The 72,089-nt window shown below is 39.0% G+C and overlaps 1 protein-coding gene across 1 annotated transcript; it reads left to right on the top strand.

The window, feature by feature from the left end:
- Positions 1 to 21,761: 21,761 nt before the first annotated feature.
- ANKRD50 (ankyrin repeat domain containing 50) lies at positions 21,762 to 63,157 on the top strand. The gene is made up of 5 exons (XM_061360153.1): positions 21,762 to 21,985; positions 22,834 to 24,081; positions 45,913 to 46,142; positions 54,445 to 57,992; positions 60,148 to 63,157. Exons 2-4 carry the CDS (start codon positions 23,603 to 23,605, stop codon positions 57,987 to 57,989), a joined length of 4,254 nt encoding a protein of 1,417 aa, XP_061216137.1. The 5' UTR covers positions 21,762 to 21,985; positions 22,834 to 23,602; the 3' UTR covers positions 57,990 to 57,992; positions 60,148 to 63,157.
- The last annotated feature ends 8,932 nt before the right edge of the window (positions 63,158 to 72,089 follow it).

Here is a 72,089-nt window from a genome sequence, read left to right as displayed (position 1 = left end):
GTCCTAGGAACTGAACTTGCTAGAGGAACTGGAGGTACTTCACGTTTGAACTGAAGGTGTGCTATTCTTTCTAAGCAAGTGGCAAGACCTGGGTCCTGATGCAACCCCAGTGTGATGCTGAGAAGCCTTTCAGGCTTGAAAGGGCAAAACATCTGAAGCACACAGTATTTCTTTGTATTTCTTCTCTTTGAATGGGATTGGCTTTCAAAACTTTGCAGGATAAGGACTTCAGCAAAGACAGTTGAAGACATAGTAAATGCAAATGTTAATCAAATTGTGGAGGACTCATACATGCTGACAGTGGGTAAATTACTGTTTTTGAATGTTTTTGATATGGCTTTGTACTGTAGACAATTCCAGCTTGAAGAGTGCCATTACAACTTATTTTGTGAGGCTTTTTTGAGAAACTAATGCCTGGCTTCCTAAATTAGGGTGGCTTCTTAAAAAAGATTTTGTAAACAAGTGTCCATCAGAGCTAATCTTTCCTGATGTTCATGGTGTTAAATCCTACAGTCCAATTTATCCCCTTGAAATCTGGCAGATACTCCAAGTGAATAGCCATATGCTTCTTTGAAAAAGATACTTTCTTACTGGCATGAGGAAGAGCTTCCAGAAATCCGTACATTGTTTGACTTCTACAGCCACTAGCAGTGACTCTTTGGATCTCATCTTAGAGTGTGCTGGACACACAAATTCAAACCACACAAAGACAAATGCTGACAAGTACAAGATCAAATTATTGAAGGTATCATTACTCTTCTCAATGCAAAGCACCAAAGGGAAAGTTATGGCTTTGTTGGTTGCGGTTAAATGTGAGACTGACGAATAAGAAAAATAATCACAACTCTCAAGGTCTTGTTTATTTGTATTCTAGAGGATGAAAGCCTCTTTAGATATTTTTTCCAAGGTCAGGCTGAAGGCTTTACTTTATGTGAAAGAAATAGTAACCAAAGTTGTACAGTCTCCCATACTTGAATTAAATCAAGATTCCATTGGAGGTCTTCCAATTTTCAGTCTGGAAAATACGTAGCTTTAAGACGTAGCTTTTTCATTCTGTGTTTTGTTTTCTTTTGACTTGCGTTTGCTAATGTGGAACATCTTATTGCTATCAGTTGCTTTAAGAAGTAATGATCTAGCGATGTCATAAACTGGTGAATCTTACTAATAATTATTTAACACTTTATGTAGGTACAATGCTTTGCTAGGTCTCATGGAACAGAACTGAGCTTCTGAGATGAAATGTCATCTGAATAAACCATAAGACATGGTAAAAGAATTCGAGAGATAAAATATCTAGATTGTGAATGCAGATGGTCGATTAGTACAAAGACAAAAACATGCAGAAAGTGTATTGCAAATATTATTTTCTTTCAAGATGTTTGTAACAGAAAACACTCTAAATGGGATATCATAAGGAGCACTTTGTGAAGACTTAGGAGAGCTACTCCTAGAGATTTTGGAATTAAAATATTTTGTGGTTTTTAAAGCCTGAATATTAAACTTGAGATTCACAAAATTTTGGGATGTTCTTTCTATAAATAGTAGGTGAACTCTTTCATTCAGTAGAGCTGACTCAGTGTTGTGTAAGTGTAAGAGGGGGGTGGATCAAAAAGAATGCTGGAGTCTAGATAGCTATGCTGCCTATTTACTGCTACAGCAATCTTGTTGCTGTATATTCTGCATTTTTTGATGTTACAAGAACGCACCTATTTAACTATCTGTGCAATGTTTGTCCTTTGAAATTGGATAACTGAAAAGTAGTTGTCAGACATCATGGACTTGGAGCAGGTTTAGAAGACGGCCATGAAGGTGTTTGTGTACTGGAACACCTCCCATATGAGGACAGGCTGAAAGGCATGGGATTGTTTAGCCTATAGGAGAGAAAGAAGGCTCAGGGGAGAGCTTAGAGCAGCCTTCCAGTACCTAAAGGGGCTGACAAGAAAGCTGGAGAAAGGCTTTTGACAAGGGCATGTGGTGACAGGACAAGGGGAATGGCTTTAAAATGACAGAAGGGAGATTTAGATTAGGCATTAGGAAGATCTTCCTTGTGATGGTGTTGAGGCGCTGGCACAGGTTGTCCAGAGAAGCTGTGGCTGCCCCATCCCTGGCAGTGCTCAAGGCCAGGTGAAACAGGGCTTGGAGCAACCTGGTCTAGTGAAACGTGTCCCTGCTCATGGCAGTGGGGTGGAACTGAATGAGCTTTAAGGTCCCTTCCAACCCATACCATTCTATGATTCTATAATGTCAGATGGACTAAAAGGCATATAGGGGATGCTTGATATTTAGGATATTACTTTGAAAGCTCCTGTGTTCATAGCTGTAAATAGTAAAGCATGGTGCTGAATGATTAGTTGTCACTGACTGAATTTTCTATTAAGTGCAAGGGTAAAATAGTGCTTTCTTGCTGTAGCACTTTCAGTCATGGCTTCACCTTTTCCTCATTCATTATGTGGTTAACCAGTGGATGTCCATTTTATTCACTTCCTTGTACAACCATACCTGTGGTAAATTATATTTCACTGGACGGTAAAACTGCATGATAATATCTGCAATGAGTGTCTCCCTCTGCATCATCATCAGGGCAAAATATCTGAGCTTATTTCAGTTGTGTGACTAGGAAGCAAAGGCTGCCAAAAAAAGTAAAAAGTATTTGGACTGGAGAGTGCTGAGGTTTGAAACAGGCTTTAATTCTTCTATAAATGAATACCCTCTTCTTTGGACTCGCTTCCAAGAAGACTGCAGCCTGAGATCAATGCCTTCAGCTGGCTGCAGTTCTGATGAAAGCCTGCAAGGAGTGGGAGGAATAGCCCATATTACTTCATTCTTCACATGTTTTGTGTACTATGATTGCACTTTGCCTTTGCCACCAGTCCTTCCCCTGGAAGATCTCGCTCCCCATGCAGAATGTCAGCATATGGAAAACTGGTTCTACTTTGAGTCTGAGGTAACCAAATCAAAGGAAGCTGGAAGCAGGCAGTACTGGCTGATGACTGTTGTGATGCAGATATGGAGCCAGCTGTGCCTCCCACCAGCACCCAGCCACTCAAATGCTGCTGAGAGCCACTCTTCTGCAGCAGGACTGGAAAGGCACCAGCCATGCTATCACCAAATAAAATGCTGGAAGGCAGCCAGTGCAGGGGGAAACCGTGGGTTGGAGGAGGCTACAGCAGGAGTGTAGGGAATGAGTACTGAGATGCTCATCTCTGTCTGAACCTGGAGGACCTACTAAACCACATCGTCTTCAGTTAATTGTATTCTCCCTGCCTGGAATATTTCTATTAGGAAAGAGATGAACTGATGCCTTTGGTGACTGCCAGGGAAGGGTTGACTTCTTTATGCTGCTCTGAGCTACAGCAACCCAAGGGCTCATCCTTCCCAAGATACGTTAGTGCACAGAAGAGATAAAAATGAGTGCTTTGCCTCCTTGCACATTGCCTTGCTTCTGCTACAGCCCTTGCAAGTAGGCTCAGAAGAGCACATCATGCCTCCTGCTGACCTCTGAGGTGTAATTATAGTAATTCTTGATAATTTTCTGATTACACAGGATAGATTCAGAAGCTATGTCATAAGACAATCTGTCTTCTTCAGCCTGTCAGACAGACCTTTTGAAAACGTAATGTGACTGTTCTTCTTGTGGAGGTGGGTGGTTTTTTTGAGATACATCAGCAATTTTTTTAATCAAAAGGTAGTAATTTCATAGTGAGGAATAACTTCTGTCTTCTGAATACAGTAATTTTGTTAAAGACAAATGCTCGCTTAAAAAGCGCTGGAATTCATATTCCAGCCAGGCAGTTCTGAAAATGAAAGACCACATTTGTAAGATCATTTGGGAACCTGAGAGCTTAAACAAGTGTCCAATGGGATTCACAAAAACTGCAGAGCAAGCAGGTAACTGACAAGCAGAGGAAATCTTACTGGCTCCAGTTTGGATTCACTTATACCTTTTAAATATTACATGATATTTAGGAAATTTTAGATAATATGAAAACCCCAATTCTCCTTTTGAAACAAGCCAGTAATATACCTACACCTGGTTTACATCATGTACAGGATATGACTTTCATGAGTTAACCCTTCTAGTGATTATATGAAAATGGGTTGAGAATGTGATTTGTCATGCAGTTTCTCAATAGGATGTAGGAATGCAAACTATTTAGATCTTTCTAGAAATATTTTCATTTACATTTTGCAACATCCCTTTTTAATGTTGTTTGAAAAGAAAGATTCAAGTGTCTTCACTGCTCTTAATGTGCTCCCGCAAACTACCTCAACACTGCTCGAAACAGTTTGTGGCTCTTAATTTATTATCTATGGCAAAATTCCAACTTTTATTCCAGTACTTTTTTTTTTTCAATTCCTCATTTAGAAACTTGAACAATATTTTGTTTTACATTGACTGACCAATCTATATTGTAACAGATGTTTAATAGGGTCCTTTCATGTGAGCCATTCAGCATAATCTCTGAAGCTGGAAACCATTCAGAAGGGTACATCTGAAAATCTATTATCCTAATGACTGATTCTGTAAGTGAAAAAGCCAAACTGATTAGTTTGCACTCCATTGTGATTTTTCAAAGTCTCATATTTAACATGTTCTTTCTTAAGTTACTCTAAATTTGAGTTAGGGGTAAGGCCCTGCAGCCTTTCTTATAACTTGGGGTATGTAATACTTCACTTCAATGGAATCACCTGTAGAATACAATGTAGTTTACTGCCAGAAAGATTATTAGAATCAAACTTTAAATGCCTTAGTCATGTTGAACACTTGCTTCTGTAGATAGAGAAGAAAATCTGTTCTCTGATATCTGAGTCACAACATGCTTTCTGGATTACTTTTCCAGTGGACTTTCCAGTGTGCCCCAGGAAAATATAGAAGAGTTGAAGTACTGGAAATATATCATTTCTAAAGCATATATAAGTATGTAATCTTAATTAATTTCTTATGTTACCAGAGGTATTCAAATATACTTTAGAAAAGTGAAACTTAATATTGCTGCAGGAACAAGACAGGACTAATGGAAAGAAGGAAGGGAGTTTTGTTATTCCCTGGCCATGCTTTTCATCCTGGAAAAAGGATTTGCACCATATAATAGCATTAAATCACCTGTTCCTGTGAGTAAACTCATAAACCCCAGGCTATTAGTAATGGACATTGTAGACAGTAAAATACATTTAAAAGATTTCTTTTTAAATTACTCAGTTAAATATAACAAAATTGCTGGAAAATATTCTGTCTGAAATACTTTGTCCCATGTTATGCAAGGCAGGAAAGTGTAACTATTTTTATGGATTCCTACTCATTTAGCTGTACAGGGCTTTTCCTTAGGAATAAAGGGGTTTTCCTTGCAGAAAGTATTCTTTACCCCTTAAAAACTGCTGTGTATAAATGTACTAGTGAAACCTGGCTTATAACAGCTAGCATATATAAAATGATTTAGCCAGCTCATTTCATTATTTCATTTCACGTAATGCCATTATATGATTGTTTATTATTTCACAAACAGATGGCATGTCTAATAATGGTGTTAGAAATCTAAGTTATAATAGAGGCTTAATTCACATGCTGCACAATAACAAGTGGACTTGGTTCTTCAGGGAAAAGGTAATGGAAAGATTTAAGTATGGTATTCAAATCCTGGAAATATAAAGTTCTAAGGATATTTATCTTAGGAAGCCTTGACAAGTCACTAAGCCTAGTTAAATATTTCAGGGCGAATGAATTACCTTACATTTTAATTTTCAAATGGAGAAAGCTAAGCAGTCCTTAAACTAATGATCTTCCAAATGCTTCTATCAGTCTTCTATCAATGGCTGTAGGTTAGGTATCTAGTTGGTTGTTTGATATCACGTAATTAGATGGTTCTTTAGCCTTAGCTTCAGATACTTTATTTACGTTGGAATTGGGGAGTATGTTTTCTTGCTTGACTTGAAAAGAGGAACTGTATTTATGAAATTAGGAGGCTTCTTAAAATAAGTATGTCTTATGAAATTGGGTGGTCTTCATTTATGTATTTTCTGCCTGTCCCCACCTCATCACTTGTGAATCCATTTGCTGCTTTATATCAGATCTGAAAGAAGAGGAATAGCCCTAAAAATGCAAAGTTCTTGCAGGTTGTGTGGAAGTAGCAAACTGAAGTGCTAGTGTCTGTGCCGTTTGCATGGGAGAAACTTGAATGTCTAGCTAACGGGAAACCTTTGATTATTGCATTTTATTAGAAAGAAAAGCCATGGAAATAGGAAAATAGTAAAACCACATTTTCTCCTTCAGGTGCACTTCTTGATTAAAACATTAAACTCCATATTTACTAAAGCACATAGGTGTCTGCCACTTCAGAGTAACCCAGTGCATGCTAGCTGTTGCTCTTACCAAAGGAGAAAGCTTTGCTTTCCAGCTCTGTCCCCTACAGCAAAAAAAAAAAAAAAAAAAAAGCCTTGAAAGTCCTTTTTTTTAAAGGGAATGAAAAATGTCTGTGGGAGATGGCGTGTTTAAGAACACTTGTGGCATCAGATGAGTAGAAATAAAGATCTGAAAAATAAAAAAAATACAATTCAGATGGCATAAATACTATGTCACATCTGCAGCGGTCAGTTGTGGGGGATTCGGCAATGTGGTTTACTTGGAAGAACAGCACACCCAGGATGAACTAAATGTATGAGGTTTTGATGACTGGAAGAAGGTAACTCATTCTCTGAGGATTTGTTTTTGTCTTCTGCTTTCCACTCTGACTATGCATTTTGCTTCAAAGTCTGCAAGAATATTGTGACTGATTTGCTTCCAGATGTTTGACTCAAAGTCTTTTCCCCTAATAACTAGTAATAACAGGGCTTAAAAGAAGACTTTCTAGCATTTGATTTTTAGTACTTGACTGGTTTCCCAATTATTGATTTCTACAGTCAAATAGGTTATAGAATGCTTTCTTGGAAAGCATGATGACTTCTAACCCTAAATCTATGCCCAGTCTCAAATAATTCCTTCTTTCCATGAATTAAACACACACTTCAACATTGGGCAGACAGACATATGAGTCAACAAAGTTATGAGCAAATATTGACATGCTACTGTCTTATGTTAGATACTACACATAAAACCTTAAACAGAGTTTACCTTCTCACCTACATGTATATAAATCGAGATTACTCTTTTTCCTGAACACAGCTATTTGCATGGGACAGAACTCAAGACAATGAGAAACAGCTATATTTTTGAGAATGTGACTAAGCACTTTATTCATAACTGACCATAAATTTGCACAGAGCTAGCAAATCTTTAAATGTGCACATAATCACAAGCTTTCCACACTGCAATGTGCATGTGTGAATAGTTTTATTCCTCTGACCCCCTACAATCTATTCAGGAAGTGCCAAACAACTTTCATTGCATCCTATAAGTTCAAGGACAACTCTCTGAAAAAAATGATGCTGGATATGTTCAGAGGTGGAACTGTTCTTTCACAAGTATTTTATTTATTTATTTATTTCATAAGTATTTTTGCTCTAGACAGCACTATCACTGACACCATGCAAATGTGGTTTTGCTCCAGAGCAGACCTAGAAAGAGGTATAAAGATTACTGTGTTCCAGTCACAGTGGACTTGAGGAAATTTTGTTCATATTTTTATCCAAGTTTGGTTTTTTTCACTGATAGTCAATGTTTTTCTCATTACTCTGATGTGTGTATCTCATGGGATCTGCCCAGTCTTCTGCTGTGACCACCAGAACTGCTTAGTCTTGTCTCAGTCTCATATGTTTCCCTGTTCTGTTCCTGTCATGGTTGGTGTCCTTAAGTCATGGACTGCTGGCTACTGACTGTGGTGTTATCACATTATATTAGAACAAGGTTCATGAAAAATACTGGATAGCAATATTACTCCAAGAAAGTGAGATGTCAAGCGTTGACTAGCAAATAACAAACCTTTGTCATGTTTCCTTTCCCACCTTTAAGTGATAGACGTTTTCAAATGTCATCACCAAAAACCTGTTTTTCTGAAGTCGCCTGAAAAGACTTGGAGATGGTTTATCACCAAGATGTCTGTTCAGGTGATTTTTGCATAGAAACAGAATACTTTCTGATCTTCTGGCAGGTTGCCATTTCAGAGCACTTATCACTAAAAGCAGTGGACAGATCCTTGGCTAAGCTAAGCATATTCCTGCTCATATTTATAGATGTAGGCACATTTAAACTGCATGAAGAGTTGTATCACTGCTTGCATTGCAGTTAGGTATCTAACAAGAGCAAAAGAATCAAGTCTTTGCATGAGAAGGAAATTGCCCTGAATTGCCCAAAGTAGTGTCTGAATTTTATAAGAAACAGATTATTAGTCTGTGTTCTTTCCAGTATTTCACTCCAGACCAGGGAGAAAATACCCTCCCAACCTTACACATCAAGATTTCTTTTAGATTGTTCTTGGATACCATAAAATAATTTTTTTTGTTGCCTTTGGGTTCAACATGAGGAGAAGTCGTCCCACTCAGCATCTGTCAAAATATTATCCTCAGACAAATTTGCAGGGCTTTCACCCAAAATTCTGTTCACATATTTCCACAGCTCTGCACTTGTCCTTTCCTCTTAGAAATAATGATTGATTTAGCAGGCCAGTTCTATGTTCTGTGTTTAATTAAAGCATACACTGTCCTTCTTTTTGCTATACTGTCTTCCATGTTCTAGAACTCTGTAAAGAGTGTATAATTGGTGTTGTAATTAAATTTCCCTGTTCCAGGATCTTGTTTCTTACTATTAACCATGTTTTCTCACCTTTAGAACAAAGCTTTGTAAATCCACTCATCCTTTATTATAGACTTTATATTTCCCTATCAAGGCTTCTGAACTTCCCCCTTCTCTGTTTTTTCTGACTTAAAAGATCTTCAGTTTTTATCACAGAATGGTTTGTGTTGGAAGAGATCTTAAAGCTCATTCAGTTCCAACCCCTGCCACAAGCAGGGACACCTTTCACTGGACCAGGTTACTCCCTGTCCAGCCTGGTCTTGAACACTGCCAGGGATGGGGCAGCCACAGCTTCCCTTGGCAACCTGGGCTCACCACGCAATAAAGAATTTCTTCCTCATACCTAAACTTAATTATAACATTTTTTTAAATAAATGTTATTTATGATTCTTTTAACTCTGACAGAGGAATTCTGCTGGTCTGAATTCCTGAGACTGAAGACTCGTCTATGTTCATGATGACTATTTCTAAAAAATAATGGCTAGCTTTTTTCCTGGGTAACCGAATCCAAAGTACCTGGCAACTGTGAAGAATATGACATGACTGACATTCCAGCTATCCTGGGATTTTGCTTCTGTAGCTACTGTAATTAATAATTATGCAGTCATTAGGATTAAATGAAAATGTCACATCAATGCTCTTCTTAATGAAGTAGATTTTCATAAAGGTGACAATGTGTCTTGCTTACAAGCCCGTGTGATGACAGCCATTACTTATTTCTTCTGTGTTGACTGGTGTGGTCCAAATTTTCTATGCTCCTAGGAGCAGCAGCAACATGTGCTTGAGTCATCTGGCTATATAATCAGAACATGAATATAATTATATACACACACACTCTTGACTCATGAGTGCTGCTGATGCTGCTGCACTCTCCCTGCAGCATCTCAGGCCACTGCCCTGCTCTGGCTGCATGCTGCTTCCAGGGCAGGGACTGCTTTCATACTGGGGTCTTACCCTGTTGTGGAGCTAGAAACAGCTCCAGCTGAGATGTAAGCCAAGGAAAATCCTGGTCCAGGTTCATAAAATGCTTGTGTTGCAGTGACCTAACTGCAGTTGTGCTCATTAACCCTTTTCCCTCCCAGACACTGTGTATAAAACAGGCATTGGCTTCAGTGTATTTAGGAATCTCGTTTCCTGACTTGTCTACAATTCTAATATAGTTAATAATGTTCCTCAGAAAGCTGAATTACCCAACTAATGATATATTTATAGTGAGATAATATTGAAGCTGTCAGTCAGCATCCAGTGATTCTGTATTAAGAACTTAAACTGGTTTTGCACTCTTCTGTATGGCTTAAGATAGTGATTGTTTTAGTTTTTGTTTCAACAGCACATCTTCTCCTGATCTACTTCTCATTAAAAGTACCAGTACAAATCCTTCCTTTCTTATCTGGCTGACAGTTTCAGAAATACAGTACAAACAAATTTTGCATTATTAATATCAACCACCTACCTCCTGAACATCTGATTAATCCATCTCATCTGTGGCATTCAAAATATACCTATTGCCATGGCATAATTAAATGTCTTGATTAAATATAATTTGATTTCATTTGAAGGGAATTATTCTTTGTGGTGTGGGTGGATCTTAAGGAGCATTTAGGAGAATCAAGCTAGCTACTTAACAAGCTAGTAGGGGATCTAATGGTTGTAACCCTCTGAGAAAACAGTCTTTACACTGAAGTACATAACCAGCCTATGCACATGGTTAAAGTGCATGGCTTGAGAAGAAAATCTAAGTATGAAATGAAGGGGGGGGTGAAATTCTACTAAATGAGAGCATAGAGTCTTGCTATAAAATGATAAAGCTGGGACAACTGCTGTGGTCACCACTGTACTTGTGTACTATTCACATCTGAATTTTTTGTTTATGTAAATAGGGTTATAGAGCAGTTGATACACGTGAATGCTACTGCCTCCAGTAAAAAGACTGAATTAGCAGTAAAACACTTAATTCTCTCTCAATGAATTTATTGCTGTGAATATAGTGCAAAAGAAAACATGATGAGTCTAAAACTCCTGTGAATATAGTGCAAGAGAAAACATGATGAGTCTAAAACTCCTTGAAAACAGACATTTAACTATTCACTTTCCTTAAAAGCTGTTGCAAAGTAGCGTCTACCTGACTTTCAGTGATTTCTGAAAATACAGAATACTTGTCAAAGGAGGAAAATAAGTATTTTTTTATTATGGCATTGACACAAAATAGTGTCTTAACATGAGGAGTTAATGTAGTTGCTTAATATAGAGACGTAATTTATCATTCTTAATTAGAAAGTCATTGAATTGATTTTCTACTTTTCTGATAAAACTTGATAACTTCTGATAAACCTAGCTTTAATCTGTTCATTTTGATTTATTGTAAGGGTAACAGACCCTTTCAATCAGTGGTCAAAATCGGAGAAAATAAATATAGGCTAAAAACTGTAGTAAATTGTGGCAGATAACAGATTTGGAGCCACCAAACAGATTCTTACCACTTGAGAAATACAGATTGATCTGTAAACTGTAGCAAAAGTATTTTAAAATGAGACTCTTGGCAATGAGATTGCAAACCTATTGGTGTCCTGGGCATGTGACTGATTTCTAGCAATGTTTGCAGCATACCAATCTGCTGCATAGGCAGCTTCCCCAGTTTTTTCCAGACTACTTTCAGTCCTACCCATTATAAGATAGTCTTTGCCATGGTGACTAATGACATATGTCAAGGCTGATCTTTTGTTGCCCTTCTGCCCTTCACAGAGTCTTTGCAAGATACTGAAGGTTCATTCTCAGGCTGAGAGTTATCCCCAAGGCCTTAGCTAACATGTTTACCGATGGACTCAGTTCCAAGCACTTCCTCTACTGTGAATGCATGACATGAAGAACTTACTTCACACCAGCAAATACAAAAATCCCTTTAGTCCATGCACTTCCCCAGTAATTCACACCTTCCACTCATCCAGATAATTTAATCTGTGGAAGCTTTAGGGCTCCGTTTATCATCTCTCCCTTTTCCCATTTATTAGACAGGTAAAGTTATCTCTCTTTCCTTCTGCCTCTGTCCCATCACCCACTTAAGCCATTTAAATCCTTCTAGTCTTTTTTCTTCTGCTAAATCCTCGGGTTCAAGGTCCTATGTGATACCTCTTAATGTTTCTAAGTGTATCCAACACTAAGGTACTGGAGTGTTCTTGCTAAGATTCAGTAGAGCCACTGAAGATAACTTATTCTTTGCCCCTTTTCTGCTGCTTATGCCTATGTAACAAAATGGACTGTGCTTTTTCCAGTCTTCTTGTAGGTTCAGGATCACATCTATAAGGAATTCACCTATAAGGAGGTGAATAGGTCAGACCAGTAATCTGTTATTTGCCATTTTTAACACATACTAGTTTGTTTGGGTTTTTTTTAGAGGAACTGTATCATCAAATTAATGGTTTTTTCTCTTCTAATGTCAACACTTGTTTTTTAGACTTTTTTGAGGCTTGCTTTAAAGCAAAAACTAAAATAACGAGTCTTGTTCTACATCTAAATATAGTCATAAACCACTGTCATAAATCATCTGCTGTATAAACCAGATCTTCAGCTCTTCTCACAGGTTTCAATTTCATTGTCTGCTTTGTAAGAGTGTTAACAGGACATTATGAAGATGAGGCACTCATGGAGACAACCTGTACTCAAACCCTTAGAGCTCTAAAGATGTGGCCTGGATTTTAACTCCAATTTGGACTTCTACAGTGGGCTAAAGCAATACAGAAAACAAAGGGTACTTGGTGTAATGCAAATTGAACAGGGGATGTTTAATCATAAACAAAAAGATATTCAGCAATGTATCAGCAGCACTGAGTGTGAAGAAGAGCTGTTTCAAAGCCACCATCACATTTGTTTTCCAGGTTCCCAGCACTGGTTCCAAAACAAATGCCACTGAAATCCAAACTACTTTGTAAAAGTCTATTTCTTTCAATTAGGATGTTTTTGCCAATTACTGTAAAAAAGGGTATTTATGGAAGCTGTTACCAGTATCACTACTACTATATAGGCTGCTGTGGCTTACTGCACGCTTCCCAGATACAGAAAGGATATTCTGCTGCTTCTGTGGAATACAGTTACCTGCATTTTCTATTTCATTCTGCAGTGTTTAGTGCAACTTTATATGCATCTATAGATTCACAAACCCCACTTTTCTCTGTAGGGCAGGGAAGACTCACTCTGTTGCCCTATGAAGAAGATCAGCTTTTGTAAATTTCTACAAACACTCTTTAATACCAAATTTAGTATCTGCCCAGGATCAGCTTTATGTACTTTCTGAATCTCTCCTAAGCTACCTCAGCTTGTAAAGTAAAACTAAATAATGTGACTTCTGTGTTTGGTAAGTACCAAAAAATCTATACTGTGATATGCTGAGTTAAATTTCAGCCCATAAACCACCAATTTTTTCATGCTGGAAAATCACAAGTGGAAAACTTAGTTGCTTCAATATGAGTCTTCTCTTCCAATATGTGCTTAAAATTTTAAATTATTTTATTGTGTTGCATAAGGAAACATAATTTGATTCTTTACTTTATAAAAGGAATTATTTGGGGTTCTTTAAAATCTGTTAGAATAGATAGTCTGGAAAATAAGAGACTATTTAGGGGAACTGAGTACAATTTTGGTTACCAAATGACACCAATGATCAATCTAAATTCATTTCGATACAAAATGCAAATGCTGTTTTTCAATCGACATTAATTTTTCTTTTTCATTTTACTTTCAAAGTCTAACAGGACATTTATAGGAATGCATTTTAGCTTCCTCTCCTAGATTCAGACAATCTGCAATTAATCTAAGCAAAATATGCCCTAAAAATTCATCCTCTCACCATGTGTTTTCTGTTTAGAAATGTGTTAGAAAAGGACTAATCACTGATTTCATAAATTCAGTGAAACAGATTACAAAATCTTTTATCTTTTTCCCTGTTGATTACAATTTGTCATGACTAATTTAATTTTGAGTGTCTATAACATTTTAGTGGCCCCAGCTTGTAAAAAATATAGTTTATATTACACATTTTTAGTATTATGTTTATTATTTGTACTTACTTTACAAGCACAAAGATAATTTTACAAGTGATGAGTATGGCTTTTCAAGTAGATTTCAGTGCAGCAACAGACAATGCTGAAGTAGCGCTTTACCCTGCCTTAGCCTGGGGAGGGCAAAGGCCAGAGCAGCCCTGTGACCCCTCCAAGGGATGCTGTCTGCAAGCCCAACCAAGATAGCTCCAAGCTTGCTCTTTTCTGGCTCCTCCAGTGCTCTCACTGAGCTGTTCATAGAATCATGGAACGGTTTGGGTTGGAAGGGACCTCAAAGATCATCCAGTTCCAATTCCCTGCCATGGGCAGTGATAACTTCCACTAGACCAGGCTGCTCAAAGCCCCATCAAGCCCTATGTTGTATGTGCTTTGTGTAACTTCAGACACCTGGTAAGAAGATCTGTATTTCCTGTCTTAAGCATGCCTTAAGGAATAAGGATGGGCACGATTGCATTCCATATTATTTTCTAAAATGCTGATAAATCTGAGAGCTTAGCTGACAGATAAAAGCAAACTTGCATTTGATAGATGTAGTAGTCTTGCAGCTAATGCAATGAATGGTGGAATGCCTCCCCAGCTACAGATGGAACAGGCTCCTTCCTGCTAAGGTGAAATTTGTTTAAAAAGACAGGCAAAAATAAAATCCTGCCATTTTCTCACTTCCAAAGATGATTTAAAGATCAGCCACAAATTGAGAAAAACAGCAAAAACACAACAGTAAGTGCTTACTGACACAGGGGATTCTGTCAAATGGGCGGCCTGCCTATGTAGAGATTGCAGTGCAACTGTTTAAAATGCATAAATTAAAAAATAACAAGAAACTGTTGAGACAGGGTAAACAGAAAATGAGTTAAACTGACTCTTCGTAATACATCACCATGCCTTTTTGCATAAAAGCTTATAAGCTTTTATAGGCTTAGGGAAGAAGTTTGTAAAAGCAGATACAGAAAGTATTTTTGGTTATTTATTACTTATGGTTTATCCTGGATAATTTATGCTGATTAAATGACATGTCAGTCAAACTTAGCCAGTAAGAGCAAGTTTATGGCTACCTTGAGCTACTGAAGTGTGGTACAAAATATTTTGGCAAATCTTGCTTTGACTTGCTATTTGACCAGGCATAAGACAGGAGATAGGAAAGATTTACTATTTTTATTACACTAATGGGGAAATAGAAGCAGGTAAGGTGATACAACTTGCTCAAGAGCAGGTCAGGGCAAGCATTCAGACACTGTAATGCAAACTGAGGAGAACAGTGAGATTACATTAGGAATATATACTATGTACTTCAGCTACTTGTACACAAAATTTCCCACAGTTCACAGCTTACTCATTGCTCACATTAATCAGGTCGTTAGATATCACAACTTACACAAAATCTTGTGCTACCTTAGTCTTCAGTTACTGTAGTAATTCTGGTTATTAATGTGAGTATTGTATTCTTAGGCAACTGATCACTTTTTTCATGCCCAGTCTGGGAATGATACTGAATATCCAACTCACATAAAGGTCACTTTGATTTAGGGTTTGTTTTGGGTTGTTTTGTTGTTTGTTTTTTTTTAATGGCTTACTGCTACAGGTTTTTTCTTTCCAATTCATAGATATTTTCATGCCATCATTTAATGACATTTAAATTCTTTCCTGTTCCTCACATGTTTTCATCCAATAAAATTACTTATCTATTGCAGCACCTGTTTTCCAGAATATCATATTTTACTATTAATTTTGGCTGGCCTTGTGCATTGTCAAATGTTATTACTTCAAGGTAGGAGGAAGGTGAAGTATATCCCTGTAGTTCCTGTATACACAGCAATATTCAAGGTTAGGATGACACAGGCTGGACAGATTATAGCATTTCAAGGCACAACATCAACACGTGACTCATAGATGCTAAAAGCAGTTGGTTGGGGATTCTTTTTTTTTTTGTTTGTTTTGTTTTGTTTTTTTGTTTTGTTTAGCTGCCTAAAAATTGCAACACATCTTCCAGACACCCAGCTAAGCCCATGCCCAATGAGTATCAGAGTTTGAGTATCTTCCTAGTTCTGTGAGGATGGATATTTGTGTATATGTATGTATGGAAGGAAAAAAAGATTCTGCAGCATATCTTGAAAGCCAAGGCCCAGGGTTTTGTCCAAGAGGCTAAACTGGCTAAATTTAGCGTGCAATCCTGGTGTCTACACTGGGAGGATGGTGATCTCTTGTCAAGAGAAAGGAAGAAAAAGGCTACTCCTAAATAAATTCTAAGCACTTAAACCAGGCCATTTTTTGAATAGCCATCTGGAGAAGCATTTTTCTTGACAGCATAACGGTGATGAGCTATTATACTACTACGATGATAGCATTACATAGTAGCAGATATAATCAGTTATAACTACATGTGATACAAAAGATATCCAAGCTATCAGGCATTCATATAATTATGGTATCTGCAATGCTGCTGCTGTGCTTTGCTCTGTTCTTGGCAGCTCAGCTTGGCTGTACTTTGATTCATCACTTGCTGATACTTCAGCTTGGGTAAACCTACCTACCCTGCCTCTTTATGCCTGAGCTGTGCAGGAAGCCAAGCTGCTGGCTGGTAAGAGCCTTCAGCCAGAAGGTATGGGTGCCTCTCCCGTGCCTGCTTTCTCTTCCAACCCATGATCTCGTCCAGGCATGGGCAGCACGTCTCTTGAATTTGTCTTAATTATGTTTTTAGGATCATAGAATCACAGACTGGTTTGGGTTGGATGGGACCTTAAAGATTATCTAGTTCCAACCACCCCGTCACAGACATGGACACCTTCCACTATACCAGGTTGCTTTAAGTTCCATCCCGACCTTGAACACTTCCAGGAATGGGACATTTTAAGCTACATAAATGACCATCTGCCATTGCTGGGATATTCAATATACACATATATTTGCACAAAGGATGAGGATATGTGGATACAAACCATCTCCCCTTTCCCTTTTGTGGCTACAGAACAGATACTGTTATTTGAAAGAGGGCACAGATTCTTGCCCTTGTTTATCAAGGAGCTGAATATCGACTTTTCTAACCCAAAGCACAATAGCCTTTTTTCTACCAAAGTGCAACTTGAATATGTTGTGGTTGCAGTTCTGTAATGACCTGGAAATTAATGCTGTCAGCCTGGAAATGGGAGCAATTTCCTTTTCAGGGGGAATGAGAACGCAGCTCCCTCCTCTCCTGGTCAAATGTTCCAACCACTGCATGATCCTATCCAGGACCTTTTGATAAGCTTTGCTTCAGCTCAGTCATTCTTGCATCCTTTGTTCACTGAGATCCAGTTTCACTAGACTGATAGTACTCCTACCCAGATTACTGGATAATGAGGCAGGCTTGAGGAAGGAGCTGAAAGCAACTTTTACACTTTCTGGCTATATTCTTATGTAAAAGAATGCTATTGCCTTCATCTAATGAAAATCGTGATGATTGGGGTGTAGGAAAGGAAAAACAAGCATTATGGATGGTCAGCTTCAACTGAGCTTCTTGAGGACCTCATAAAATGACTCCTTTGGAGTCTCTTGGAGCCCCTTCCTGAAGTCCATTCCCATGTATGTGACAAAGTAGCCAGGCAAACTATGCTTTACCAGCACAAGTGACTGACTGGTTCTGTACCTGATCAGCAAATAGTGAATGTGATCTGACCAGACCCTTGCCAGGTTATGCAGTGTTTTCATTCAGGAACTGAGGAATTATGCCTGGAGGACTAGATGTGTTCCAACCGGTGTGTTGGAAACTGCTGCACAGAGAGTTGCTTCAGAGAATGGCAACCAGCGGTGCAAAATCCACATGGCAATCACTGACTAGCGAGGGGCTCTAAGATCAATGCCAGGGACTGATGTTTTCCAGCATATTCATTGCTAGCCTGGATGATGACATGAAGCGCAACTTGTGGAGAGCACTGTGCTACACAGGAGAAATTGCTGCCATGGCACACAGCAAGCTTCAGTCCAGAGGCAGCTTCCTGGGTTTCAAAACTGGACCAGTAGCAACTTCATGAAGTTCAATAAGGAGAGGTGCAGAGCTCTGTTTGTGGCACAGAGCACACCCAGACATATCCAAAGGCTGCAAAGCAACAGTGAAGCACCAGCTCGGACAAAACTGACCACAAACATTGAGGTGTATGCCAGGCTGAATATGGGCTGCCCTAGTACAGGACCTCCAGGTGATTTTGTTGAAACATCTTATTCTGAGAGGCTCAAGATGAAAGCACACCTCACCCTAGACAGATTTTGGGACTGAGACATCAGTATCAGAAAAATGCCTTCGCCTAAATATTTCATGTGATAAGACTTCCAGAATTTGCTTGGGATATTATAAAATATTAATGTTCTTATACTAAGTCTACGCTATCTATTTACCATCAACTTCTCTAATTTTACCTGTCATAGAGTAAAAGTACCTGAATGAATTCATAATGATGCGTGAAAACCAGTAACTTAAAAGCTAGAAAAGTAGTTGAAATGACTACTACATGTTAAGGGCCTCAGGCCCATCCTTGCGAAACTTCTATTTTTGGATGTGAATCACTGCCTACCAAGAGCTTTACAAAAGACATTTCAAGCTTGCAAGGATTTGGAGCTCAGCTCCCGTTGCGTGCAGAGCCAGTTCCCAACTGGCTGGAATGGGCATGCACCCGAACCCTACAACCCACAGTGTGCCTGAGTCTTGCTTGAAAGAGAAGCTACAAACTGGTGATAGCACTCCAAACTACATACAAAACAACCCACAGTTTACATATACAGGCTGAGATTTAGATGACGTGATCAGCCTCATGCTGCTCATTGAAATCAATTACATTCTCTTGACTGTCAGGATTAACTACTTTCATAACCAAATAACATTGTATGGAAACTTCAAAATAATTGAAAAACATGTCCTTGTCTTTTCTAATAGCCTGGAAAAGATGCAGCAAATCATTTAGAAAGTGTAACAGATTCTGGTTTAACTCACCCCTTCAGGTTTTTCAGTGCCAGCACAGACTTTGTAGTGCTACAACTTTTTGTGCAATCTTTTTACTAAAAGTTTCTAATTTTCTTCACCTTAGCTAATATTTATATATGACATAAACCTCCCATCATATTTTAAAACCAGGTGCTGCAACTCAGGCAGGTTAAGTAAGAAGGTTACTATAACTTCAGACCACTGAAGCTGAAAGAGAAGTGGATTTTTTTTGGTAGAAAATTATGATCTGTTTCATCTTCTTCATGTCTGTTCTAGGTCTTATCTGTCAGTCTTGTAGCCTGCAAGGTTGCAGCCAATTATACCATAATTGGATTGCTAGGGATGTCAAACTAAGTTACACAAAACCACAAAATAAAGTTTGGTTCTTACCCTAATACCATTTCATTAACTACAACATTGCGCAATTGTATCAGCAATATCTGACCCTCAGCTATAATAATTCACGAGGATGATGTCATCTGTCGCATTATGTGTAGGAGGTGCTATGCAAATAAATTTGATAACAAAATGTCTTCCTTGCTTTTGAAGGTTGACTTCAGGGGCTTAGTTTTTTCCGTATAGATGAAAGATCCCAGCCTAAGTGACTGAGCCTCTTCATGACAATCTCATTTTTTAAGCCCTTTGAACTTCTAGGATTTTTTTTTCTTTATAAATAGGATTAATCGTCAGAAGTATCTATGTGCTTTTGCTTCCTAATAGTAAATCACAGGGTCAATACAAAGCCACTACCAACCTTCAACTTTAGACTGTACATACATTCTTTTGGGAAGAACTGTGCAGGTCACTTCAGATCTTGCAATATTTTGCCTTCTTTTGAATGGAAGACTACAAATCATATCAGTAATAAGGCTGCAACTACATTGTGGGCCTGCTGCATTACTTTTTTCCTACTTCTATTCCCGTCCTCCCTCTCCTTACCCTCATCATTTCCACAAGTACTTAATGGTCCTCCTGCTAGGTGTAGACCCTGAAGGGAAGGTTTTCTGGGGGTAGTTGTGTCCTCTGTCCCATGCTAAACTTAAATTGTTGCCATCAGTTTGGTTGTAGAATTTCTTGTGTATTGGTGTGGAAACATAAGTATTTTTACAATTATTATCTAGAACTCCATTGTGATTACATTTAAATACATCTGATTTTAGCAAACCATGCTATTATTCCTTCCGCTGCAGCATATTTATATTGGATCTTGTGAAATTTGGCAACACCTTTTCATGTACATTGGATTTTCATTTGCATGTTGGTCATAAAAAAGCAGAAGCTGCACTTTCCTCACCATTGTCCTATTTAATCTATTTTTTTTCTTCCCCTTCAATCATCCACCTATCTAATGTTTGTGGCCCAAGGTGTTGAAACTACAATTATCCCTTGTGGGTGTTGTACAATTTCTTTCCCTCTGTCAATGTCTGTTTTGTTTCTAACCAACTCAGCTGACCAGCAATTTGCCACGCTAAATGTTATGTATCTTTGTTTATTGTTAAAATAAGAATAGATTTTACAGTTTAGAGTTTCTTGGAACTTGTATTAGCATAAGTTTTGATAGTCTTGAGTTTCCACAGTATTTCAAAAATGGAAGGATGGTGCAGCTGGAGAAGAAGAAAAAAAGACTAGAAATGACTATTTGCCTAAGCTGAATGGTTAAAAAAACCCAAAACAAAACAACCACACAACTTTTCTTACTACTGATCTTATTTCTGTTCTTCCCCCACTCCCCATTGCTTTGGAAAGTTCGTAATTCACTGCTTCCAAAGGTTCTTCAAACTTGTTCTACTGGTTTTCAGAAGCAGGCAGACTTGTTTTCCTAAGCTCTTCAGTATACCAATTGAATTTAATGCAATTTTTCACTTTGCTCCTACAAAGAATCTTGGGATGCTCCTTGAAGGGCCCTAAATTATCCCGTTGTATCCTATGGTTGTATTCAGTGTGTGCTCAACAATACTTTAATTATGGGGTATACGAAACCATACAGAGCTGTGCTAAAATGAAGGCACTGTTTAGCAATCATAAGGACCTTGAGCCAACAGTTAATGGCAAAGTGCCTTATGGTGAATAATGCAGTCAGCTCTGAGGGGAGCAGATTTTAATGAAACCCCTTTCCTTCACTCGCCGTCATGTGGCTAAAATGGACAGCTCTTAATCCCTTGTCATGGGTGGACAGAGGAAAGTTCTACCTTCATTTTTATCATATTAGGTCTGAGTTTCCGAGGGTCTGTAGGGATCTACAACTTTTAAAGCCTGAGCGTCGCTATTGGCTGTAGTGGAGCCCTGGTGCTGTGGAAAAATGTGGGGATGTTTTATTTTTGCTAGTGTGTATTGCCAGAAGCAATGAGGGGAGTGAATCCCGTTCACAACTGCTCATGTATTTAGTGAGGCTACACTTCTGCTGTCGGCATCATGAAATTCTGTCTGAAATCGCACGGTTCAAGATTAAATGAGGAAAGGAGCTGTTGCGGCAGAGGGGCAGAAAAGCCGAGGCCTGCGCTGGGTTAAAGGAAACACGGCCCTTAAAAGGGCCGCCGTTTCCACACCACAGCTGGGCTGGCAGGCGAGGCGGCTCGCAGCTGGTTTAACGCCTGGGCTTCTCCAGCCCCAACCTCTCTCTTCCAACTTCCGCCGCTCCCGACCGCGGCCGGGCCCGGACCCGGGTCCCCACAGCACAACAAGGCGGGTGTGCCCGACCCTCCCGTCGGCGGCTGGAGCCGCGCTACCGCCCCCTTCAGGACCGCGCCGGGACGGTCGCGCCGCTGCGGGCGCTGAAGCGGGGAAGACGAAGGCGGGACGGCCCGCGGAGTCCGGGACAAAGCCCGGGACGGCGAAGCGACTGGGTGGTGGTGCAGCCGCCGCCCATCTCCCTCCGCCTCGGACTACTTCGTCCCAGATGTTGGGCGGCATCTGGCTCATCCGCCACCGCACGAGCTGGAGAGGAAAGGGGGCGGGGCCGGGGAGGGGTCGGGGCGGGGCCAGGCCGGGCGGAGGGGGGTCAGGGAGGTGCCGGGGAAAGCACCGGTGCGGCTGAGCGGCGGAGGAGAGGGGAGGTTGCGGGCCTGGAACGGCGGCGCTGGGCGCCCAGAGGAAGAGGAGGAGCGTGCTTGAGCTGCCGCGGGGAGAGCCTGCAAGGAGCAGCAGCTGCCGGGGCTACGGAGGAGGTGAGCGAGCGAGCAGCGGCGGAGAGGCCCCTCGCCTGGCCGCGGGTCATGCCTGGTGGGGTCGGCGTTTGGGTGGGGCGGGCTGTACCTGCCGGCTGAGGTGAGCATGGGGCTGACACCGGTGCGAGGTGTTGGTAGCGAAGCGGCGGGTGCGGTTCCCGGGATCTTTGTGTGGAGCCCGGCGTGTGTGTGCGCTGGGGGTGGGGAGCGAGGACAGGGCGTGTGTGCTCCGCGCCGGGGGCACGGGAAGCAGGGGAAGGGCGGGCGGGGAGCCCGCAGCTGCTCGCCTGGCTCGGGAAAGGGGATTCAGGGGGAGGCAGCGGGCAGCCGGGGCGCTGCCGAAGTGACTTGTGAGCCGAGTGTGTGTGTCTGTGTCTCAGAGGAGCCCGAGCTCGGGGTGAAGGCCAGCCTGGGTAAAAGGGTTGATTCTGGGGGTCGGAGCTCGGCCGGGGAAAGCGGAGCGGTGACAGGGGAGGGAGGTGCCGGCGGTGCGGGTGTTAAATCGCGACCCTGGGGCTGCCGGGCGCCCTGCTGCCGGCGAGCCCGGAACAAAGAAGTGTGCTAAGAGCCGGCGGCAGCGATCCCCTGTAAAATAAACTTCAAAAATACCCCTCAGCCGGCAATAGAAAGATAAGGGGAAGAGAGAATTCGGTGGTGAAGCTTCGTTAGGAAGAGTGCTTCTAAGATGAAGGGGTGTATTCAGTTCTCCTCAGGAGAAAATGCAAGATTCCTGTGGTTTAGAGTCCACTGTCATATCTGTTTATTGCTATGGGTTTTTTATGTGTGGCTCATCATAACTTGTCACAACAATTGTCTTTAAAACAGCTTTTTAGATTAATCTAGTAGCAAAAATAATGAGTCCTTGCTTCGTGCTTTGTTGTCTGCATCTGAAATTGACTGAATTATGACTTGCATGCGCGGTTAAAAGTGCTGTCTCCTTTATTTCAGAGCTCTAGGGGAAGATGTTGTCTCTTCTGACATCTTGCGATTAAAGATACCTGAGAACAGGTTCAGTAAGAATCCAAGTTCCTGGAGAAGACTATTACCAATGTATTGAAATGAGAAGCTGTAAACATATTTTCCTGTTCTCTGTACTGTGTAAGGAACCTCACCCAGATGTATGAAGTCTGCAAAGCTTGCTGTCGAGACTGACCCTTTTTAAGTAAGTGGTACTTATCCACATTTGTGAGATGTATATAGTACTCTGAAGAAAAATTGCTTTCTCTATAAAATTCCCAGAAGGAACATTTTGTTATGGACAGGTTTTTCTGGATGTATATCCAGAGAGATTAATGCCCAGAACTGAAAGGCATTTAGTATACACTGAAAAGTTGGCTTTCCCTCAATTTTTCCAGATGTATTGTCTCCCCTGTATAATGGGAACACACACAACTGCGTAAACTACAGATGCAGCCATGGAGCTGTGTGAACTTCTGAGCCATGTGAGAAGCATTGCTGAGTGTTGGTATCAGACCGTGCTTCACGATGTCAGCTGAGCTGTGATGGTGTTACGTTGACTGTAATGAAGCATACAAATGGAGTGACACCCGTCCTGAGAAGAGGCTGTTAAGTTTTGTGAGAACTGATTACCCTAACCTCTGTCAAGTTGTGTGCAGAAGACTTCTCTGTGCAAGACGAGTGAGTGTCTCCCTGCTCTGAGATGTTGAAGGTGTACTACTGCTGCTTATGACAAACCAAAGAGAAGAAGCTTTGTAAAATGGCTCAGACCAGCTTGCTGCAAGGAAAGCAGTTTTACTGTAGGGAGTGGGTTTTCCACAAGCTTCAGCACTGCCTCCAGGAGAAAGCTAACTGCAGCAGTAGTGTTGCCAACAAACCATCTCTTGTAGCGAATTCTGGGAATAATACTGGTGTTCTCTCTGGGAAAGGAGCTGCCTGGGGTGTATTGCTGGTAGGAGGGCCCGGGAGTGGGAAGACGGCCCTCTGTACTGAGTTACTCTGGCCAAGTTCAGCTGCAAATCTACAAAGAGGCTTACATCGTCAGGCTCTAGCCTTCCATTTCTGCAGGGCCCAAGACTCTGACACACTGTGTGTCGGAGGGTTTATTAGAGGTTTAGTTGCACAGATCTGCCGCAGTGGACTGATCCAGGGATATGAGGACAAGCTAAGAGATCCTGCTATTCAAAGTCTCTTGCAACCTGGGGAATGTGAGAGGAACCCTGGTGAAGCATTTAAAAGGTAAAAACTAAGTAAATTTTAAAAAACCCTTAATGAAAATAAAACCCAAAGTAAAAAATGCTGGCTTCTGTTTAGGTCTTCCTCCCGAAGGTTCAGATGGTTTAAAACATATTTATTTCATGGTTTGTTATCTCTGTCAGAGCTTGCAGACCTACCATGGAAAAAACTAAGTTTGTCCTTATAGCTGACAAATATTTGCTTTTTTAAGCAAAAGTTATTATTAAGGGTGAATTTATTTACAGTTGCATATTAATAACCTCAGTTGTAATTACTGTTTTAGAAAGACTTAGAAAGTACTTGACCTCAGAGTGGAAGATACCTAGTTAGTAGTCTTCACATGCCAAAAGGTAGGCTAATTGTTCTTGTTAGACCTGAAACAGACCTTACAGGGCCCTTGCAAAAGCTTTGAACATCATGCTCTGTCTAAGAGGAAACTGGACTAATGGATCTCTGGGTCTGATCCAGCACATCAGTTTTATGTTTGTCTAAAAATATGTGGTAGGAAAATGTCAATTAACTCCTTATGTTACTTCTCTCAGTATGCGCAGATTGCATCAAATCTTCCTTGCTACTTATTTTCTAAATACCCCAAAGTGTTGAGAGGATCAGAAGTTTATCAAGAGGGCTCACCCTGTCCCTTGGAAGGTTTGTCAGCTATATAAAATGAATGAAATTTTTTTTTTTTTCTTATTTTTTTTTTACTTGGTGTTCCCTAACAAACCAAAGTCTCTTGAGTGTGTCACTGGGAATTTTCATTTCTGTAAGGATACTAATATGTCTGTAAGAGCGTATATCCCTAGATGGCTCAGAACAGTGTGCTGTCTTGAGTGCAGCTTTCCCAAGCATGTGTCTATTTGGTCTTTATTCCTTTGGATCACAATGGAGGAAAATTCAGAAAGGAGAAGGCTTGTCTCTAGCAACAGAGCTTCAACTGATTGTGTTGCCAGTATACAATTTCACTGCAATGTTAGTTAAACTAAAGTTCTTTAGTTTTGTGTAGAGATACTTTTTGCAGTACATAAGGGTTTACTGGATGGTGTTTGCAGTATAAAAAAAATTCCTGACCCTTTTTTTTTTAACTGACTACTAACAGTATGTAAACAAGTACTGAGGTTGAGCTGTAGTGCTTGCTTACATTGTCATGATGGTGTAAAAGAGCCTTCTGGGTCTGGTGGCTGTTATGTCCTTGCCCACTGAATAAACAGGATGTGTGTCTACATTGTTCTCAGTGTAGTGTCTTAAAGTCTAAACCAAGGCTACTTCTGGAGGTTTTTTGTTTGTTGCTAAGTGGAGATGCAACATGTAGCAGCTATATAGGTCCTAATTTCAGAAGTATTAAGCCCTCTCAATTTCTAATGATTTAAAACTGGGTGAAATTAAGGGTCTATAAATTGAGTAGGAGCCTGGCCATCTAGCTTTAGGCAGTCTTTGAAAATCATGGAAGTGGATTAATCTGGTGAGTAAGAGCCTGTTTATGTTTAAAAGTCCGTTAGAAGGGAATCTTACTAATTTGGTACAGGCAAGTTCTCTCCGAGAGCTGGAATCCTTTCTCTGTCCTAAACATGATTGCCTTACTGTGATGAACAGGAGTTAAGTAAATGTCTTTAGACAAAAATGCAATATAGAAATAGGAAAGATATTTGGGAGTCAGTCAGCCTTTGAGATAGGAACACAGCCTTTGAGATATGAACACAGAATTTAATTATGGGTTGGTTGAGTATTTAGGTCAATATACAGCTTCCTTGATTTTTCTACTGGAAAAATAAAATATGACACAACATCTGGTACTAGTCTTTCCGTTCTCAAATTTTGCAGCAGTAACTGTGAACTCTTATGTGCTAAAATTACTTAACATTGTAGCACAACAGCATGAGTGAAGATTTTTCTTTCTTTATTTTAGGGTTTTCATGTATTCCCTTGCTGCCCACCTACCCTGATCTCCTGCTCTCAAAAGCAGCTGTGGTAGATTGTGTTTATTCTCACATTTCAGATTTGAGGGAGGTGAGGTGTTAAGAGACAAGGTGCTATACTGGGAATATAAGTTTTCAGCACTGTGGCAGGGGACCAGGAGATGGCTGTTGACAGCAGTTCTGTGAGCTTGTTCTGCTGTCTGTATGATACAATCACTGTCCACAAACCAGAGGAACTTGGGAAATCCCTTCCCACCATCAGAAACCTCTATTATGTGTTAATTGAGCCTTTTTTAATATATATAATGCATGTGAGAAATATTTAACAAAAATACAACTTAGTATTTTTTCATTATTTCAGAGACTTAGAGCTGAATGCTTCACTATTCTTCTCTGGTGTGTTTATATATGCTTTCTGTTCAGTGAGAGCTGTTGTAATGTGAAATGAGTTATAGGAAGACTTAACAGTCAGCTGATTGCCTTTCACATTGTATAAAGGCACTGAAACAGCATAAAGTTCTTGTCTCAATGCTCCATTGATTTTCACCTTATTTTAACTTATTCAGTAGAAGGGAAAGATCTTTCTTTAAGGACACTGTCAAATTTTTGCTCTGCTTTGCATGACTGCTCTGGGCCCGGCTTGTATTCATGGCCTAAAATGGAAAGACTTCTCTTCAAAAGTGCTGAACAAGGGTACACCATTCTATTTTTGTGCTAATTGTCCTAGAAACAGTCAGTAAGAAAAACTTGCAAATGCTGTGTAACATGCCACCTTATAAACAACATAAATTTCATTAGTTAAAATAGTGAGTCTTTTTCTGAAGAATGGTTTTTAAAATAAGCTTTCAGCAACTGATAGTCACAGTGATACAAGTGCAGGTGATTACCTGTAGAGTTAAGACTTTTTTCCTGTTTGGATGTCTTCTCTTAAAAAATTCTCTTGTGTTTTTAATCTTAACATGCCCTAAAAATTCTTTCAGGGGCAGGTCTTGCAGATTTGAAGAGCTGCAAGGGGTGATCTGTACAAACAGATTTAACAAGCATTTGTTGCTGCACTGACAGCTGAGAGAGAGAACTGATACTTCCAGCACTGCTTCTGAGGCAATTTTCTTCTCACATGTGCATTACTGGAACATAAAGCAGTCTTAAATGTAAGGGAGAATGCTGAAGCCTCACATTCAAATTTTAGGTGAAAGTGAAGCAGAAAGCATAAAGGAAATTGGAGTGTTACAAACTCCAAAAGTAAGGGAAAAAATGTATTAAACTGAAAGAATTGCATTAAAAAGGTCTATTAGGGTATTCTTCCCTATTTAAATAGGAAAGTCAAAATCCAAATAACCCAAATTTTGCAGTACTGTCACTAGGGTTGTGAGTGGGGTTGATACTGATTTTGCTGCAGCAAGTTTATACCTCCAGCAGTTAGTAGAAGTACAGGCACCTATTAGTTATCCAAGGCCATGAGGACATGGAGGAACTCTGGTATAAACCAAGAAATTTGTGCAAACTAGTCTGTAAAAAGACATTTACCCTTACTATTGTGGTTTACCTTTTTCAGACAAAGGAGATGTCATTAAACACCTTCAGACAGCAGAGAAAGGCACATAATTCCTGTTGTGCTGGTTAGAATTAGTGGTAGAAGGCAGAGCTTGGTAAATTCACAGCCCAGAAAGTGGAATTTACAGGAAGGTTAGGCCTGAGTTTACCCTGCAGATTAATGGCTGTTAAAGAAGTCAACTCTGAGTTTCAAAGGCATTCATAACTAGAGCTCCTGAGCCAGTGTCAGAGAATTCAGAGACAGAACATGTCTGTTAAATAACATTATGTTTTTCAGCTTGCACTAAACACCTTTAGTTTTCATTGGTCTTGTACAAACTTAAATCCCCCCAAAATGATAAATTTCCACATCTCCCAGGAGATTGATGCAAATTGAACTTCTTTGCTGTCACTCAGCTGAAATCTCCTGCTGTCTTCTGCATGTCTTTTTGAGAAACTTCAAAGCTTATGAGAGTTCTCACATACTTATTTCTCACATATTGAATTTGGGTCAGTGATGTTCAAGTGTGATTTACTTGCAAAGTGTCCTAGAACTTTATTACTAAAGTATTTCTAATACAATTGCTTTACTGTAAGATGGTCTGATCAAAGAGACTTTTATTGGGGAGAAAATGATGTTATGAATTCAGATTTCCACTTACTTGCCTTGCTGAAAGTGCATCTTTATGCACGTAGCCATCCCTGGTTGGTAGGGAGCCAAGAAAAGAACAATTAAACAAAAAAAAAAACCTGCTGAACAAATTTCAGCATAGAACTTAATAGAATTTCTCTCAAGCTGATGTTACATCTTCTCTACCGAAGATGAATATAGAGGAAGCTATGATCCTGACAAAAAGGATACCTAAGTACAAAAAGGACCCCAGATTTGTTTCTTTTTCTATGTACACTGGTGCAAAATTCATTGTTGTTCCTTCTGCAGGTAGTGCTCTGTAAGGCTGTACTAAGTATCTGTGGTATAATTTCTGTGTGTCTTGTGTGCACAACAGATTTGCCTTGTAATGGAATGTGACCAATAATGTTAAGTGATAAAGTAAAGCAGTTTTATAGTTCTCTAGAATATGCAAATATGTAGGCTTGATGTAAAATCTGTAGGCTTGATGTAAAAAGTGTGAGAGGTCATACGAAGTTTTATGCTGACTGTGAGTTTGAAGCAGGGGTTTATGTTGATTAGAATTGAAAGCTGCCTTCTATGAGTCATTCATTTGGACAGCATTAAAGTACAACAGATCTTGTGCCAATAGCTGTTATCTGGGTAATGATACTGCTACCTGTTTGGAGGAAAGCTCCAAAGGATTGAGCATCTAGTGTTTTGTGTTTGGCAGTATGATAGAAGTCTCACTAACAGAATTCAGTGAAAAAAAAACTTGGATTGTCAACCAATGCTAACAAGCATTTCCTCTCCTCACTGCCTCACCCCTGGTCCAGCCCTTCAGCTGCATTTGCTTTCCATGCAACTGATTTTTTTTCTTTTTTTATTCTCTTTTTCTAAAAAGAGGAGCGTATCATCTGAAAGTTGCAGATTGTAGGCGATTGAGAGAGCTTTTACCGTTATGCAAATGGTAAGGGGCAACGAGTCTTATTTCAAGTTCTGAATTGTTTGTCTGACAATGCAGAAAAATGCAGGTTTGTTTAGCAGATATTCTGTGACTGTTGTCTGCAGTACTGAAATGCCATTTTTCTTGCCATTTAGTTAGCATAGATGAAGGAACGGGTTTAGAAATTGAGTTGTATGCAATAACAGATGAAGTGTGAAGAAGCTGTTCTTTTTACAACTCCTTGTACGATCTTTGAAGTCAGTAATATAATTAAAATTATCATGGATTGTGTAGGCTTCATTGAACAATAAATTAGTGAGCTTTTAACTGTTTCAGAATAGCTCATTCTTAATCATAATAACTTAAGTTAGTTTTTAAGTAATTCTGAGAAATTGAAGGCCAGGTTCTCTTTAGTTCTTGCCTTTCGCTTTTTATCATTCCCCTCTTTTAACTGTTTACTGCATTGTCTTTAGCTAACAAAGTTTCAAATCAACTTTAATGGCTGAGGTAAGAGATTTAGTTAGAAGCCGGAGATTAATTAGAGTATCCTAACTTTCATAGGTTTAGCTTTTGATACTTTACACTGCGAACTTTGAGTTTTCCTTGCTAGTGAATTAGCCACAGTACGTACTTCTGCTACTGGTTTGGTGTGGGGTTTTTTTGTTTGTTTTGTTTGTTGGGGGGGGTTTTGTTTGTTTGGGTGTTTTTGTTTGTTTGTTTGTCTCTTGGTAGGTTTATTTTTAATGAAATGCATTTAGTAAAAGTCTGGGTTTACCATGAGTTCAGGAGGAATTGAAATAAAAGATACACTGAGAGGCAACACTTGGGTGATGTTTATGGATGCCTGAGCTTGGACTACTGGAATCTTTGTAAGCTGCTGGGATTTCTCTTAATTTATGACACTAGTAATTAAGTATTTATCTTTTTCATAGAAAAGAAATACCTTGAATTTTCTCATCCAAGTCTGAAGTGTCTGGAAGTTAACTACATCTCCTTTCTTCTGAAAAGGGCTGTACCTCTCTCTGCTTCTGCAGCTCCAGTACAGTCTTGGTAGCTGTAGCTTTGCAGCAGTAACAAGGAAGATGTGAACATAGATCTTGTCAGACACCATAATTTCATAGAGCTACAATTGGCAGAAACTAAGCCAAGGGCTAACTGTATCCTGGTTCATGTGAAGAAAGATCTGAATGTATAATAATTAATTTTCAAGACCCTTTAAAGAAGAAAGTTCTTAAACTTTCAGTGTGTTTATTCATTTACCACATGTAAAGTTCAAATGTGTGACTGATTTTGACCTCAGAAGAGAAGGTTGGAAGGGGACCTCAGAAAATCAAGTCCACCATCATCACCTTTACCAAGCAGAGCAAGCCAAGTCTGTTGATTAGAGATGCTTTCTTCATCCTCTCTTATGCTTCATAATTCTTATCAGAAAAAAATTTCCATATGTCTAACCTGAAGTTTATTTTCTTGCTGTAATCTAAGCTTGTTTCTACAGAGACTTGGAGATTAGATGCTTTCTTTCCTTTTAGATAAAGTCTTTTGCATATTTGAATAATGCTTTATTCTCTTTTGTCTCATCTTTAAATAAATCTGACTTGCTAGTCTTTCCTCAGAGGTTGCACCTAAGATGTGACATTAAAAAAATCTTTTAACTAAATACAGTTTTCTGAATCTAAAAGGATTTTTTCCTAGGAATGTTTAAAATGTGTAAATATACAACATTGTACTTCTATAGTTTCCCAGAATTTTGTACATTCCTACATCTTTCACTTATGCTTGACTAGAATCCTGAAGCTAGTTGGATCCTAGCCCAGAGGAGCTTGATCTGGTACAAGATTGAATTTTGCTTTTAGTAGGAGCCACAGCCATTTTCAGTTAAAAACAAGCTCATTTCAGCTAACAGCAAGCTGGTGTATGCTAGGTGCCTTTTTGGTGACTTCCTGGGGTGCATTGATGCATTGTTCAAGATCTCAGCAACTACAGCATGCCAAAGGAGAAGTGCAAGCAGTACTCTAGTGAGGGAGGTTCTCCATGGTCTCTCCCATGTAGTCTTGTGCCTGTTTCTAGACTCAGTTTGAGATTCCACAGACGTTGGGTGTTGGAATGACAAGCTCTCGATTCTGCATGATTTAATGCTAGATTCATGAAAAGATTTAAATTTCTTTGCTTTTTGAAAAACTTCAGGTTGTCAAACATAGTCATGCCGAAACATAAGGAGCACATCCCTTTCTTTTCACTGTCGGTACTATGCACTCAATCATAATGGAATAATTACAATTTGATTTTAGTATCATATTTCTGGTGATGAAAGTTTGTGTCAGATAATACGTAATTCAACATGAAGTGGCTGAGGTGTTTTTCAATTTAAAAAATCTATTCCTATGGATTCCATCAGAAAGACTGGGCAGTTTTACAGGCTTTAGCTCCCTTGTAGACTAATCCTCCCGCATGGAGTCTTACACTTAGTGGTTGGGTATTGAGAGATATAAAATATTAAAAAGCTATATAGACAGGCTATACAGCACAAAGCCTTTTACAACTCTATAAGAAGCAGCTCCTAAGCTGATACCTGCAAGATGAAAAGATCTCTTGAGATTTAATGAAGAAAAGTGTTGACCAAGCTAGTCTGCATGAAAGAAGCGAAGAACAGTAAAAAAAAAAAAAGTAAATATTGCGTTGAACCCTAATACTGTCTCCCTTGCAGTGGTGTACTGTGATGATGTGAACTACTACAAGTGTATTGATGCTAAATGTGTGGTAAAATGCTACTTGTCTTCAGTGTAGCTTACTCGTTACAACAGCTCAAGTAATTATAAATACTGTTTCTGTGCTGACTTTCACTTTTGTGTGATATGAGTTTGTTAATTTATAAGTATTTACGTATTTTTCATGTGTGTTATAGAGACTTCTAGTAAATACATTTGTCTACATTTTAATTCTTCAGTAACATGATTTATTTTATACTCAAAATTGATAGAGCCAGAACACTGACTGAAAATCAGATCAATTCATGAGTGAGATGAGAAACTGTTTTGCACAAGAGATTAAAAAGAATCTGCCACTTCAGTTTATATTTCCAGCTCAGTGAAAGTGAAGTTGCAGGATGTAAACTAGTGTTTCATAAACTCGCTGTTGTGAGAGCATCTTGATTCTGATGGGGCTTCTGGTTCCTAGTATGTATGTATAATGTGTAACTGATGATTTAAACTTTTAACTTATGTTAGGTTTCATAGAAGACATTATGTTCTGGTGCTCTCTAGACTATTAGAAAGTTGAGCATTGCCTGAAGCTTAAGTACTTTGTGGTATGTTTCTCTTTAGGCTTTTCCTTTAAATCCCATAGAGTTAACAGGTCACATAGCAACAGTTAGTGTTTCTGCAAGTTGTATGTTCTTCTTTCATTGTATGGAAGTACTGCATATAGACTGAACATAATACCATTTAAGGTTTTAACCTTTTCAGTTTAAATTACCATAAGAAAGTTTCCCTAAGGCATTTTAATAATGTCAACTTACATAGACCTTTTTGTCTTCTACTTCTATAGGCATTAACATTTTGCCTTTAATCTATGTGGCTCAGTCTTAAACCTTACAGGTTTTCCTATAAGCTGTTTAGTTAGATGTAGCTTCATGGCAACTCTCACTTGTTAATTATTTCCCTTCCCTCCAGTTTTCTATGCCATGTTCATAGCTTGTGCAAGGGTTTAAGTTTCTTTTCTTCCTTCTTAATGAAAAAAATGAAAAGGATTTGGAGGATTGTGAAGTAGAAAGGACTTAGTGTGTCTAATATACTGGGGAAAGATAGGATTGAAATATCGCCTCCTGAAAGTGTTAGTGAAGCAATGCATTGAAGAGGTTTCAGTTTATTCTGCTTGATGATGTGTACAATACACAAGGAATGGTGAGAAATCTTCCATGTTTGTCTAGGAAGAGCATTTACTGCTCCTAGAAGAATTACCGCTCAAAAAGAAACAGTTTGGAAAAAAGGCAAGTGTGATGACAAAACCCCACTTAATTATGTTGAGGTAAGGGTTGAGTCATAGATGGGTATCCAAAGGTATTGCAGAGGAGTTGCTGCAAAGAATGAGTAGGTGCGTAGGTTCCTAATACACTTGATGACATCAAAATGTGATAGGATAGCATGAAAGAAGAACTGATAATGAGATCAAGAAGGGAAGGTAAATGGGGAAATTTATGTAGCTGATGAAGTGAAAGGGGCAAAACAATTGCAACCAAAGTCCTCTCTTATGTTGCACATTTGCAGACACCTTCACACAAAGCAAGGACCAAGCAGTCTTTGTTGTTGATAGAAGATGATGCTGTTGATTAAATTGGCAGGAGTGGGAGGAAGAATGGGAACAAAGGATCATACGTGAGTGGACTTACAGTTCATGGCCCATTAACAATGTCTTTTTTTTTTTTTTTTTTGGGGGGGGGTGTAGTTTGTTGTTTGCTTGTTTTGTTTTTATTTTTATTTGGGGGGGGGTGGTTGTTTTTTTCTTTGTTATGTACTTATAAGAGTTAGTAGTACTGGTGCTTGTGCAAAGGAGAGAGAAGCATCTGGCTGCACAGATGCAAGCTTGGGTGCTAAAGATCTGTGATATCTTGTAGGTACCACAGTGAAAGAGGTTAAGAGGAAAGCGGCATGGCAGCATCTTATTTAAGATCATTTGAAGAATAGGCTGGAAGAAACAGAAAAGTGTTCAGAAGCTCTAGCTTGGTTAAGGAAAATACCAGCATTATAGAGATGACAGTAACGGGCAACTCTGAATGAACCTCAGGAGGAAAATCTATTAAGAATAGGATTACAGCATGATTTACATCTTAAAGCAGTTAATTAATAAGTCTTGGTTTAACTATATTAGCTCTCCTGCCGTGATGGTGAGCGTGATACAGTCACTGAGCTATCTGTCCTTTCTCTGCATGAAGCAGTGTTCAACAGGACATTGGAAAAAAAACCTATAGGTAAAGTATGGCTAATCCATTATAGGAAAAATTGTGTCATATATGATTTGAATTACCCTAAATTAGCAAAGAAGTATCAACTCTGCCTTCTCTAACAGGTGGAAACTTAAGTAGTCAATAATGCAGTGAGTTTAAGTAGGAAGAATGTTGCCAGCTCTTCTCTGGTATTCCCTCACTGTTGCAGTGGTGTACGTGATGGTAGTGGTACCAAGACACATTAGTTTTGATTAGTCTAGAAACACTTTGGTGAACTTTCGAAACTTTTTCTCACTCCATTGACAGTTGCATGCACCAGTTTGGTTCCAGTTGCTTTATTATGTATTGGAGCATTGCCACTTCCTTTGCTTCAGCCTCATTCACTTACTTTTTCTTAGAAAATGAAGAAAAACCCCATTTTTTTCCCCCAAAAGGTTGTAACAGGTACTGCACATTCACATTCAGTTTGATTTTTATGACTTCAGGTATATTATTTTTTCCTTGGTACCTCGTTCTGTTTTAAATTATGATAAAGTTGCCATCCACAGTAAACATTTTATATGTAAATTGTTGGGGGGAGAGGAGGAGGCTTTTGTTACTTCTTCTGTTGTAGTTATGTCTAAAAATAAATCTTACTAAATATAAAGCTGTAGAATCAGTTCCAAAGTGAAACACGCCATTGCTGCAAGATAATAGAATCAGGTTCACGTGGTGTTAGCCTAACAATGTGTTTTAAAGTAAATTACAGAGAAGATACAGAAAGGATCAACAGGAGATTTACAGTCAAATTAAGAGCAACTGTATCTGTTTGGGGCTGGGGGAGGAAAATATTCCACAAACCAGAAGGTAACTAATACAGACCAAGAGTGATGCATGAGGAACATATGCTGTGAATTCTTCTCTGGGGAGTTTGGGAGAATAATTTACAATGGGACACATGAAAGGTGCTCCATCTGTTACCTCTTCAGCTAAGATAGTGCAATGAAAGGTTAGGATAGTCCCTTTACTTGAGAAAATAAGATTGAAAAAGATACATGGCAATGCAAACGTAGGAAGAAAGCTATATAAGTGCTTGACTAGTAAGGCAGAATCTTAACAGCTTTTCTTCTGGTATTTGTGCAGAGGATTTTCTGAACATGAGGTTGGACAGTATAATTCTGCAATTAGTTCAACAGTTGAAGTGTGGGGTGCTTTGTGATGATGTGCAAGAAATGAGAAAGGCAGGTAGAGAGTAACTAGATCAGGGTATGATCAAGACTTCGCAAGGTATATTGTTTGTCTTGGTTTCCTAAAGAAACATCTTACTGCTGAAGTTACCACTGCAGCACCTCTTCTTTGTGCTTTGTGCTTGAGTTCCGGTTGTTTTTTCTTTGTTCATTTGTTGTTTTTTTTTTTAATATTTTATTTTAGAATCAAATGCATATGACAGATTTAATTAATTTGGGAATTGACTGAACTGTAGTAATAACAGTGACTGTACCATGTGCAGTATGCTGTTGTCTTTTGTTACACAGTCAGGGAATAATAGAACATTGGGCTGGCTGGACAGTAGGCTAGAATATATCCTGACAAAACCCACATCATTAAACATATTCAGTGCAGTTTTCTACCAGTCTTATCCGTTTGGGGTATTTTTTGTTTCTGTTTTTGCAGCTAACATTTCTCTCATGTCAACGATACAATTGTATACATAGAAAGCAATATCTGTTACTTCAGTTATATTTATGCTCTTCATAAATGGAGGCAGAAGGAATGGGTTTTGCCTATCTTCAAAACGCGAAATAATACCAATGAATTCAAATGCCTGTAAAGAATTTCAGTTCAGGTGTATGCTGGTGTGTTCAGATAACACTGCTCATAGAAGAAGATAACATTTTTATCGAACAAATTTTTGTATGGCTGGGGAACCAGGTAGTTAATAAAGGAAACAGAAAAGACTATGTATTTCACTTGCTGTAAGTTTGGTACTGTAAATTATTTAAAACTAGCTTTAATATACTCTGTTGCATATATGAACTTGTTAGTTTTCTTATTGTCGTACTCCACTCCTACATGTTGCATTTCAGCCACAGACTGCTGAATATTTACAAAATAGGTTATCTTAACGTTACAGGTATAGAAAATATGGTGCAGTAAAGGTAATTCTCTCATTTCATCTAGTAATAGTTTTCAGTGAGTCTGATTTGATGCTTTCATCTCATGCATTTGATGTAAAGTGGACTTTCTTTGGCATCCCCTAACTTGATCTTTTGTTTTTCTTAAAAAAGAAATTGAGTTATGGAAACAATGATAACTTCACTGATGCTTAATACGAAGGAAAGCAGTGTTTTCTTGTTGGTGGTGATTTTTTTTTTTTTTTTTTTCCCTAATAAAAGAGAGCTTTTAAACTACACTTGGTGGCTGATAGATTCCAGGAGTTAATATAAATAACAGCAACTTGGAGACCAGCTTAAAAAAAATGGTGGTGGAGGAGGAGAGGAAATAAGGCTATTCACATAGGGTCACGGGACGGACAAGGAGGAGGATAAGCGAGGTACTAATCAAATGCCTTAGGTATCTTTATGCTAATGGAAAAAAGGTATGGGGTAAGCAAGCAGAACTGGAAATATTAGTACAGAGTCAAGACTGACTTAAATGCTCTAAAAGATCTGTCAGGATAACTTGTAAAACTGGTATGTCTAAAAAAAAAAGAAAACGAAGTAGGCTGGTTGGGAGTAGCTTTGTCTGCTTGGAGTTCTAGAATAAAGAAGTTAAAGCCATTGAAAAATCTGTGAATAAAAGATATACACCACACATGGGACCTATTTAAAGGCTTGTTGCTAAAAGTGTTACCTTTTATGGGCCGTAGATAAGACTACCTACTGACTACCTTAATTAGACCATACGTGTATGCAAGAGTTTACCTGCTTTGGCATAGTAGTTGTCAGTAACTAAGAGAGATTCCCACACCCTTAAACTGTGTCTTTCCTAAATGTATGTGCTTTACTCTACCAAACAAGCAAGATCAAGTAAGCTGAACTTCTTTAAAATATCAAATGGAATTATTCAAAGCATAAAACTTGAACGATAATGTCTATGTAGCTGAAAAATTGGAATAAAACAAACAGGAAGTGAATATCAGCTGGGAAAGCATGATATAAGTGAGACTCTGTCAATGACCTTATTTCTAATGTCAGAGGACAAAATAGCTAGTGGGAAGACATGAATTTGCTTCAATCAGATTGGAAAGAACCAGCAGAGAAAATGAAAGACAACTTTTGGAGACAGTGACTGTGAAATGATTTTAAATATTTGATGTCCAGAAGAGGAGCAGAAAGAAGGGCAAAATAAAAGCAGTGGATTTGGAGATACCGGTGACCTCAGATTATTTGTGGCTGAGGTCTTATGAAGACAAGTATAATGAAATTAGCTGGAAAGAACACTTAAAACAGTATATGAAATGTCCGTTATAGTGAAACTGAGCTATTCATCATGCATGTATTAAGCACTGGGAGCAAGGCTGCAGAAAAAAGTAGATCAGCTACTGAATGTGGAAGCAAAAGAGTGATGAGTGAATAAGGGCAAACTGAAAGTTAAAGGTGCATTGTTCATGTTTGTTTGGTGATAAATAATTTCGTATGTACATTAGCAGAAGGAAGACAGTATCCACCAACTGTTGGTCTGCTGGTCACTGGGGAGGAAAAACTCATAGCACTGGCAAAGCTAAAATGTGCAGTGCTTGATCATTTGCTCTTTCTTAAAAATAGTCATTTTGCAGTCAGCTAACATAATTAAAACTAGCAACAAAGATGTAGGATTACAGAAAACCATAGCCTAGAAAAAAAAAAAAAAACCAAAAAACAAACAAAAAAAACCCACAGCAAAACCCAAGCAAAAAAAACCCCAAAACCAACAGAAAAACAAGCAACGTAGAGTATATGAGATGTTTTCAAAATGTTCAGCCTATGAACTGTTACTGTCTTGAAGGAACAGGTTATCTTTACCAGGATGAGTGAAAATTCAGACTTGAAAGAAAAAGATGTATATTTAGTGCCTTGCTTTAAAAAAGGACAGAAGGGGTGGGGAATTAGAAGTGTGTCAATTGAAATAAAAAATGCCAGAACAAAAAATTAGACAAACTATTTGCAAGCCGCTGGAAGGTAACAGAGTCGAAAAACAGGTAACATGGCATGTCATGGCTTGGTTTTGACAAATCTATTCCAACTTGTTTTTGTAAGAGACAGAGCAATAGTGGATAGGGGATAATCATAAATGTAATTTTGACTCCAGGAAGGCTTTGATGCTTACATGAGACTCGTGCAGACAGACCATGTGCAAGGTAAACTATATTTGGCTATGTGCAAATAGGGTTGAGTAACTGTACTTGGAGAGTAATTATCAGAAGTTCGTTTTCAAACTGACATAGTACGCTGTGTTTCTTAGAGGTATGTCTTGCCTCTGCCTCTTTTGAATGTGTTTTTTAGAGGTCTGGCTGACTTGAATGCAGGCAAATGGTTATAAATTTTGGATACTACTGTCTTCCTTGTTATGACCCTTGTGTTATCTATGTGAAACAAGAAGTTTAATTTGCTAGGAAACAGGTTAAGTAAGGTTAGGCACAGGGGAGAAAGGGAAAGACTTCCCAGTTGTGAGAGTATTGAAGCCCTGGAATACATTGCTTTGGGCAGAGTATTGATCAGTAGAAGTCTTTAGGAATGCCTGTGCTAGTGTATCTCTGGGATGACAGACGTAGAATTGACTTGGCTGTAGGCAGGGAAAGTGGACTAGATGACGTTTTCACTAAAAAACAGAACTAGGAAAGTGTGTGTAGAAAAAGCTACTATTTTACATTGCATGTTCAGGAAAATATTTGCATTGTTTCCTGTATTCTACTCTTTGCTTTACATAGGGACCCAGATTTTTTATTTAATTTTTTTATGTCAAAGTGTTTAGAACATATTGTGTATGTTAGCACATATGGCAAATATATTCCATTTAAAAATACGTAGTGGTATGGTAGCAGGTGTGAATGGGTTTCAGATACAGTTGTCTGTCCTTTTAACAGCTGAGTTGTTTGCAAACTGTTCTAGTCAGTCCAACTACTACATCAAAATATTTGCTGTTAAGGTTTCTAGTAGATCTGCTGACAATTTTTATAGACAAAAATCACCTGTATATTTGTATGAGACAGCAAGAGATCTCTAATCAATACACAGGTGTCCAGCATGCTCTGTTTTCATGTGACTGATGGCGCTGGTTCTAGGATGAACTCTTCTTTTGTCTGGCCTGATGCCCTAGAGCTTGCTTTTGTGCTCTCCTGTGGGGCTGGAGGTCTACAGATCAAAGTCAGGTTGCTACAAGACATTGCAAAATCAGGTACTGTATTGCACAAGACTTGCCTGCTGTTTCTGATTCACTGCTGCTGAAAAGACCAGATCCTAGATTTAAATCACTGTGCTGTACCTGGAGCTTTCCCAATAGGTGATTCTCAGGGCTTTACATTGTTTGGGGTTTTTTTTGTGGTTTTTTTTTTTTTTCCTTCTCTCCTTTTTTAGTTTTTGCCTCTTCCTTCATAAGGCTGAGTCAAAGTGCTAGAGCCAGTTTGTCTTTCTGTCCAGCCTGGAAATAAATAATTTACTAGAAACAATAATCCATATTATACTACAGTCCATGAGTGTAATTCCAGTATTGCACTTTGTCAGAAAGTCATAATCAGTTGCAGTATGTTTTATCATGTAGACAAATCACAAAGTCGATACTCAGTAGCCTGCCATTGGCGCATACACAGGTGTGCAGACATCAACTGGAGTCACTTCACCTTCTTAGCCATATGCTTTATCTTACAGTTTTTTAAATGTAGAGCTGTTCTAGGCTTCCCAGCTCTTGTAGTTCTCAAATATTTCACCGTTAGTTAAAGGTCCTGTGTATATTTTTTTCAGGATGTTTCTACAAGTGATAAGTAAGAAGCAAAGGCCTGCATTATGCGTGTATATAGTGCCAAGAATTGGGGTGATGATACCAGCAGCTGTTGGACTTGGCCATTAGAATTTCCCTTTTAATCATTAGCCAGAATGCATTAGAAGGCAGGTAAATAAACTGTTTACTATCAGTCATCCATAAGACATAAAGGCCTTGTGACAGGACAAAGTAAAACTTGCTAATCTACAAAGAGTATTGCAAGTAATTTGTAAATATGCTCTGTTTTTTCTTTTGGTGTGAATACAGCTGCCAAGAGTCTTCTCACGAGGGTAATAGTTCATCACCTGAGCAGCAGGAATTGTGAAGATTTTTGCTAGGTCTGTGTGTGATTGTTAGGCAAAAATCCCACAATTTTCTATGTTGCTGGCAAAAATTAATACAACATTATGTAAATATAGTTGGATTATTTACAGTTTCACTATGTACTTCATTTTCTGTATTTTCTGATACAACATAAATGGAAATGAGTGTCTTAAAAATCACATGGTAAACTTCTGAGAAACATTATGTTATAAACCACCCACAAGAAGGAAGATGCTTGTTTCCTTTTCTGAACATTGAGGTTAATATTTGAAGAGTTGTCTATTTTGTTATACACTATTTATTCTTAGACTATATAAATGCACAGATATCTATCCAATATATATAGGCATATTCCTCTGTTACTTTAATCTTGAATTATTCTTTTAGATCAAATGTGCAAGTGGGCAGTTTCCTTAGAACCTCTACAAGATCTCTTACAGAAGACAGCTCTGTTTTGCCTCTTTCATGTAAGGTGAATTTTTAATAAAGTTCTATTTCAAATTTTTGCCAATAAAATAATAAATTCAGGTAAAGTTCAGTATAACCTTGGTTGCTGATAGCAGTTGATCACCTCTATCATGTTGTTAGTAATGGCTGAAGTTATTCATCCAAAGTATTGTGAATACATTTTTTCAGCATGTGTTTATAATCCTCAATAATTACTTCAATTCCAAGGAACTACAGTTCTTTTGGAGTTTGCAGCTACTTTCTGTTATTCCATGTGATTGCCTACTACTGTTTCTTGTGACTCAAAATAGGGCATTAATATTAACTTAGTTGTAAATATTACATATGAACTGTTTCACAAGCAATGAATATTGTTTTCCTTTTTGAAATGCAAATAGCCTTTAGGGAAGAAGATACTCTGTGGGGATCTTGTCAGGGAGGTGCTGGTGAACTCAAGTAGGAGAATGCCAACTTCCTAAAAGCTCCCCAAACCAGAGACAGACAGATGGGATGAAGTAGAGGGTAAGGACAACCTTACCTGACATCAAAAACATCACTCAGAGCATTTAGCACCATTTTTAAAAATCAGTTTGGGATGTTTGCCTTTCTTTCCTGGTATGCATGTCCTGTAATGGTGGTTTTACCTTGCAGCACTGCCAATGAGATACTGTTCTTTCCAATCTGACAACATGCAGCAGTGAAAAAATTACAACCCAAACAGTGGATCCAGCCACAATCAGAGTGGTAACACTGCACATGCTCCAGACAGGACAAGCACACAGCACAGTGCTGTTGTCTTGGTACAAAGGAGAAACTTTACACCATTTTGGAGGTCCAGACAGGACAAGCACGCAGCACAGCGCTGTTCTCTTGGTACAAAAGAGAAACTTTACACCATTTTGGAGGTTCAGTGTGGGCTTGGTAAAAGTAGCTGTTAAGGTTGGAAGAGGACAGTAGGCTTCACTCCATCGTCCTGTTGAAAATGTCACTGGTTTGGTCTGTGGATGCAAAATCAATTTCTCGTTCCGCCTTTGTGAGAGGGCAGAATGTGTGCCCACACAGAATTAATCCTTAAGCTGGCTCTCTAACTCTAGTTTACAGAGATTGTTTCCTCTGAAGAAAAATGCTTGGAGGCATCTAATAGTTTAAAATTAGGAGGAAGAGTTAATCCCTCAATAATAAGAAAGCAGAGTGGGGAAAGGCTAATTTAACATGCAGAGACTAGGACTATGACAAGTAGCTGGTGAATTTGCTCAAGGAATCTGATGTAAAAGCATTTGGAAAAAAGCAGGAGGAGAAAAACAAATAAGGCTGTGTGGGGGATAATTATATTCTCTGGGTTTTTTTACAATCTTGCTTTGAAAAAAACAGAGTTTTATAAATTCCCAGTACAGGCCTCTGGGATGGTTCCAATTTGGATCAGCAGCTGTAACTGAACACAAGACCTAAGCTGTAAGCTGTTGTCAAGAAGATGAATCAAAAGGCAGTTTGAAGAATTGTCATACTGATGTAGAAAAAGAAACATAAGAATTGTAGTAGTAGTAGCTGTAGTAGTAAGTACTGCCTACTTTTTGTAGCAGTAGTTAAGCTGTAGCAGTAGTTAGGCACATTTCCAAATCAGTCATTGCTATCATGACATTTAAAGTGTTGGATTTTGTTTCATTTTCTTGCTTCTGGCTTGCTTAGGAGATAAGTTTTATACACTTGTTCTGTGTGATTGTCAGTCGTGAATGCTAGCAGCTGGACATGGAAAAAGGACCCCTTTCAGGGATAAGTTATGTTCATGCTGTAACATCTAACAATTTAAATGGGGACGTAACTGAATTTCCTATACAACAGAGACAATCAAATACGGGGAACACATAAGAAACTATGATTTATAACTTCTTTTGCTCCTAGAACCACTCAGTTGTTATTTCTGGGGTGTGTTTACCCATTTTTTCTTCTTTTTTTTTTTTTTTTTAGCAAGTATGTGCATTTCACTGTACCTTTCCTTTCAGCCTTTGCGTATGACACCGCTGTCTTTCTGCTTTGTTCTGTTTTGTCTTGGTATGTTTGTGGATATCCCAAGGGTAATCATAAGCAGAACTTTGGCAAAGCCTGTATATATTCCTTCCATATGTGGAAATTCATGTTTGTGTGGGTTAAGTCAACTGAGTAGCAATTCTGAAGAATTCTGTGGGATGGTTCATCATTCTGAGAACTCCTTATTTGCTAGTGAGCATGTAAAACATTTTTGCTCTTTATAAATAAGTCATTACACTGCCATTAAGATGAATGCCATCATTTAAAATACTTTAGTGCTGTTTTCTAGAGAGATTTTGTATTTTTACTAATTAATTCTGCTGTTTTAAGTCATGATTTCTATTTCAGAAATTTTCTGTCATTATGACCACTTTTATGTCTGTATTGAGCAGAAAAGATACAAATCTGTTACCTTTTCAGAAGGTAAAGAAAATCAGCTCTTAATCTTCTGAGAGGCACTTGGCAGATTAAGCAATCTGTTACGACAGTCTGTACATAAATCACCATTTGCAGAAGTACTTCATGACATTGCCAATTCTGTATTATTTATGTAATTTTCCTATGCAAGCAAGAAACTGTAAGGCAGTGGAATTACTAAGTCATGTTATGGTGGTTAACATGACAACCCTTCTCACAAGATAGCACTGAACTGTCTCTAGTAGTTTCACTGTTATGTTACTTGGTATCTACTCTGAACCCAAGAAATACAAAATGTATAGGAAGATCAAACATTTATCAAACGTTTCTAAAGGCACTTTAAAAGAAAGCCTTATCTCTGTCTTGATAATAACAGCAATATTGCTATAAACTGGGAGTACCACTGGGCTGTGGTACAAGTCAGAAGGTAAGAATGGCACAGAAGAGGTGAATCTGACATAATTGCTCACTATCCGATACGAAAGCTGAAGGGTATCAAAGGAAACAAGGACATACTAGATTTTTAACCATGAAAAGGAGGAGTTTTTAAGTGCAGCATGTAACTAAGCTGCAGATGGCCTTGCCACGGAATGTTGTGGACGCAGAGACTTAAATCAGTTCATAGAAGATTTATACAAACCTGTGGAAGCATGCTCAGTTAAGGGATGTTAAATGCAAAGACCAGATTTCTGGTTCAGAAAGTCCCAGGAGGACTGTTTGCTGCAGTCCCCGAGAGTTCTGGGAAAATGCAGTTTAGTGCGTGACCCAGTGCTTGCATTTGGCAGATGTGACAGTTAGGTTACTTGGTGTGTTTCCAACAAGTAAATACCAACACAGAAATGCTGTCAGATGCCTTTATGATAGGCATTCTGTAGGCGTTCTCTTAGGGTCACACAGATTTTAAGTGAAATTTTAAGTTAAGCTACTATTACTCTTTCTTCATCTCATGGTAACATTAATACTTGAAAAGTAATTTCATATCAAGAACTATGTGAAAAGAAAATTGGTTCTGATAGAAGAAGAAATAGTGCAGGGAAAATGCCATTATATAAATAGCTGAGGGGGCAAGGCACCATTCCGGTGAGGGAAGGGGTGGAAAATGTGGTCATTTCCAACTGCCTCCTTTCATTGTGGGATTGGCATCACTTAGGAAAGTAATTTTAATCTTATGGCTACTTTAATTTCCTGTTCTGTAAATTGGTAGCTGCTTAACTTCCTAGCTTAGTGAACAGTGATTTTAGCTGTACTTCAGGCATCTTCTGAAAGTGTAACTAGCTGTGGAAGTACCAAAAAGTTCTCAGTAGTCTTGTGCATCTGAAAAAAAAAGGGGGGGCGGGGGGGAAACATGGGACAGTACTAGGGATTTAAAATCCATCTAATACTGTATACTTTCAGAACACAGGTCATTTGTACTTCAGTTTATACCTTTCGGGAAATTTCTCCAAGTGTAATAGATTACCTGTGCTAGATTCTACTGTGTTACTGTCAGACATTGAAAGTTGCAGCACTCTTGTTTCATTTTGATTTTTCTGAGTCAGAAATCATGGGAAAAAAACTTCTACTAACAGGGCTTATGACTCTTTTCTAAAATGAGTAGTGTTATTCCATTAATAGGCTAGACTTGTCTATATTTCAGTTTGAATGCTTGGTACATAATAATGTGTCGACCAAAGTCTTCTGAAGATAAATTCGTTCAGTAAAACTTGAAAAAAATTATTATGGTCTTGAGTAAATGAAAAAAGTATTTCTGGTGTGCATGCCTTCTGGACACATGAAAATAACAAATCTTAAAAAAAAGAGTAAACTGTTAGACACTTTTTTCCTCACCTCCTTTAATTTTCTGAATCTTTTTACGATAATGTCAAAGTTTGCTTGTGAAATATATTCAAAGATAATTTAGACAGTGAAACTTATGGGCATAAATCATTATGAAGTTTCCCAAATAACAGTATTGTAGCCTGGAAATACTGGACAGACACCTGGCCATTGTGTAGTAGCTATGTAAAGATACATAAATGCCAAGTTAAATATATTTTTAAGGAGTATCGTTAAGGGTGGCAACCATACATGCACATGTCAGATTTTTAGCTACATCATCAGATGCATTGATATAGATGCTAGCATCCTGACGATGCAGAGAATCCTTTTCTAGTAATACGAACTTGGCACCTTCAATATAAATAAATACATCAAAATACTCAGTCTGCTACTAAATTAATTTACATTTCATTTGCGAAGGTATGGCAATAATTCTGTTCTTTGTAAGACTGTTACTCATTCAGACTTCCACTCTGAACTTTGTGTCTTTTATTTCGACTTTTGTTTTACAACCAACTATTGTTTGCTGTTAGTTTCTGATAAGCAATATCAACAGTTTTGTCAGAGACAGCTGTAATTAAAGCTCTTAAACTTTAAGCCAAGTGACTTCTTTCTTAGTGAAGCATCACATTTGCAAGTCTTCTAATCAGCCTTGAACAACATCACATGATTTTAAAGTGTTATAAGTTCATTAAGAAGTAATGTTGCCTAAGCAAGAATTGAGACTGTTCAAACTATTTCTCTTTCTGTTAGTTCAGTCTACCTCAGTATTTTCTGTGGTAACTATTTAAAAAGCTCCTTAGACTGTTTAAAAAGGTAACTTGGCATTTTAAGTTGATCATAGCTTCGACTTGAATGATTGTATGATAGTCAATGCGTTGTTAAATGTATTTAAAATACCGATTTTGATTCACATTCCTTGCAGGTGTATTCTGCTCCCTCTCTTGGGAATGAAGCCCCCTCAGCAGAGCCTCTTCCTGCTTGTGGATTCTGTCGATGAGGGCTGTAACATTTCTGAGGGTGAACAGACTTCTACGAGTTTGTCTGGAACAATAGCAGAACTTTTAGCTGGTCACTTTGAGTTCTTCCCTCCCTGGCTGCTTCTCCTGTGTTCTGCCCGCAAGCAGAGTAAAGCTGTTACAAAAATGTTTACAGGTGAGTACAGAGCATAAGAAATGTTAGCTATTTGTGCCTGTCACTAAAACGTGGTATTCACAAGACCTCTGGTCATTGCTGAAAATACTGATGCATGATTAGCTCTAAAAAATGGCAATCATAACAATAACAATTCTAAAAAACACACATTCCAGTTCACTAAGAACTATAGAAAGCTTAAATCAGCCAAACACTTTAGAGGTAAGTTACGTCTTGCAGTACTTCTGCAAAGAATATGCTGCTTCTGCTTTGACTTTTCCTCATGCTTTGCTAGTTTTAAAAAGCTTTGAAATAATGTGGTGATGTGGAAGTATGTCAGCTGTGTACACCCATTCCTTACAACCTCAGAAGAATATTTTTTTTTCATATGCCATTAAAATCTTTCCCTGCATTTTCAGAAAGCAGGGAATAATTGAAGGTGGAAGTTGAAAGTGGAACAATGTAGATGGGGATTCTTGGAGTATACTTTTGGCAAAGGTTACACAGTAAAAAATTCTTTACAGCTTCTTCATCCAGGCTTTACTGTGTCATAAGAATATTTCTTCACTATAATTACATTGTTATTGGAAGTTCTCTGAAATTTAATAAAGGGCAATATCTAGACAGGATTCCAGGCCTATGTATAAAGCCTGTGTGTATTAAGGCCACAATTAGGACAAAAATGTGATTATAGAGCATAGACCCATAGGCTTGCTCTTTTCCGCAGTGGCAAAAGGTCAATGGGATAATTGCATTTAGGAATGAAGCACTGTATTAATCAGTGGCAGACATGAAGATTGGTATTTGGGAGCATGTGAGAACTAAAGGAAATTCGTTGGGGAAGCTTCACAGGGCTTCTTTGGATGTTCATATGGGAATAGTTTTGTCAAAGCTTGGCTGATTAGATAAATTGTCATTGCCAAAGTAACAGACAAAACTTCCTTCGGAGCAGTTCCATTTCCTTTCCATTGAATCATATAATGTTTTAGACGAGTCCTAAAAAATTGCTGTTGTCTTCTAAGTGTGTTTCCAGATGGAATTCCTAATGGGAAAAATCAGCTGAACTAATGGATATGCCTTTAAAATAAACATAATTTGAATGAGTTAGTTTCTCCTTTCCACAGAGAATGACTTGATGAATAACATAAAGTTGATTTATGATATTAAAATCCCGTCTTCACTGTCAATAAGGTACAGCAGGAAAAGAATGAATCTCAAAGTAATTGGATAGAAATTGAGAAGAAATTTTAGGGTCTGTTTGGAGGAATTAGTTTTATCCACTATGAAGGAAAATTGTGACATTACAGCCAATGTGACCATTGTCTGCTTAATACACTGTTGAATGATTTTCCTGTTTACAGCCAGTATTCCAGTTTGTGAAAGGTATAGTTAGAATGTGGGGAGCGTGGCTGAAGCTTTTGTTAAATTCAGACACATTGCAAGTTTGTGTTGCAAAACTTGAGATAATGTTGATTTCTTTTCTCTTTCTAGCCTGTCAAGGATAGGCTGTCATTAAAGCTTGTACTAGGGAAAACTTTTCTTCTCCTTTATGGTATTTGAATGCTTACTTTTAGCTGAACCAATTTATAAAGCTATTTAATTGGTGGGCACATAGAATTCAAGATCAGCAATAAGTATTTTTTGCCCTCATGACTGAAGAAATAAGTGGTGTATAATGGAATGCTATTGTACTGAATTTCTAGGACTTCCAATTTCACCGAAAATAAATGTTTGCAACCATAATGATAATATAATCACTGTACATTTTCATTAAATTTCTTTCTTTAATTTGGAACAAAAAAAACCCTCAGTTTCACTCTTACTTAGAAAGATTGTATTCCTTTCAGGATTATTTAGGAAAATGTGTCCCATCTGTAGTTTTTTTTCTGCAAAAAATTTTGGAGTATAATATGAATTAATATATGTTAACCAATATTAATTTGGTTACAGTCAGTTTTCACTTTAAATTTTCATGCAGTGAAAACTTCCTCCAGGTATCTGCTGAAATGAGAGCTAAACCTATTTGTCAGCAAGTCTTATCAGTGACCAGGAGCAGGATTACTGCAGTGGCCTGGTCCTGACAATGTGTTTTGGGTGTCCAGTACAGACAAGCCTCTGCAGGCATCTCCCTAGCCAAAAATAGTGGTGACATGGAAAAGAGTCCAGTCTTTCTCATCCGGTGGCATCTTGCCACTGCCAGTAGTGAATTCATCATCTCTGTTTCTCTAAGAATGAGAAAAGAAGGAGGGGTGTTTGTTCTGATCCTCTTTGCTCCTTCTCTTTTGTGGGCAACTTACTTAAGAAAGTTAAATAGCTGTGCCTGCATGCCTGCATCTGCTGCAGCTTGTGTTCTGGGCCCTTCTGTGTTCCCAGATTCTGTAGTAGCACAATGTGCTCCAGATTTTTGCCTTTACTCAGTTTCTCAGCTTTCATTAATTAGGAATAAAAAATGAAAAAACATAAAAATAAAAAAGGTTTTGCCTTTTGTGGCTGCAGAGACAACCTCAAAAATATGAACCAAATGCATAATGATTCCTGCAGGAGTCTGCGGTCACCCTCTACAGTGAGAAGAAGCCAGCCAATTGAGTAAAAAAGGAGGGGAACAGATACTGGTGCCCTCCTGCCTTCCCTTCATGTGCACTGTAACCAACTGCCATATCATGTCTCTTTGTTTTTCTTACAGACTTTTTCCCTAAATTTAACAATTCTCTGTCTTGTGCCCATAATTATCAAGATTATCTCCCATTTCATCCCTAAATCTTGAAAGCAAAGCACTTGTTCTTACAAAACTAAATTCCCTTTTTAAAGCTCCATAGCATTAATTAAAAACTTCAGGCATTTTAAAATAAATATAATCAGGCAATTTTATTTAGCTAAGTTTGAGTGAAAAGCAGCTAATTTGTTTACTAGCATAAAGGTTGATAAAGTTCATATGTATAAATGTGCTTTTTATTGAGTCAAAGAGGCTTTTTTTTAATAGGCATTTACTTAATTTCTTCTTTTGCTACATAAACCAAATATCTGTGGCATCTGGCTTGATTATACCCCTCAACTGCACACTGACATTCGTCATCCAAAGAATTCCTTCCAGTGTGAGATGCATGAGTGCACCGGTGTGGTACAACCCATGCAGTGTCACAACTCAGGGAGCCCTAGTTTTCATAAAATTAATGTTAGATAACAAAAGATGCTGGAAACTACAATAGGAAGAATCAAAATTGGACATGAAAAGGTTTAGTTTAGCCTCAGAGGCAGCTTAAGCTTCGTTCACCCACTTCCCCATAAGCAAAAATAGACAATCTGTCATTCGTCACCCTTCCTTTCGTCTGCCATTCAGTTCCAGACAGCCGGATACTAAGGCTGATATTTAGCCAAACTTACTCTGGATTAGAAATCTTGGGACCATGTCTCTCTCATATTTCTACTATTTCCTGGTTCTGGTCTAAATACATGTGGAGTATTGAATTTGTTGCACCCTTTCCTAAAATTAAAAATGTGGAAACTTTAGAGAAATGGAGTAAAAGCCCAGCTTCTTGGAAAACCAAAACTGGTATTTGAAGCTACCCAGCTGGTCATATTGCTGAAACCCCGAATCAAATCAGTGGCCTGGTTTGGAATTGAACCTTAGCTGCCATTCCAGAGAATAGGTGGCATAAGACCACTTGAGGAGAGACTGCTTCAGAAAAGAAAATCTAAGTTGTTGTCTAATTTTTGGAAGGTAGTAATTTATTTGGGCAGTTTCATGTTATTTTAAAGTCTTTAATGGAAGTTTGATTTTTACTATAAAAGGTCACTTTTATATATTTATGTGGTTGTAAAATTTACTTCTGTAGTATTAAAGCTTTGAAAAAGTGTATTTGTTGTTCTTGTTTGGCTTTTAGGAAAAAAAATAAATTATTTAGAAGGCTTGGGAAAGAAACTGCGAGCTTTTAATTGGTGTTTCCTTTCTGCTCATTACCACTTTTGGTCTTTTTCAAAGTGGTCTGATTGCCACTTTGAAAACATGATGCTAGGGCATTTCATATTTCCTTATAAAAAGCTGCGTGTACCTTTTGAACTTACTTGCTTTGTAATTCAAGAGAGAAGACTAAACTGTTTTGAATGGACTGTTACCTGTAAATCTAGTGAAATAATCTTCTGTGCAATGACGTGGACCAGTGAGAGCAGCAGATTTCAGTGTTAGTGTCTCTTAGCATCTGGGGTACACGCAGTGAAATTTGTTGTGCATACTGTAGTGCCAGTGCACTAAAAGCTAAGTGTTCTACTTGTATTTTCAGGTGCATCTTACTCTGCTGGATACCTTATTCATTTGAGCAGGTGGACATAATGGTTATAGAAATACCTAATTTAATATATGCTTAGAGTAGTAGTGTCAGCTATTAATTCCAAACCATTGCCTTGTTTTTAGTAATTTTGATTATTTTAAAGCTAACAATGCAGTTAAATGAAATATATTAAAATGCACTTAAAACTTTTGTAATGTAATTATGTAAATGTATTTGAAGATATGAAAGTAGAATGATATTTTTAAGCATTTTCTGGAACCTGCTCGGTAATAGCTTACTTTTATTATTAAATTTTGAAAAGGTTGACATACTGTAAAACTATTTATATAGCCAAGATACTACTTTTTCTTTTTTTTTTTTTCCCTTTGAATGATATCCTGGATCTTGCCAAGAAATACATTTGGAACTAATTTGTTTACAGAATTGCCAGGAATTTAATAAATCAAGAAAATCCATATTGGAGCTCCCATTAGGTTGAAAGTGATGTGTTGTAAGAATTTTAACAATGCAAAAAAGCAGGGTTGTGGGACTTCAACTTCTGTCTCCTGTTCTGCCGAGCTTAAGTAGTTCATGGGAATGCATCTGAAACAAAATGAGCTTTCTCTTAATGTTTTGGTGCTTTTTGCTCATGAAAGTGACTTATTGTATATGGTAGGGTTGAAGAGCAAGTTTGCAGGATCTTTGTTTAAGAATGTAAAATGACCTCATTTGTTGGGGAAAAAAAAACACAGCTTTTTTTTCCTCCTTCAAAATAGCAGAAAGAATTTATTTTTTTAAATAGTAATTCTATCTATAAGGCCTTCTTTGAATTACTTGTTTATTGTATTATGGCATGGTGCAGTGGTTAAAATTAACCTATTTCTGTTGAAAAGTCTGTTTCAATGGCAATTTGTTAATCCCAGGCCTTAAAAAGCAGATCATGCCTGGGATGTATGAAGAGCTGAGTGTAGTGTGCTGCTTGCTATACACACTGGTCTTCAGATTCAGTATAGAGGATCTCATTAACAAGGAATGTTTGGAAATATTGCAAAAGAAAAAAACTGATTTTTAGCTGCTGTGAACATAGAGCCAGTCAAATTGTTTAAATTACTGACTTCTGGAGTACTCACTGTCCTGAAGTCTTCTGAAATTTATTTGTTTGGCTGAAGTGCTTAGACATTTGGTATATCTTAAGTAGAGAGTAGAGCAATATTTTAACCCTAATATGGAATAAACTAATGATACAGTCTCATATAAAGGACCTCCCCCCCAAAAAAAACAAACAAAGAAAAAAACAAACAAAAACAACTTAATAACCAAACACACTAACCCTTTTACTTTTTTTTGGAAGCCTTGGGGTTTCTTTGCATCCCATCCAAAATAGTTTTGTTCACTTTTTGGGAAGCAAAATGTAAATTGGTATTCAAAGAGCATACAATATAAGGAAGTTCTTTGCTTCTGAAGCACACATACTGGGACAAAGGTGCTTAAATAGTTACCACCCTATAAGCTTTCATGTGAAGGCTGAGTATCAAGGGACGTGAAGTGTAGTTGTCAGGCAACACTGCGCATTAGCTGAGAAATCTCAGGGTTGCTGTCTTGAGTCAATCAGAGTTTTTCTTGTGGGGAAATGAAATTAATTCCTGTAAGAATAGAAAAAAAAAAAACAACACAGTATTTTTAAAATAAAAATAGATTACATAAACAGATAAATATTGGAAGGAAGGATGGGGGTATGGGATTAATGGGAGAGATTGGGTATGTTGTGAGCAGAGTCACTTACAACTAACCACGTTGAGGAGGAGTTTGCAGGGCGCTCTGTCCTCATTCAGCTGAGTGACAGGTACAAATTGATTCAGAGAGCTGGAAGGTGAGTGAATGCAGTGGTTGCATTTGCTCTGAATTGAGCAAAAAAATTGTTCCCTGCACACCAGACAACCAAAGGGACACTTGTGTCTGTTTACAGTTCTGAGTATGTCTACAACTGTGAAGGCATGCACCAAGCAATGTCCTGGTTTTAATGCCTCTGTTTTCATTTCTGTATCTTCTCAAGGATTCTAACCTAGAAACATTCACTTGAAGTGGAAGCTTGGTATCTGCAGGATCACAGGGCACTGTCCTTATTCAGTAAAGTTTCTTATTTGGCTTATGTGCAAGAATGTAGGGCTTTACAAAGTTATGTACAAAATATTAATCAAATACATAGTAAATTGACGAATTATGCCATTCTGCAGGTCAGGTTAGCACGTTACTTAAAGTTCATGGCCTTCTCATTCACAGATCTTAAGGAAAACAATCTTACCAGTGTAGTCTTAGCCTGAGAAGTGACTGTGCAAAAGTGGTTTGATTTGGGGGAGAAGCATGATTTTTGTTTAGGTATTCTATTTTGGTTTAGGTATTCTACTGATTCACTCCTGTTAGTTTTGTAGTGGTACCATAATTATTAAGGGGAGAATAAATATTTTAGTAACACTGCCACAGTTTATCTCTCAGTTCTAATCTGTTTTGTTTGTACAATACTCCTGTAGACTAAACAATTAACAGAGTGGGCATAATGTGACATTCAGAACCTCTGCTGAAGACACTCGGGAACAAAAAACACAGGTCTGTTACCAGTCGTAATTTTCAGTCAGAACAAGCTCACAGACTGAGCAGTTTCATCCACTGAATGCTTAAATACAATGAAAAATACAGGTTTGAAAGTAACATTCTTCTGAGTCTCGCTTAAAATTATTTGTTCCATGGAAAAGGGGCCAAAATTGAATGTGTTGCTCTGTGGTTGCATTTTCTTCAGTATAGTTTGGAGGCTAGTAACTGCTTTGGTTTCAGAAGCAGAGTTTGGTGTTTTTATGACTATCTGAGCTGACTGTAAGGAAGTGTTTGCAGTCTGCTACGCTGGAGGAAGAGATTACAGCCTGTTCCTGGAGAAGTGAAGTATAGTTCTGCCCTAAAACACAGTATTTTAAACTGCTGTGCCTGTGACCTCTGTGGTTTTTGCATAGCTTCCGGAAATCTAGTGTTCAAACAGTGCAATGTGTCATTAATCAAATAAGGTAGCTCTTCATCAAATGCTTAAGTTGACACAACCAAAGCATTCTTTTAAATGGCAGCAATAGCTGTATAGACCATACAACTAAATCTTCATTCTGCCTCATTCCTAAGAGCCTTAAGGGCACTGAGGTTGGCCTAGGGACTTCTTTGGATCTGCTGCTAAGAACAGCATTCTTTGCTTTGTGCAGGGAAGATGTACATGCGTGCAGGTAGGGAGGAGATGTACACAGTATGTGTATGTGAAATAATTTCTCCTTTTCCCATAAAGAGCAAACAGGTTGGAAGAACAATGAGATCACATGACTGTGAGAAAACCTGTTTCCTTATAGAATGAGTCACTTACCAATGAACTCGGGTGTTAATCTAAAACTCAACCCTTATTACTTTAACTAGGTAATTTTCAGTGCATACTGAGAAGCTATTTTTGAGGGTGTCTCTCTGTTATATCGTAAAAGCTATCTTTTAAGAGAAATTAAGATGATCAAGTTAAAGTGATCGATGTGCATAGATCACTTTAACATGTGCATATTTAGCATATTCACATTTAGCACATGCATCATGCATATGCACCAGGTGTGAATAACTTTCTATAATATATGAATAAAATAGTTGTCTAAATTTAAATAGCTGAAAATTATTTGGAATTCTGTTGTTAACCACATTGGAGAAGGGATTATTCCTTTAATGAACTTAATAAACTTACTTTGGTTTGGCAGTTCTGGTGGTTTTGCCTAGGTATTACTATTGTACAGGGTAGCTGCAATGTGATATTTAGTATTTTCTTCATTAGTAGCATGTATTGCTTCTTATAGTAGATGATGATAAAAATGCATCTATTATCGAAGTCCTTTGCTATTCTTATTTACATTTAATACATGTACACACAAAATATATTACTGTGGGTGTTCCCTACCCAGAAATGTCAGCCATTTATTTATTTAATTTAACATTGAATTAAGAAAAACTAGATTAGAAATAATAATAATATATCCTTTCCTTTTTAATAGGCTTTCGAAAAATAAGTCTGGATGATCTCCGAAAGGCTTACATTGTGAAGGATGTGCAGCAATATATTCTGCATCGTTTAGATCAGGAAGAAGCACTGAGGCAACATCTGACAAAAGAAACTGCAGAAATGCTGAATCAGCTTCACATCAAAAGCAGCGGCTGCTTTTTGTATCTGGAACGTGTCCTAGATGGAGTTGTGGAGAATTTCATTATGTTACGAGAGATCCGTGATATTCCAGGGACGTTAAATGGCCTCTACCTTTGGCTCTGTCAGAGGCTTTTTGTGAGAAAACAATTTGCAAAGGTCCAGCCTATTCTTAATGTCATTCTTGCAGCCTGTAGACCGTTAACCACAACGGAGCTGTATCATGCAGTGTGGACCAAAAATATGATGCTGACGATGGAAGACTTTCAACGCAAATTGGATGTCCTGTCAAAAGTCCTTGTTGACGGACTTGGAAATACAAAAATCTTGTTTCATTACAGTTTTGCAGAATGGTTGCTCGATGTAAAGCACTGTACACAAAAATATTTGTGCAATGCAGCAGAGGGACACAGAATGCTGGCAATGAGTTATACTTGCCGAGCAAAGGATCTAACACCATTAGAAGCTCAAGAGTTTGCATTGCATTTAATTAATTCCAATTTACAGTTAGAGACTTCAGAGCTGGCGTTATGGATGATATGGAATGGCACACCTGTCAAAGACTCACTGTCAACCCTAATTCCTAAAGAACAAGAAGTATTACAGCTGCTGGTAAAAGCTGGTGCTCACGTCAACAGTGAAGACGACCGCACATCTTGCATTGTTCGGCAGGCTCTGGAGAGAGAAGATTCCATTCGCACCTTGTTAGACAATGGAGCATCAGTAAACCAGTGTGATTCCAATGGGAGAACTCTCTTGGCCAATGCAGCATACAGCGGCAATCTTGATGTCGTTAACTTACTGGTTTCACGGGGAGCAGATTTAGAGATAGAAGACACTCATGGGCAAACAGCACTTACCTTAGCTGCTCGGCAGGGACATACCAAGGTTGTCAATTGCTTGATTGGTTGCGGGGCTAATGTTAATCACACTGATCATGATGGCTGGACGGCACTGCGATCTGCAGCATGGGGTGGGCACACAGAGGTGGTCTCTGCGCTCCTTTATGCTGGAGTCAAAGTGGACTGTGCAGATGCTGACAGCCGAACAGCACTGCGAGCAGCAGCTTGGGGAGGACATGAAGATATTGTGCTGAATCTGCTTCAACATGGTGCTGAAGTTAATAAAGCTGATAATGAGGGCAGAACAGCTTTGATTGCAGCCGCATACATGGGACACAAAGAGATCGTGGAGCACCTGCTGGATCACGGTGCAGAGGTAAACCACGAGGATGTGGACGGGAGGACTGCGCTGTCTGTTGCTGCTCTTTGTGTACCAGCCAGTAAAGGACATGCCTCAGTGGTTAGCCTTCTAATTGACCGTGGTGCTGAAGTTGATCATTGTGATAAAGATGGCATGACTCCACTGCTGGTAGCGGCTTATGAAGGACATGTAGATGTTGTCGATCTACTTCTAGAAGGAGGAGCTGATGTTGATCACACAGACAACAATGGTCGTACACCACTTCTGGCAGCAGCCTCAATGGGCCACGCGTCGGTTGTAAATACTCTCTTATTTTGGGGTGCAGCTGTTGATAGCATTGATAGTGAAGGTAGAACTGTTCTGAGCATAGCATCTGCGCAAGGCAACGTTGAAGTAGTTCGGACTCTGCTGGACAGGGGGCTAGATGAAAATCACAGAGATGATGCAGGCTGGACACCTTTGCATATGGCAGCTTTTGAAGGTCACAGGTTGATCTGTGAAGCTCTTATAGAACAAGGCGCTAGAACAAACGAAATTGATAATGATGGACGCATACCTTTCATATTAGCTGCACAAGAAGGCCACTATGATTGTGTGCAGATATTACTGGAAAATAAATCCAATATTGATCAGAGAGGCTATGATGGGAGAAATGCTCTCCGGGTTGCTGCTTTAGAAGGTCACAGAGATATAGTTGAACTGTTGCTTAGCCATGGGGCAGATGTAAACTACAAAGATGCTGATGGCCGGCCAACACTTTATATCTTAGCATTAGAAAACCAGCTTACAATGGCTGAGTATTTTTTAGAAAATGGTGCAAATGTAGAAGCAAGCGATGCTGAGGGAAGAACAGCACTCCATGTTTCGTGCTGGCAGGGCCATTTTGAGATGGTACAGGTGCTGATAACATACCATGCAGATGTGAATGCTGCAGATAATGAGAAGAGATCAGCTTTGCAGTCTGCTGCATGGCAAGGTCATGTGAAGGTAGTGCAGCTTCTCATCGAGCATGGAGCTCTGGTTGACCATACATGTAATCAAGGTGCTACTGGACTCTGCATTGCAGCCCAAGAAGGGCACATTGATGTTGTACAAATATTACTGGAGCATGGTGCTGATCCAAATCATGCTGACCAATTTGGGCGCACTGCAATGCGTGTTGCAGCTAAAAATGGACACTCTCAGATCATTAAATTACTGGAAAAATATGGTGCATCTACTCTGAACGGTTGCACTCCATCTCCAGTCCACACAATGGAGCAAAAACCCTTGCAGTCCGTCTCTTCTAAAATGCAGTCCTTAACAATGAAGTCAAATAGTTCAGGGAGCACTGGTGGAGATATGCAGCCTAGTATGCGTGGCTTATCTAACGGACCTGCTCATGCCTTCAGTTCTCCTTCAGAGTCACCTGATTCTACAGTTGACCGTCAGAAGTCATCTTTATCAAATAATTCCCTGAAAAGTTCTAAAAACTCTTCTCTCCGTACCACGTCATCAACTGCGACTGCTCAGACAGTGCCCATCGATAGTTTCCACAGCCTGTCATTCACAGAGCAAATACAACAACATTCCCTGCCACGCAGCAGAAGTAGGCAGTCTATTGTTTCTCCTTCTTCCACAACTCATTCCCTAAGCCAAAATCATAACTCACCAAGTAGTGAATTTGAATGGAGCCAAGTAAAACCTAGTTTGAAATCAACTAAAGCTAACAGAGGGGGGAAACCAGACAACTCCAGTAAATCTGGGTCAGCTGGAAAGAAAACAAAACAAAGTAGTTCCAACCAAGCAAAAGTGTTAGAGTATGAAATGACTCAGTTTGATAAACGAGTACCTATTGCCAAATCTGGGACCAGTGTGCAGCTGAAATCGATGCCGACAGAGACACAGTGCAAAATTTTGGTCCCTCCAGGTCAGCAAGAAGTTGGTCGATCTCAGCAGCAGTTCCTAATTCACCAACACAGTGGAGAGCAGAAGAAGAGAAATGGAATTATGACAAATCCAAATTACCATCTTCAGAGCAATCAGGTTTTTCTCAGTAGGGTTTCTGTCCCACGAACAGTGCAGGATAGAGGGCATCAGGAAGTTCTGGAAGGCTATCCTCCTGCAGAGACAGAACTCAGCCTTAAGCAAGCCTTAAAACTTCAGATTGAAGGTAGTGACCCAAGTTTCAACTACAAGAAGGAAACACCATTATAAAAGGTAACCTATCCAAGCACAAACAAAGCAAAGGCTTTCATCATGTGCAAATGTATTTCATCATGTGCATTTTACATACACTGAAATCACGTTTCATTGTCACTTATATCATAATCACTTTCTTAATGAAAACCATGAATGTTAAAATCTTAACCTGGCAAATATTTGTTTTGCTGTTGTTTAAAAGCATCAACGAGGACGCATCCATAGAGGAATTGGATCACCATCATATTTTTTTATTGCGTTCTGGTTGCTTTAATCACCCCCCCCCCCCACCCCCCCCACCCCCCCAAAAACCAAAACCACAACAACAAAACAACAACACACAAAACCAAAAAAAAAACAAAACCACAAACCAAACCAACACAACCACAAAAAAAAACCAAAAAACCAAAAAAAAAACAAAAACAACAAACAAAAAACCCAAAAAACACAACAAAAAACAAACCAATTTCACCACACAACACACAAACCATTCTCTGCCATACTGCATTCTAAGGGAATTTTGTGTAGCTTTTCCATATGTAAAGTGTCAGTGAGTCAGCTAAAACAGAACTAATTTTCTCCGTCTTTGACATTTATCTTTTTGAGGGTATTGCGAATGTGTTAATTAATATGTTTTCTATTTGAATTTCAAAGAAGCAGCATCTTTGAAATGCATGCACATCTCTTATTGCTTATTTGCTTTTTTTTTTGACAACATATTTTTTTGTTTGTGTAAATACTGTTTTTTCAACAGATCAGATTGCTGCTCCTTAGAGCAGGAATGTTCTTGCTAACCGACTCAGTTCTGCAGGTCAGCACAGACTGCAGGTTTCTAGGACAATTGCAGGTGGTGCAGAACGCACAGATGGGAGGCTTTCAGCTGTAAAAACACATAGTTTTTTTTCCCAAAATGTCTTGGAAATGGTTTTCACTTTAACGGACTGCATCTCTCTAGATGTAGCTGGGATCTCTTGGGAACTGTAGAGTGTTCGAATATTGTGCAGGACTGTAAGATGTTTCCTTGGTGTTAGCATTTTGGTTACATTAAAATGTTTGAAACAATACAATGTTTTAAAAAAACTATATACTAAAACCTGTGCATTAGTAAAATAAATGTAAGTACTGGGGAGTTGTCAGATGTGCTCTGGGGCAGGCAAAAATGCAGAGGCAGTAGAACAGGAGCAGCCACAGAAAGGAATAAGCAGATGAGAGAGCATGGGCCCTAAATCTTTTATAGAAGTCAAAAGGGTTTCAGATTCCCACAGTTCTACATCATGTCTAAACAGGATTTAAATTTGTTTTTTTCCTGGCTCCATAAAACATATTGAAACACATAATCAAGAATTTTATTTTCTAACTTTTATGTATCTCTACCTGATATTTATTGCTTGCTTTCATGTCGCACTGCATTGTAAATAGATCATATGGTTCTGACCTAGGATATATCGATTTTGACCTGACCTGTCATCAGAAGACTAGTTTTAATGAATTTGCCATCTTTGTTGGTTTCAAAATATAAACAAAGCAGGAAAAAACAAAATTTGAACACTCCACATATAATTTTAAAAATCAAGTTGGGCTTTTGCCATATCTAGAACAAATAGTGCTTTATTGAAAACTCAGTAGTACTTAATTTTGTCAAGTACTTGATTATCCAATTGGCTAAGCCTACGCGGTGATGGATAACTAAATGGTTCCTTCTGCTTTTTCTCTAATGATTTTTTACCTCTTCATTTTAAACATGGAAGTTTAAAACAGCTTTGTGTGGATTATGAATTGCTTGGTGCAGGCTATAATTTACCTCTTTTATTGCCAAGTCGCGAACACGAAAACAGTAATTTCCCTGACCAGTGAATAAATTAGTCACCTGTGGAGAACCGTATCTGAACTACTCCACTGGAGCACTGGAGGAATGGCTTTCCTTCCCTGGCTGCCACTTCCGAGATCAATTCGGGAAGCAATCCTGCTGTGGGGACATTGTAGTTACTTTGGATGATAGAGACAGCACAGGGGATCAATCATGGGATTTGAGTTAGGCGGGAAATACTTTTTGTTATTGGTGTGTTGTTGTGTGCTTTTAACTTCAATTAGAAATGATACAGCTATCTTTTTGACAACACTGATCATATTATGGAGTCTTTCAAACCTTAATATTTTTATTTTGTACTTTCAGGCCAATTCCATGATGCTACGAACAGAAGTGCTTCTGGTCTGAATGATTTGTCAGCTGGCTGGGATGAAAGCATACAATGCTTGTTTAGTCCACCTAGAAATTCAAGAATGTGATTATACAGTACAGTTACCTTAATTACTGTAACGTGCCTACATTTTCAGGCTGCCTTCTCAGTATAACCCTCTGTGCTTCAAAAATTTATTTTGTGTACTTTGTATTTAATACACAGAATGAGCACTTTTTTTTTTTTTTTAATTGCAGAAAGTTATATGCTGTATTTCTCTGACAACAGCTGAAAATGGTAAGAACAGGAATTCTGATTTCCTATTCCAGAATGCTTAGTAGAGGCGCATGTGCCACAGTGAACTGTGTATGGAAAGGCAGTGCTATTTGTATTTATTTTCCTGTGGCTAAAGAAAATAAGCAAACAGTTTGTCACATTTGCATTGTTGTAATGTATGGTCAGTTCCCTGTGTTCTTCGAAAAGTTCTCTCCACAAATACAACCCTTGTAACAGTATTTTATAAATACTGTACTTGTGTGTTCTGTCTATTTTATCGCTGTTCAGTGCTAGGAGTCAGACTGCAACCATCTGCAGTATGTTTGGGATTTTTCAAGAGGCAAAATCCACTACCTGGTGCTGCAGCTCCAAATCTGGATGGATGCGACCGCTGAAAGCAATAGGCAAATTTGCTCATGGACACTTGATCTTAAATAGCCTCTGTTATTGTTACAGTAGTGAGGTAACCAAATATGGGTATGTTTTAGGTGCTAAAGTAAAAGGTCTGATCCTGCTTTCATCTATATCTTTATACATTAGAAACAGCTCTTTCTTTTTTCCAAGTTAAGGGATTGTATTGAGAATGTCAGTAAATGAACCATGGAGAATACAGACACTTTGTTATTGAGGCTGATAGAATATGCAGTGAAAGTACAGTGGAAGAGCCAAACGGTTAGTACTAGTGTTGTCTGGGGAGTACAGAGATTACTGAGTTAGCCTTGTCCTGAGAGAATAACTCTTTTAAAGCACAAACTTGTATGAATGTGGTTACTGCTTCAGATAGGTTACGCAGAGCCAGCGTGAGTGTATCTGTACATGGAGCAGTCTGGATAGTCCATCTACAGATAATGGAAAGCTGGTTTCCCACTCTTACAGCAGAATTTTGCTTATATGAAAGAGAGCAAAATCAAGGCCATTGTTGTAAAAGTGAACAGTATGAATTTTTCCTTTGAATGTGCACATCTTACTTGCACAGCTCTGTGAGTGGTAAAATGAAATAAGTGGGTTATTTTCTCCTACAAATGCAAGTTACATTCTACTATTCACCATTACGCAGCCTTGCTCTTTAGAAAATAAGCCTATTTTTGTATGAGTATTTCTTCTAAAGGCTTGGGTTTCATCTCGTTCATACTCAAATTCTGATCATTCCAGAAATAAGATGATAAAAAAACTGAGGTTATTTTTCATAGAGGATTAATTAGATGTATGGCTATCCTAACTTAAGTTTCCATAAGTGGCCCCAGATGTGTATGTAGTGCATCTTCTGAAGCACTAAAGGGCTCCATGTTGTGTTGTTACGATTATCAATATTCAGAACTTTTTTTTTTAATATCTTGCACCTCCATTCTTATTTCCTTGCTCCTAAATGAAAAAAAAAAAAAAACAAAAACAAAAGCAACAAACTTTTATAGTCAGGCGTTCAGCCTCTAGTAAAATTAGATGTTAAAGGTTGACACACGGTAATATTGATTATTCTGAATGTTTCATGTGTTGAATTTCTTGTCCCTGTGGGACAATTATAAAACAAACATAACAGAAGTCTGACAGAATGGCCTTGAGAGGGTTGGTGGCTTAGTAAAGTACCAAACTGTTCTCAGCAAACTTGTTCTGAACCTTAAGTATAGTACATTTGCAGTGTGGTGCAAGAACACAACTTTCCTTAGTTTCAGATACATGCTTCGTTCTGTAGAAGGGGATCCCTGAATGCTGACATTTTTCTACTGACCTTTACTGTCACTGAGGTTATATTTATTTAATTTTATTGTGTTGTTATTAATTGCACCTTGTGAACAAAGGGCATAAAGGTATGTCCAGTTTCACAAGAGGCTGCAACTTATAGATAGCCTGGTGGGTTTTGTGTGAATAATATTTTCATTTAAAACACTTGTTGGAGAAACTTCATATCCAGATCAGCAGAAATCAGACCTGTTGAAAATGTTTTTAGAATGACAATTCCTAGAGATTTTTGAGTATTGGAGCAGAGCATGAATTGCTTTAAAACACCTACTTCCTCAGAAGGTCTGTGTAATTCCGCATTGCTGTTGTGTGTGATTTTTGGTATCATTTTTGAGGGGGTTGCATACAAAGAAGTTTGCTGTTCCCCCAGTTGTTTGCTCTGTTCTGCTCTTTCAGATTTGTACAGTCAAGGGGAGGTAAATGGAATTGCATAACCGTGATTCAGCATGGTTTCCTCTGGCAATGTCACAGTTCTCACAACCTAAAAAACCTGGCTAAAATGTAAATCCTGATTCTTTTCATCCCATTTCACTGGCCCTTCCAAGGTCATCTCTGCAAGACATCTGAAATTCTTGATGGGAGAAGCAGGGAAAAGGACTGGTTTGTGGACAACAATATCAATACAGTTTGCATATGGAAAGCTCTTCAGAAGAGAAAAGCGTTGAGAGGTACAGAGGCACAATTGATGCATTTTTGTCTTCTCTGTGATCAGTATTGAAAACATTACCATTTATTTAAAAATAAAAAGGTGTTTTCCCTCATCAGTTACTCTGCTATGCAAATGTCTGTTATGCTTAATATTCCCCATCTGAACTCCTCAGTTAACTTGGTTGCAGATAGACTGTTTTTTCCTGGAGTGGGTTGTAAATAGCTTTTAATGTACATTGAATGAATTTCACATTGTAAAATTTTTATTTTATTCCTTGTATTATATTAATCAAAAATCCCTGTGTATATGAAAGTGCATAATAAATATATTTGCTTTTCAGCAGACATCTTAACTGTTTTGATTTTACTACCTTGTTTCCTGGGACATCTCAGAAGAAGGTTATTAAACTTAAAGGTCGATTAGCATCTGTGTAGTACTTAATGAAACACAATGTATGTATCCAGTAGGCTAGCAAACCTCAGATCCTGACATAACCCAGGTTGAACAGAGCTTGGAGCAGCCTGGTCTACACCAGGAAGGTGTCCGTCCCCACGGCAGGGGATTGGAACTGGATGAACTTTAAGATTCTCTCCAACCCAAACCATTCTGTGATTGTAGGATTCATAGGATTGTATGACCCTGCTTATTACTCAACTGATCTTTTTGATAGTAATCTGAGTCAATCCTGAACATTTGCAAGAGAAAATTCACTTAATTTTCTTTTGATTAAAATGACCCTTTTATACTGTGCCTACCACAGGAGGGCAAATAAATTCAGTATTTCAATTGCTGCTAAGTTCTTTACCTTTCAGATGGTATTTGTGAATTACCTCTTCAGTGTTTCTCCATAGTATTTCCAGTCTAAACAAAAGCTCACTTACTGATGGCGACTACTCATTTTCTTTGAACTTGCTATTAAAAAAAAGAGAACTTTTCCAGTTGTTGCAGTAATCCCATTTGCCTCTGTGATCTTGTCTGACTTGTGCTTCAGATGATACACCCATTGTCATTTCTCTGCAGAGTTGCTGAGTGTGAAGGAAGAGTTTGGTTGTCCCTTCTGCCTATTGTGGTTCAAGTTTACCTCCATGTAGCCCAGGTCATGCTGCTTCCAGCGGTTGGTGCTCACTGACCAACTGATTTCTAGATTAGGAGAAAGACAAATTGTTTGTACCTTTTGGCTTGTTCTCTGTGTATTTCTGTGGTTTCTCACTATAATTATTGACCCTCTTGTGTAAGTTCTTTATGTCTGAAATAACACAGTATGTGATGCATTAGTTCAGTGGCTACTTTTCACTGAGGCAAAGAATCATTTTCACTGAGTTAATCTTTGAGTAAGTTATATTACATTCCAGAGATACATTTTCTTCAGATAATCACTGTAATAATATTTAAATAAAATTATTCAGCACCTGTTTTTAATCTCTTATTCTATGGAATGTAAACAGTCATGTTGAATAGCACTTCAAATCTTCTGTGGGAACTTTAGAACAATTTGGCTTGTGTATTGCATGTAGTTTCCAATGTTGGCACATTGGAACTAAAACTTCTCAGTTGGAGGCCCTTTGAGAGACAGCAGTGAGAATTTGGCATTGATCTAAATCCTAATCATTTTATGCTACAAAGAGTCACAGAAAGAGGGTATGGGACTGAGAAATCTACTTGGCAAATCATTTTATTAAAGTCTCCAAATGTATATATAGGTAATATATAAACAAGTTGACCTTTAGAGCTAAAATCTGATTCGCTGGTGTCCCAAGAAGACCTACTGTTTGCAATTCTATTCTTGCAAGTTTGTAGCAGACCAGCCAAGTCACAGAACTACAATTGCAGGTAGATTTTAAGCTAGAGAAGTAACTTGTAATGGACTTGTGATGAAATCTTGTGCCTGCAGGAATTTAGTTTGTTTCCTGTAACGTTTCTGATGAACTCAGAATACAGTAAAGGATTTCATGGTTTGGTCTGGGACCTTTTTCATCTCGGTGTCTTATTAGTTCATCTTGGACTCCCCAGTCTGTTTGTAGTTGCTTTTTGGAGCATGCTCCAGTGTTTGCATAAGAGACTGCCAGAGCTACAGTAGCTTTCTGCCATTGCTTGTGTATCCTTGAAAAACTGGGAGGATGATTCAGGAGACAGCCACGCCAGATACAGCTAATCAGAAAATAATTGCTGCCACTTCCAATCTGGAAGGTTTGAAGCAGTCATCTCTGGTTTAACAGTTTCTTTCAGTTGAAGCACTAATTCAGAGTTTATGTCTGAATCACTGTATCCCTATCCAGTGCCTCTGGGTGTATCACACGGATGTGCATTTCAAGTAAGAGTCAATCTTTGCTGAAGGACTTTATTCAGAGCACAGTCTGCTGTTTCTGGGGGGCAGAAATAAATTCTTCATGAGAAGCATTCTGAAGCAAATGGTTTTACAAAGAAGCAGTGTGCAGCCTAGTTGCCTAGCCTGTTTGGAGAGACTAACATCTTTAACTTCGAAGTCTACAACCGTGTTTGGAGTTGTTCTTATTACATGTTAGTCTGCTACGGAACTACTTCTGGTTTACTTGCTGTTGTCCTGTGTTAAATAGGCCAGGTTCCAGAAACCCTCATCCTGGTCTGATTCCTATTCCTAAATTTTATTATTCTTTTGGTTTTTTAAGTGATGATACTTCACAGGGTTAAGATGAGAAGTCTGACTTGCATAATGTGGGCAAGCTGCTGCTTCGGTAACAGTGGTTTTCCAGCTGTGGTCTGCAAAACCCTCATGATTTATGAATGAATTTTAAGGGCTTCATAAAAAGTTAACGAAAAAAAAAAGGCAAAAAAAAAAGTAAACCCATTATCAGACAATTTAAATTCATAAGGGGGCTGTCGGCATTTGCAAATCAAAACCCCCAAAGCCCACAACTCCAAAGTTTCAGCTAAATAACTTAGTGGGTTTAAGGCTAGAAATTTTGGATTCACAAGTTGATTTGGGAGCAAATAAAAACGCAGACAGTTGGAAAGCTGTGCCAGGCACCTATTGCAGTTTCTCCAGTCAAAGTCGAGCAGTTGGAATGTGATTTAAGAATACGCTTGCAGTTCTAATGACGTTCTTTACAGACCTAGGACAAATCATAAACACTTCTTGCTGGTATATTTACTTTTTTCTGCAAAGCTAGTATTCCCAAAAGAGAAGGAAGTACACAGAAAAGTGTGGTCAGATTAACAGCCAAGGAGTGTAATGGAAAGGCCAAACCAGGGGAAGTTAAAGTGGGTATTCATAATATTTCATTTTACCATGTCAAGCATTTTCCATTTTTTACTGCTGGGATGGTGATGATAACGTACATTGCCAGAGCTGTACTCAGAAAGGCAGTCTGTTTTATTTGGAACTGCTGGAGAGGGCAGGAAGTTTTTTAAGATGTTTTGTGTTTTGAAAGATGTTTTGTGCCTTTAATAAAGGAGGTTGCCAGCAAAGAAGCCTCCTGGTTCTTGATGACGTTAGAGAGTTAGTTCTTGGTGAAGCTGATACTCTGAAAACACCAAAACTCTAGAGAAAAGAGTTTGGGGGGACAAAACAGAATAAGCTGCTGTGGTTTCAGCTTGGGGTTTGGGTTTTTTCCCATTTAACTTATTTCATGTAACTTGTTTTCAGTCTGCATTTCCGAAAGGGAAATAGATTATTAAAAAACTAAAATCAGGTAAGTAATAGAATTCTCCTCTTCCCATGATGAATTAAGGCTGTGAGCACAGCTGTTGAGTACTTGCTGTGTCTTGGCAAGCATTAAGCAACCTCACAGGGAGACTGTTTAAAATTCAAGGCTTTATTCGTAGATGACAAGGTGGACTGGACTTTTATTATGATCTATTCTGTCTTCTTCCATTATAATGGCTATTCAGTTTACCACTGTATTTTCCCCAAGTACAAAACAATCCAGTCTTATTCAGTAATATATGTGGACAAAATGCAATGCCAATAATAATAGTAATGTAATAATTTTAGTTCTGATTTATATATTGCTCTTATCAAAGGTGTTACTTTTTACCAATAAGTAAATTAAAGAAAAACAAAAAAAACCTCGTTACAGAAAAGACAAGAGGAATATTGAGTTAAATAAATGTTTTGCCTGTCAGTCACTTAACAAGCCAAAAATGAAGGCAGGAAAAGCCCCTGGGTCTCTCCCAACATTTGGCAATTCTCCCACCTTGAATAACCCGTTGTCTGGCATTAACTCATCCCCTGCTTTTTTTAGTTGCTCTTTCTGCATTTGCAGCAGAGCTCGCTGGAGGCCATCCATGCAGCTGCGAGCCGCCAGCTCCAGCTCTATGGGCAGCTATTCAAGCTGGAGCTGGCGGAGACGAGTCTGCTCCACTCTGGAGGCCTTTTGGCTAGGACATCTGTATGGGTGGGCAGAGGACTACCTCCCTGCACCCTGCATCTGCTCTACTGGCCAGGCACCTGGGAAAGCTGGTCACGCTTATTGCTGCTACTGCAACCAGCTCTTTCAAAAGCTCCCCTTGAAATAAATAAATAGATAAATAGGCTTATCGAGGAACCTGACTGACAGCTATGGAAAGACTCCAAAGTTTTTCGAACTTTGGGAGAAGCCGTACTGAGCATGCCTTCATGTTCTGTGCCAGTTTTCTCTGAATGTAATACTTTGAATTGAATGGAAGGTAAAGCAACTTGAATACTTCTGTCTCTGGTAGCATTTAACATCTTCCTCGTCCTTGGGTAGCTGTCAGTTTTTTGACAATGGGGCTGTCTGTTTCTGAAGGCTGTTGTTTGATGGTATGCATGGTGTTGAGAGACAAGATGTTTTTACAGGCACAGTGTCCAAAGCATAGACATTTTTCAGAAGCTGGATATGATTGATCTGTCTATGTGCATCTCTCAGTTACGCTTCTCTGAAAGGCAGAAAAGCTCTGCAACCATTGACATACAAGATTTGGTTGTGTGAGAGAAGATGTGGGGGGGAAAGGTTCATGTCATCTTGGAAGTTTTCAAAGTGCAATTCATTAATTCATAGAATCATAGAGTCACAGACTGGTTTTGTTTGGAAGGGATCTTAAAGCTCATCCAGTTCCAACCCCCTGCCATGGGCAGGAACACCTTCCACTAGACCAGGTTGCTCCAAGCCCTGTCCAGCCTGGCCTAGAACACTGCCAGGGATGAGGCAGCCACAGCTTCTCTGGGCAACCTGTGCCAGGGCCTCACCATCCTCATAGTGAAGTTTTTTCCTAATACCTGATTGCCATATCTAAACACTTTATTACTAGAACAAAACTTGAAGTTATTGGTGAGTTCATAATTAAAAGCAAGGCTCCTCATTTGGCTGCAGGAGGTGTTCATGGCAAAGCGGGGAGGAGGCAAAAGTGCCTTCTGGCTCTGTTGGAATCTTTGCCCTGGTAACACCATAGTTAATTGAGTCTGCTTGTCTTTGGAGATTTCCCACACGGGGACTGGATGAAGTTGTTCTTGAAATGATTTTGTTAATTACTTTTTCAACGTGTGAAATTAATGAACAAAATTATTCAGGGACATTCTTATTTGCATGGGGCAGAGACTCCCTCCTTGGGTAGTCACACTGATTTCCATAGCAGTACTTCAAGATTGCGGTTCCCTTCACTTGAAGGAAAGGCAGCAGAATCTGCTCCTAAATTGATATTATGGTGCTTTTTGGCTCTTGTTGACGGCTTGTTCATATGAAGCCTACTTTTAAAAAGGGTAAGTCTGTCCACTTTGCCATGATGGGATGATGAATTTAGGAACAGCAATCTCAGGACACATCAGAAATTCATCCGGCCCCCAAGCTGTCATTAGCAATGACCCAATAGCAGATGTGAATAGAAGAGTATAAGAGCTGGATGAATTTTTAATGATTTTTCCTCTGAATGCTCTCCAGCAGTTTGTGGTTCAAGGATTTCCAAACCTTGATGGTGTCTTTGTCTTTAATATTTTTTATGTTGGTCAATATTAACTAAATCAGCCAGGAACAAGTGGCTGAGATGGAAAAAGTGCATTGTGATTTTTGAAAAATTATTTAATAATTGTTCTTTTAGGGTAAGACCACTGAGCGGTTAGCTGCTGAACACAAGTTTTAATCCCTTTACCAGGATTAAGACCTCAGAGTCTCAGTATGTCAAAACCTCCTTCTTTTATATGGAACAAATGTGGAGCGCTTAATATTAACATATACAGTGCAGAAAGTGAAGGTATTACTTGAGGAAAAAGGACTTCCTCGCATCTGCTAAAAACCTGCTTTGCAACAAGCAAGAAAAAACATGCACTGCCCCTGATCCTTGTAGGCAAGCTAGTAGGTCTTTTTGCATACAGACAAGACAATCCCAAGACTTGAAAACATTATTTTTAACAGTTATTGTTTCCTTATTATCAGTTAACTCCATGAACAAACTTGAATAGTGATTCCCTATCATCTCTTCAACTATTAGTCGAAGCCATCACATGTCAGTAACGAGGAATGTGCGTTCGGAAAACTGAGTGTTTTCAAAACTAAAAGTGCACAAAGGGGAACAAGGGTGCAAGGGAGTGTTACCATCACATGTCTCAGGACCACCATGCAGCACAACAATGAAAAGGAAAATTAATCTTGCTGATTTAATAATCCTGCATTTCCTAAGCTCTCAGTTTGCCAACCTGTATTCGCAGGATCAAGCTCTTACCCTGCTGGTTTTGTTTTAGTCTCTGACTTTCATTGATGACATAGACAATGACTAGAAGTAGCCAAGCTGCCAAGTAGTGTCAAGCTGTTTTAAATCTGATGTTCCCCACACTCCAAATCTACTCCCTTAGAAAGAAGTTGCCAAAATTTAGATAATACCATGGTCAAAGTATTCCATGGCTCCTGTGTTCCAATTACAGCAGGACTGCTAGGTTGTGGGCACCATGCTTTACACAGCAAAGCCGCAGTCTCAGTTAAACCTGCTTTGTTCTTTACTTAGGCATCTGAATTAGGGGGTGCAGGCCTGCTGAGAGTGGAGTGGACAGCAGAACAATGCGCTGCCTGTTGCCGCAGCAGCATGTACCAACCTCAGGCAACATGCCTAGACAGGGAGGCAGCAGAAGTGATATAACAGTATTTGATTTTTGTTCCTAACAGATGAAGTTTTGAATGCTTCAAGGTACAAAAGGTTTTTAAGAATGGATGTGGAAGAGAGAGGCTTTGTGTGGGTGTTTATTCCTGTCATGGATAGCCCAGGCGGGATTGCAGAATACTTCGTGTGAACATCCCAATCCATGGTGGGCAGCAGCAGTGGCATCCCAGCCTGGCCAGAGTGAGAGCTGAGCTTTTAATTACAAATGAGAGGTGTGAGTGGGAATAAAGCCTTCAAAAAAAAACACAAATAGCTCATTTTTAATATGGCAGAGAAATTAACATTCAGAGAAAGGTGGCATACTAGAAAAAAATGTCACCTGTATCAAAACAGCTGGTCTGAGGACACTGTGCGTCTATCAGGGTAGAATTAAGGTAGGAACCAGGCCAGCACATTGTGACCGCTCCCTTAGGATGTGGACTTTAATCGGTGTGTCATTAGTTTGAAATTACATAAGGCTATTGAAGTGGGGTTCTTCTGTTTGAGGATGTTTGCCTAACTGTTGTGCAGTTAAGATCAGCAATATCTTGTGTGCAGCATGGATGCGACCGCAGCCTGGTCACTGTGTCGAGTTCTGGCAGCTGCCGGAGGGCAGGAGCCTTCCAGGTAGGCAGCATACCTGCAAGTACCCACCGCCTGTACCGCCGCTGCGGGAAGGGTTGGCTTCCTGGGAATATGCTGTCGTTCAGGGCTGTTCCAAGAGCTTGAGTCTCTTTCTAAATATGAAATGCAGCCAGCTTATGGCACACTTCACTCCCTGTTAGTTAAGGTTAATAAAAGCCCGTGACTCTACAGGTACATTCTCTCAGACGTTAATGCTGTGGGATGTGTGTGGGAATGCAGTGTGTGAACATCAACATACAGGTCAGCATGTTTATTAGCCCCAAGGCAACACCAGCTTTTCCTGACCTGCACTGGCTCCTACAGGGTGGATTAGTGCAGGCACCAAGCAGACAGGAGGAGGCAGCTGAGGCCAAAGGTTCTCCTGAACTTACACAGCATCCTCAGCGTGAGGACCAAGTGAAGAGCCCTCCCCCCCGGCCAGAGCCAAGAAGCTCCCACAAGTGCTGTGGAGAAAGTAGGGAGGCAGCAGCATAAGGCCAGCAACCTGGCCAGGGTTCAAGAGCCCATGGGAGCTCAGGCACTTCTCTCTATGCCACTCCCTTGCATTCCCTCTCCTGAAACGGATAAACATCCTGCCTGCTGTTGGATGGAGTCCCTGCCAGGCGATGCTCCCAAGCTGGCCTTTGAAGCAGTGGAGACCTGTTGGTGCAGCTCCTTTCCCGGGCCAACACGCCCGGTCACATCTGTGCCAGCTCCATGCCTGCCAGTCTGGTTTATGTGGCTGAGTCTGAGCAGTGAGACCTGGCTGTGTTATCTTGGGGAGGTGGAGCAGCATGGGGTGCCCAGGGTGGTCCACTCACTGGTGAGCCCCTTCAGACACTGGTAGCCTGATGTAAGGTGAAGGACCATCTCATGTAGGCTTTGCACTGGGTATCTTTGTTCCACCCATGTTTTTGTGATTCACAAATAAAATTAGTTTCCAGGAGGAGGTACGTACCATGTTTAGCATGGGGCTCATTTCCACTTTCTTTTAGAGGTAGGTAGTTACCAGTTTCTTGGCAAAACTTCTTCTCTATCATAAGGTTGTTCAGGAGAAGCCAGAGCAACGTATCTGGCTTGTTTTACACAATACTTGAATCCCCAGGTATCTGTTCAGACTAACTTTTACTGGAGGTGAGAATCACTCTAAAACAATCCAAATGGAATGTGATGGAATACTGCTTAGCTAACTGTTAATACACCAACCAGTCGTCAGCTGTCAGGGGGTGAAGGATCTTTATGAACATGGAACAAGCTGATTAAAAAGGAAAGCTGCTTCACACAGCAAGAATCTCCATATTGGTTTAAAAGAGAAAACTAAAAGAAAAGGAAGAAAAGGAAGAAAAGAAATAAAAGAAAAAAGGAAAGGGAAGGGAGAAGAGGAGAGGAGAGGAGAGGAGAGGAGAGGAGAGGAGAGGAGAGGAGAGGAGAGGAGAGGAGAGGAGAGGAGAGGAGAGGAGAGGAGAGGAGAGGAGAGGAGAGGAGAGGAGAGGAGAGGAGAGGAGAGGAGAGGAGAGGAGAGGAGGAGGAGAGGAGAGGAGGAGGAGAGGAGAGGAGGAGGAGAGGAGAGGAGAGGAGAGGGAGGAGAGG

The sequence above is a fragment of the Neopsephotus bourkii genome, unplaced genomic scaffold, assembly GCF_033783945.1.
Source record: "Neopsephotus bourkii isolate Nb327-2 ecotype Australia unplaced genomic scaffold, CSIRO-AGI_Nbou_v1 NB_107, whole genome shotgun sequence".
Taxonomy (NCBI): Eukaryota; Metazoa; Chordata; class Aves; order Psittaciformes; family Psittacidae; genus Neopsephotus; species Neopsephotus bourkii.
This window is presented reverse-complemented; position numbering and strand designations above follow the sequence as displayed.

Bases quoted from the DNA above. Each gene is read 5' to 3' on its own strand.
- ANKRD50 (XM_061360153.1), top strand. From the start codon at position 23,603: ATGGCTCAGACCAGCTTGCTGCAAGGAAAGCAGTTTTACTGTAGGGAG. The intron at 24,082-45,912 runs GTAAAAACTAAG...CATTCCTTGCAG, and splicing joins CCTGGTGAAGCATTTAAAAG to GTGTATTCTGCTCCCTCTCT. The intron at 46,143-54,444 runs GTGAGTACAGAG...CCTTTTTAATAG, and splicing joins TGTTACAAAAATGTTTACAG to GCTTTCGAAAAATAAGTCTG.